The 72,089-nt window shown below is 40.6% G+C and overlaps 3 protein-coding genes across 3 annotated transcripts; 1 reads left to right on the plus strand and 2 right to left on the minus strand.

Annotated features, from left to right (window-relative positions):
- Positions 1-2,689: 2,689 nt before the first annotated feature.
- LOC121786797 (mitogen-activated protein kinase kinase kinase 18-like) lies at positions 2,690-22,179 on the minus strand. Its single transcript, XM_042185414.1, has 3 exons — positions 21,451-22,179; positions 9,847-10,548; positions 2,690-3,157 (listed from the first exon to the last, which is right to left on the minus strand). Exons 1-3 carry the CDS (start codon positions 21,904-21,906, stop codon positions 2,690-2,692), a joined length of 1,626 nt encoding a protein of 541 aa, XP_042041348.1. The 5' UTR covers positions 21,907-22,179.
- A 39,561-nt stretch (positions 22,180-61,740) lies between these two features.
- LOC121786798 (SNF1-related protein kinase catalytic subunit alpha KIN10-like) lies at positions 61,741-63,195 on the plus strand. Its single transcript, XM_042185415.1, has 6 exons — positions 61,741-61,906; positions 61,996-62,180; positions 62,254-62,565; positions 62,640-62,807; positions 62,899-62,988; positions 63,067-63,195. Exons 1-6 carry the CDS (start codon positions 61,741-61,743, stop codon positions 63,193-63,195), a joined length of 1,050 nt encoding a protein of 349 aa, XP_042041349.1.
- A 1,159-nt stretch (positions 63,196-64,354) lies between these two features.
- LOC121785774 (uncharacterized membrane protein YuiD-like) lies at positions 64,355-66,567 on the minus strand. The gene is made up of 5 exons (XM_042184205.1): positions 66,267-66,567; positions 65,369-65,525; positions 65,101-65,151; positions 64,852-64,944; positions 64,355-64,636 (listed from the first exon to the last, which is right to left on the minus strand). The coding sequence occupies exons 1-5, from the start codon at positions 66,389-66,391 to the stop codon at positions 64,577-64,579; spliced, it is 486 nt and encodes a 161-aa protein (XP_042040139.1). The 5' UTR covers positions 66,392-66,567; the 3' UTR covers positions 64,355-64,576.
- Between the last annotated feature and the right edge of the window lie 5,522 nt (positions 66,568-72,089).

The raw sequence follows: 72,089 nt of genomic DNA on the forward strand, positions 1-72,089 counted from the left end.
TCCTTAAGTAGATTGTGAAAATTTGCAATTGATTAAATTTTTATGGGAGGAGAATTATTTTGTTTTCTTGAGTTGATCATTTTCACATCCAATTGATTATATTCATAGAGAATTCTTCATTCTATAATAGTTTGTAATTTATTTAATAAGAGGGCTTTATAAGGAAACTACTTTCTCTGTCAGCTAGAGTACGTAAAACTCTATCTGAATTAGTGGTATGGTAATATGCAAATATATAATTAATGTGAATTTTGATGATTCAAGAAATGTTCTTGTAAGATACCCAACAACCCAAACAAGAAATATAACAATAAAAAAAAGTTGTGGAAGGAAGAAGATGATAAATGTTATGATTCAGATTCAAGCTTAAGAAAGAAAACCCAATGGCTACTTTCATAAACAAAAATCTAATGGCTCCATCAACTAGCAACACAAGAACTAGCAAGCATACCTTAACAAATAATCTAAGCCTGACAATAGATTATATGCAACCACAAGGGATTTTGGATAAATCTTTAATGATGAAGATGTGTGCTCAAATTTGAGTCTTTGTTCTTCAATAATGTTCAAAGTCTAATGACAAAAACCCTAGATATGAGTATTTATACAAGAGGATAAAAGTGCTAAATAAAAGAGACAAAAAGAGTCCAAAAATGCAAGTCGCGCAAAACGCCCGGTCGGGCATTTTCCCCTTGCAAAATCGCCCGGGTCGCGCGTTTAGTTTTGGACTGCGCGACTTATGTAAAACGATCATTACTTCTTCATCCGGGCTCCGATTGAAGCGTGCAAGGTACTCACGTGAAGCTCTTTCGACGATGAAGACAATGGTGTTCTGAGGAGAGCATTTGGACTTTATCTTCATAGGAATATTCTAGTTTGAATCTGACCTCCAAATCCGGCTTGGCTCCTTGCCATGTCTCCACCTTCTTCTCGGACCCCAATCAACCCATGGCCCTCGATGTCGTTGTATCCTATGATTGTGAATACCCGGATTCACATCATCCCCTCCTTCTTTTGAAGGATTTGTCCTCAAATCCCGATCAAGTACACCTATAAAATCGAGCGAGTCCAAATCAAATATCATAGTACCATACAAGAGGTTGATTTCACTTTGGAACCCAAAAGATATTTCACTAACAAGGAGATGATTCTCACAATCACAATCAACGAACCAACTTCCACCATCACATTCAAAATCGAATTTAGCAATGAGAATAAAGGAGACCTCAATCTTAAGATTATTTTCTTGAAACTTACAAGGAATCATACCAAGTATAGAATCAAGGTTGTCAACGTGATGCTTACTTAATTGCTCCAACACTTTGAAGAAGTGATCATTATTATGAGAAGAATGTGACCAAAATCTATTATGCATAGCATGTAGGGTATGCTCAACACAAGACATGTGAACCTTGTATAACACCACATGAATCTTGTAAAACATAATATCAATTAACATAAGAAACTTATCAAAATAAGTCCCTCGCAATTGCTCTAACAATTTCAAGACATGAGCACACACATGGGAACAAGGCATTACTATGACTTTAATCACAACATAACCCACAAAAGACATGTGAGTGGAAAAGTCATTCACAAAACTACCATAGAACATCCCAATCCCATTAAAGGGTCTAACCATTTTGCAATGAAAACATAGCAAATACCAAGTTCTAAAGTCGTCAACAATTTCAATTCTCTTGGTCCTACTATTCTCATCCACATATTTATGAAACTTAAAATTACGAACAAGTGAAGACTTAGACATCTTAGTATGCAAGGAAGTCCTTTCATCTTTCAAGTTAGAATCCAAAATCGAAATAACATACTTATCAATGCTTGGATTTCTCAAGAAAGGGTCAACATATGATGAAAATATGGACTTAGTATTCAAATATTCAAGTTCTTGATGCCACAAATCACCAATGACAAAGCTATCATCACAAGTTGGCTTTGCAAAATGAATCTTATTCACATGTGTCACTCTTGAATTTACAAAATCATGCTTTAAGTACAAGATAAGATCAACATGGTTCAAATCAATTTTCCAAAGCAAATTATTGTCCAACACACCAATCTTACCTAAGCACTTCAAAGAAACATCACAAGGAAGCAATGATAGTGTACTTGAACCTTGGGAAATGAGTGATTCATCTTGACATTGCTTCCATGAGCTTATTACCAGTAAGAAGTTACTCGGTACATCCACGACTCGGGGATCACATTCTAATCCTCTCAATTCTTGTCTCATAAAGTCATCAAAGAGAAAAAACAAGTAATAAGAATTAGTGAAGTAAGGGTCATTCTCCACACCAAGGGCAAAAAGGATAAGGTGATTTAGAGCCCTCCCAGGGTTGATCTTAGAATCTAACAAGCAACTTTTTTTCTCACATACTTGTAGTTTTTCTCTCTTGGTTTCTTCGATTCACACTCACCCCCACCACTCTCTCATGGCTTTTGCGTCTCACATTTTCGCCTTTTCTCACACTCTATAGGCTTTTGACGTATGCTCTCACTCTCTAGCTTTTCCTCTTTCTCTCGATTCTCTCTCAAGTGATTATTTTCATTAGCAACCTCATGTGGTTTTGGTTCGGTGTTCAAGATTTGAAGGGCATTTAATGGCTCACATTCGTCCTCGGCTTCCACTATGCTAGACACGCCATCATTGAAAGTTGGGTGTGCGTCTTCTTCATGTGTGGTTGTGGACTGACTCCTTTTCATCCTCAAGTGGCTCTTCATCATCATCTCTCACCCTCCTAGAGTGAGGCTCTCCATGGAACTTTCGAACTCGTTCCCTTCTAGTGAGATGCTGCCATGCATCGTCTAGCCAATCCTCTACATGGTTATAATCATGTTTGCTTCGGTGATTGAAGTATGCGGCTTCACATGCAGCTTCACTCCACTTCGTATTGTTTCGTCCCCCTCTACTTCCCATTCGGTCACTAGGTGGTGTGGAATGATTATGTGCAACTCGGTGTCTTAAGAGGACTACATCATCTTGGAATGCCGTAAAGCCCTTTTTCATAGTATTCATGTCTCTCTGTACCTCGTGCAACTCTTTCATGATTGAGGAAAACATCTCTTCGATAGTTTCATCGGATGATGAGGCGACTTCCCTTGTAGGCGAGTTATGCCTATAGTTCACCATTTCAAGTACCTACAAAACAAATTGCACAAAACTAGGGACAAATCCCTTTTTGTTAGTAACACAAACAACACACACACCCGAGAATGGAGAATTTAGTGAGGAGCTCACTTCTTATATTTTGTACCCCTTTTCCCCAAAACTCACACCCAATGTCACTCGGAGGGCTTAGAAATTTTGGTGGCTAGGATAATATCCCACACTTTCTCTCAAAGATGTCAATCCCCAAGGGTAGCACAATTCACAAACAAGATATGCAACTAGGCAACTAATTACTAGTTCTAGAGCCAAAAGATAAGTTAAAGTAAGGTGCTAGGCCAATGTGACAAATCAACAAACACTTTGTGTGCACAATTTCACCCAACAACAATAGACCCAACAATTGATGTAATTTCGGCCTACAGCTTTGTAACAATCAATTTGACATACCCAACAATACATATACCAATTTATAGCTAAAGCCAATGGATATTTTTTGAACTATCTTTTTTTTTCTAATAATTACAAGAACAAGAACCAATGGCTCTTGATACCAAATAATGTGAATCTTGTTGATTCAAGAAACATATGTTGCCCGGATTTATTCTTGTAAAGATACCCAACAACCCAAACAAGAAATATAATAATGAAAAAAAAGCTGTGGAAGGAAGAAGAAGATGATAAGTGTTATGATTTAGATTCAAGCTCAAGAAAGAAAACTTAATTGCTACTTTCACAAACAAAAACCTAATGGCTCCACCAAGTAACAACACAAGAACTAGCAAGCACACCTTAACAAATAATCTAAGCCCGACAATAGATTAAATGCAACCACAAGGGATTTTGAATAAATCTTCAATGATGAAGATGTGTGCTCAAATTTGAGTCTTTGTTCTTCAATAATGTTCAAAATCTAATGATAAAAACCCTAGACATGGGTATTTATACAAGAGGATAAAAGTGCTAAATAAATGAGACAAAAAAAGTCCAAAAACTCAAGTCGCGCAAAAAGCTAGGTCGGGCGTTTTTCCTCATGCAAAAACCCGGCCGGGCAAACTCTCTGGAATACGCGATAAAAAACAGTCAGAACGCCCGGTCGGGCGTTTTCCCCTTGCAAAATCGCCCGGTTCGCGCGTTTCGTTCTGGACTGCGCGACTTATGTAAAACGATCATAACTTCTTCATCCGGGCTCCGATTGAAGCGTGCAAGGTACTCACGTGAAACTCTTTCGACGATGAAGACAATGGTGTTCTGAGGAGAGCATTTGGACTTTATCTTCATAGGAATATTCTGGTTTGAATCTGACCTCCAAATCCAGCTTGGCTCCTTGCCATGTCTCCACCTTCTTCTCGGACCCCAATCAACCCATGGCCCTTGATGTCGTTGTATCCTATGATTGTGAATACCCGGATTCACATCAACAATGGTTATCAAAATATACATATTACTTCTATAATCAATTTAAATGTAAATTTGTTAACTTTTTAAACAATTATACAGATAAAACCACGAAGGTGTCAACGTAGACTTCATTAATTCACAAGAAAGGCCAATTGTTTTTTTTTATTTGTAAAATAAGTAGGACACAAAGACTAAGTTTATTTTAGTTGTTAGAACTAGAATTAATTATGCTATAGTGGTGAGATTTAGGATTGACCAAAATAATTAAAGCGATGAAATTAAGATGCAAGTTTGAGAGGGAAAAATAAAATGGAGACAAGGCGTGCAGTGCAGCTCAGGCAAGTAAATATAGTACTCCATGACAAGAAAATAAAGTAATGAAGCACCAATTGTGGGTGTGTTTGGGAGTCAACGAATTTTATAAATGAGATGAAGCAAGTGGAATTCAGAATGTTTTTATTCTTCAATCAATAATTTATCATAGGATTCGTAGCTAACATGTAATATTCCCTAACATATATAGAGCCTCAAGATTCATGCTCCACTACAATTTTGTTTTACACATACTATGGAATAACATTGGAATATCTTTTACTATTATATGACAATTATTAAACAAAATTAAGTTGTGAAATTATTTAAGTTTAAGGGGATAATATATATGACTAATTATCATATAAAATTAAATTGTGAAATTCAGTCATATAAATTAAACACAATACATATTTAATCATAAAATATAATCTTACAAAGTAAACAGCCCATAATAGTATAACTTTGCATAAAAAATAATAATATAGATTTCACCATTTTTTTTAAAAAATGCGTATAACTTTCGACACGGTTTGTTATATTGATAGTGGACCTATTTTATTTTAATGAATCTCCCTTTAATATTGTTTATGGAATAAAAAATTTTAGTTTTATATATGATGTGTTACCTTTTGGTATTAAATAATATATTATGTTCTATATTTAATGGTTCTGTCAAAAGTTAATAGTCAATCGCGTGTTAAAGTTCAAATTAATCTCGTACATTTGGTCATACACATTATAAATTTGTTAGCTTTTTGTCCTAAATAATATGTTTTGGTCTATATTTTAACTCATCAATTAAGTCAAAATGTAGTTGACCGTTAACTTTTAAAAGAAACCGTTAAATATAAATCAAAACATATGTTTTAAGAACAAAAAGTAACACATTTAATATTTAAGATCTAAATTTTTTTTTGAGCAAATATAAAAGACTAATTATAGAATTTTTGTCTGATTTATATTGTGATAGACCGAAATTGTCTCATTTTAGGAGTACTGTTGTGTAAAATTCTTAATTCTAAAAAATTATTTCAATAATTTATAGTGAAGTAGTGTAAAAAAGAAGAAATAAATAAACATGTTTTTATGGAATAGATGTACATATACATATCTCCGAGACTCAAAAAGTATCTTGACCATGAACAAAAAAGAATTCTTGCAACATTTGTCTTTAATCATGCTTTCCTCGATTAAATAAAGTACTACTCGCTAAGAGCATAAGAGAAAGATAAATTGAGAAGGTATATTTCTCATTTACCTTCTAAAAAAGGTAATTATACCTTCTTTAAAAATAATGGATTTCTAGGGAAGAAGACAAATTAAAAAGGCAAACAAAAATAACTAACTTTTTACCTTTTGTTCCTAGAAGGGGTAAATATACATTCTCAAAATAAAAGAAGGTATAATACTTCCTCAAATGTCTTTTCCATTAGAGCATGAAATTTTATCAAGAAGAGATAAATATGGTAGTTATTTTCCTTTAGCTCTCTATTTACCCCTTCTCTCGGATATGCTCTAACTAAAGGTTTGCTAAAATTCAAATTCTCAAAGTGTCATTTTCTATCACAACAATCAAATAACGTAATCAACTCATCATCTTTATTGTTAGTTGAGTTCTACTATTATTGACCTAACTTTCTATTTTTCTAATAAAATAATAAGTAGTTGACTTGTGTAAACTTTCATATTTGAAACTTGCCTATTTACCTAACTTTCTATTTCTCTAATAAAATAATAGTTGACTTGTTTTATATTCTTCAAACTTCCCTATTTCGATGCTTCAAGTCTTTCATGTTCACATCAAACTGCCCATTTGTTCGAACAGACAGGGTAGACTTTGTTATAAAATCAATAGTGAACTGCATAAATGGTAACTGATCTTTCACTTTTGCACATAAATGGTACTTAATCTTTATTTTATATCGTTTTTAGTACTCAGTGACAAAAATAACCCTAGGTACTAAACATGTGATTTTTTTGTTATGGAGGATACTTTTGAAAATTTCAATTAAATAGTACCAAACATGTTTTTTTTTCTTCCTTTCTTATTTCTTTTTTAGTTCTTCTTCTTTCTTTTTATTATTTTATCTTTCTTTCTTTTTTTCTCCTTAATTTATGTTTCCTCTTTTTTCTTTTCTTTTCTTTTCTTTTCTTTTTCATCTTTCTTTATAGTATTTTATACATACATCTATTTAAATCAATTGAATAATTTTAATTAAATTATTTTACTCATTTTAGGGTTGAAATGCCTAACTGAAAATATTCAATTGTTTATAGCATTATGAATATAATTCACAATTTTAAATTTTTATTAAGACTATATTGATTAGTTATTAATTTAATATAAAATAATAATAATAATAATAATAATAATAGTTATTATTATATAATACTCCATATGATATTATTCAATTTTAAATAATTATACTATAATTATTTATTAATTAATACCAGTTTTTAGTATTGTAATAATATTATTATTATAATTATAATTAAATATAATTATGATTATAATTTTAATTAAGTATATTTGAATGATATTAAAAAAATAAATTAATTATTAATTTATAACATCACAATAATAATATTAATATCTATTAATAATAATAGTATAAAGAGTGAATAGAATGAGAGAAGATATTATAATATCACTTTTAGTACCAATTTTGTGTATGCCCAAAATATCTTACTGACACAAATAGGAAAATGTATTTATGTAAAGGGCATTTTGAGGTGAAAATTGCACCAGGTAGCAAAAATGTGATTAATAGGTACCAAAAATGATATAAAATAAAGATCATGTACCATTTGTGTGTGAAAGTGAAAGATCAGGTATCATTTGTGTAGTTCACTCTAATATCAAAGTCAAAATTGTACTATCTCTCATGCCACAAGTGAGTCAACCAATTTTTTTCACTTACAAAGTCAACCTTAATCAGGCCTCCTCCTTATAAGTAGTAGACTGCAGGATTTATAGTGTTTTTTTTTCTTGTTTATGAAATTCCTTAAAATTTTAAAAACTTGTTGTTAAAAGGGCTTGAACGGATGACCTTCACTTCAATTAACAACAACTCTACCACTTCACCATAACAGCCACATGACTGCAGGATTTATAGTTCGTCACTCGATGAGTTGTGTGACGAGAGAGTAGGTAGAGTTGGGCACCTCAAAGACCATGCATCTTTATTGTATAAACTGAGAGAAATTATTTCAGACTCCACGAATTCTATTTTCTAGATCGGTCACTATAAGAAAACATAGTCCTTATCTTTATCTATTTTCTTTCATGATTATGCTTTGTCCACCACCCAACTTTTTCTCAATTTCTATCTTACCTTAGAGCACCCACAATGGGGTGCCCGATGCATGCCATCGTCCTCGGGCGCGCCCGATGGCTCCATTGTGGGTGCCCGCCCGATGGCACACCCTACACCCACACCCTAAGCTTTGGGCGCGGAAGAAGGATGGACGATGGCCTATCGTCCGCGCCATTAGGCACCATTGTGGGCTCCGCGGACGATGTCACGCGTTTTTTTATTTTTTTTAAAAATGCTAAATTCGAAAAATTTGTATAAATACCCCCTACCCCGGCTTCATTTGTAACATTTCATTTCGCGATTCCACTCTAAAACTCACATTTTCATTACTACGAAATGGATTCAAGTCCCAATAGTCCGATGTTTAGTGGTGATGCACGTTGGCCGGGTACAGAATCCTACGGATATTGGCCGTTCGACGCCAACACGCAGTACGATCCCAAATTCAGTATGGAATCATATGGTTTCTTTGACATGGAGCCGTCTCCAAACTGACCCGCCGCCCTCTCCCGCCGCCGCCGCCGCCGCCGCCCCATCCGCCGCTGCCGCCCCCGCCAAAAAGAAGCGGATCCGGCACCGCGCGTACAAGTTGCCACCTCCGACAACGAATGAAGAGTACGCCCCTGGCCGTACGAACTACCAGCCGGATGAAACCCTCGTCTTGGCGAGGTGTTGGATGGATATATCGGAGAACCCGATATTTGCCAACAACCAGAAGCAGCTCGCGTACTGGGAGCGCATCGTCGAGCGCTACAATGAGGCGAAGCCGCCGAGCGCGTACAAGTGCCAACGGGAGCAGCTCCGCAAACACTGGGATCAGGTGAAGAAGCAAGTCAACCTGTTCGCGTTGAAGTACGAGAAGTGCGCGAGGGAGCAGGGGAGCGGTGAGAGCTTGAGCGACGTGCGCGACATAGCATTGTTGTCGTACCAGTCCCTGTACGGCGACTTCAAGCATTTGGGCATCTGGGCGCTCTTGAGGGACGAGCAGAAGTTCCAAGGCGGGATTCTGCACATCGATGCGACAAAGAGGACGAAGACCACCGCCGCTGGTGGTTACACTAGTAGGGAAAGCGGAACTCGTCCGGTGGACCTCAACCGGACGTACACGGAGTAGGAGAGTTCCTGCACACCGATGTCCTCCCGGCGTCCAATAGGCGTCAAGACTGCGAAGAACAAGGGGAAGGCGACGGCGACATCATCCTCGACCGCCGCCACCCAATCGTCGCTCCCGGTCCCGACCCCGACCCCGACCCCGAGCCCGACGGCCGCCGCGTATGTGGGGTTGGCAAAAGCCTCGATGGCGCGGACGTTTTTGCAGACGCACAATGCCCTCGAGAAGTGTACGGACCCCGCCAAAGCCGAATACCTCCAGGGGTTGATCGATGAGCTGCGTCGGGAGTTGGGAATTGCGTAGATTAGCCAACTTGAATCGTGTAACTTTTGTTAATCAATGCAGTCTTCGCCGGTTTTAGCTACTCGTTGTGTTTTTTAATTAGTTTGCATTATATATTTGAAAACATTTAAATTAATTAACTAAATAATAGTAAAACATATAGGGCGCGCCTTAGGGCGCCCCACGAGTAGGAGGATAAAAATGATGACGTGGCAGTGCATAGGGTACGCCTTAGGGCGCCCAATTGCTAATGCTCTTATAGTAGTAAAGTATTTGTGAAACAACAAACAAAGGACATGATCCTCATGAAGAAATAGTAATTCCATTAACATAAACATCAAAAATGATAAGTTTGAATAAGAAACATAATTTACACTCTGTTTCTCTCCAAACGAAGATGTTACAAAATCACAATCTCCACACCAAAAATCAAACCCACAATTATCCCCAATTCTAACCAAATCAATGTCTTCTTCTTCAATCAAATCATGATTCAAATCTTCAATTTCATTAGCCCTAATCGTCAACCACTCGTCATCCTCCCCCAAATACCTCCACCTCCGACCACCACCATCACCACCGATCAACGCTTCGATCCTACCCGCCGGAGAATCCGATACCGACGCCTCCATCTCCGTCGAAATCTCCTCCACCTCAAATTCATCCCAAAATCCTCGATCCGCGACACTCGTCGGAGTCGCTTCCTCCGCCGATTCCAAAAACGGATGCCGCAGAAGCTCCGCCGCCGTCCACCGCCGCCTCGGATCCCTCACCAGACACCTGCCAACAAAATCCCTCGCCTCTTCAGAAAACCGCCCCGGCAGCTCCGGCGCCTCGCCGGAGAACCCGATCCGGTAAATCGCCGCCGCCGGATCGTTCATCTCCGGCCAGGGATGCCGCCCGGTGGCCATTTCCACCACCGTGCACCCCGCCGCCCACACATCCGCCGCGAAACCCTGCTCCTCGCCGCGGCAGACCTCCGGCGCCATATACGCCGGTGATGGGGTACGTACTAAACAAGCCCAATAGCAGTGACAGCTCGGCCAGCCCAAAGCCCAAGAGTTCAGTTCGGCATTACCAAAGAGTTCGGCCTCAGCCTACAGCTCGGTAAAAGCCAACCAATCAAGCTCTGCTCTCAGGTCGGCATCATGCTCTACTCTCAGATCGGCAACCAAAGAAGTTCGGTCTCGGTATTCGACCGAACAAGGAGTTAGTGGACCCATACCGGATGTCCAACACACCCACTACCACGTGATGTCAGTTCAGGCCACGATCGTAGGCCATGACCTACGCTTCACCCACGATCTTAGGCCATAACCTACACGACATCCACGACTTAGGGTGGTGACGCAAGCCATGATCTGAGTTCATTATATAAATAGAACTTAGATCTGATAGAAGAGGTTAGAATCTCTCTAGAGAAACAATCATATAGCAAGTCTGTGTTGTAAGCTGTATTTGGCAGATCAAGCAATACAATCTTGCCCTCCCTTTTTCCCGTGGACGTAGATTTACTTCAGTAAATCGAACCACGTTAAATTCTCTGTGTCGTGATTTATTTTTACGAGCATTTATCATCATCAATAATTCGCGGAATCATCACTGGCGCCGTCTGTGGGAAACGAAGAACAAAATTTGTGATAAAGCGAATTTTTGATCCATTTTTTCCACCCAAAAAATGCATACCAGATCGCAGAATACCCGCATTCCTGCCCGTGAGAACCCGGAGGAAGCCAATCCATCCCATAGGTCTGGAAAACAGCCTAGGGATAAATCCACCACCAGTTCTCATGGCGAAGGAACAGGCCGCTCCAAAAATCGTCCCACTGAGTCTTCCCAGCAGCCTGATCTGAATGAGGCTGTCAAGCTGTTCTTGGCTGAGAAGCAGGATGAGTTCTTAGCCTTCCTGCAAAAGAGCCAAGAGCCGAAGACGAAAACGGAGGATTCTCCTTCCTCATCCAGACATGAAAGTCACTACCGCAGTAGTGCCGTGTCTTCCAGGAAGAAGAATCCTCAACCCCGACATATTCCTGATCTTCCTCGGTACCGGAATCACAGGAGAACTCAATCTCCTCCATACCGACGAGATATCGGATTCGCCGTGTACGGAGCACTGAAGACTCCGTTCTCGGACGACATCACCCGAACTCCCCTACCGCAGAACTACCGAACTCCGTCGATGACTTACGACGGGCTCGTGGACCCTCACGATTTCTTGGGGCGCTATCAGTATAACATGGCGAACCAGGGTCTCAACGAGGTCCACATGTGCAAGCTGTTTCCCGAGCTGCTCATCGGGAACGCGAGAAGGTGGTTCGATAGCCTCCCCCAGGGCAGCATCAGATCTTACCGAGATCTAATGGATGCCTTCCACAGGAGGTTCTTTCAGAAAGCGGAAGCCCGAATCACTTCGGCTCAGCTGCTTTCCATTCGTCAAGGTCGCGACGAAAAAATCAGCGACTTTATGACAAGATTCCACAAGGAATGCCTGCAAGTGGACGATCTCAACGATCTGCTTGTCATCTCGGCATTCCAAAATGGAATCCTGCCCGGAGCTCTCTACAGGAAGCTCGTTGAGTGCGGTCCGCAGACAGCTCAGGAAATGTGGGACATTGCGGACCAGTACTCCCGAGCCGATGAGGCAGACCGTCGCAAACGGTCGTTAGACAGCTCATCGTCCCGAGGAGACAGGAGGAAGCCCGATCATAGCGATCAGGGACACCCTCGCCGAACTCCTTTTGGCGATCAGGGACATCCTCGCCGAACTCCTTTTGAAAGGATTCAAAGGACTCCGGTGCAAGACAGATTGGGACCCCGTCTCAATCCCGAGAAGCCGCCCGCTCAGTTCGTACCGCTGAACAAGCCGAGAGCGGAAATTTTCGAACTACACTCCGACCTGTTCGAAAAGCCAAAGCGGATGACGAAATCTGCCGCGCGCCGACCCCAGGATAACTACTGCTCCTACCATCAAGACCACGGTCACGATACCGAGGAGTGCAGAAACTTGGCTGCAGGTATCGATGTTCTTGTGAGGGCAGGGACATTGAAAAAATACCAAAGCAAGCAGTCAAAGAAGAATAAGAAGCAGAGAGGTGCGAACTGCGCTCCTCAGGATCCGAAAAGGCAGCCGGATCCCGAAGACGATGACGAGCCGCAATATGATGGAGTAATCCTGACTATTGACGCTCTCCCTGCCGGGAAGACCAAGTCGTCCCTGAAGTCAGAGCGCAGGGGCTCCAATCGAGAGGAGCCAACGCATAAAAGGCTGAAGCAGGACGAAGTGATTACGTTCTCGGATGCTGATCCCGTCCCGGCCATCTCTCCTCACCAAGACGCCATTGTCATCCAAGCCGGAGTGGCAAACAAACTGATCCACAGGGTGTTTGTGGATACAGGAGCGTCAGTCAGCATTCTTTTTAAAGAGTGCTTCGACAAACTAGAAGTGGACCCAGCTCGGCTCAGCCCGGCTCCGCTTCCCCTGAAGAGCTTCGCCCAGGAGGACACCCGCCCTGAAGGTATTATCAGCCTTCCGATCACGGTGGGGAAAGCGCCTACTAGCTCCAGTACGATGATTGAGTTTTTCGTGGTAAAAGCTCGGTCCCCGTACAACGTCATCCTGGGAAGAGACTGGCTCAACACAGTTCGGGCCGTTTGCTCCACCTATCACCTCACCATCAAGATCCCTACTAAAGGAGGGATAGCGGTCATCCGAGGTGACCAAAAAAGAGCAAAGGAATGCCTGCAAATTGCGCTTAGAAGTGCCGAGCAGTCAGATCGGCACCACCAAGCATAGCAATCACAGCAGCCGGAGTCAGAGGCGATGACCGAAGTCATACCGGAGCCGAACTCGATGACAGTTCAGCTGTACGAAGACGATCCATCCAGAACGGTTAAGATCGGCTTCGCGGGAACGCCTCTACTTCGGGAAAAAACCATCCAGCTCCTCAAGGAGTACAAAGACGTCTTTGCATGGTCTCCGTTGGACATGACCGGAGTGCCCCCCGAGGTAATCACTCATCGTTTAAATATTGATCCTTCGGTCCGGCCGATAAAACAGAAGCAAAGACTCTTTGCGGCAGAACGAAGTCAAGTCATCCATGACGAAGTCCGTCAATTATTGAAGGCGGATGTGTTATTCGAAGTGAAGTATCCTTCGTGGGTGGCCAATCCTGTCATGATCAAGAAAAAGGAAGGAGGATGGCGGATGTGCATAGATTTCACCGATCTAAATAAGCACTGTCCCAAAGATTGCTATCCCCTTCCGAACATAGATAAAAAAGTAGAAGCTCTGATAGGCTTTGAAATTTTTTGTTTTCTTGATCTATACAAAGGATACCATCAGGTTTTAATGGATGAGATTGACGCTTCAAAAACGGCCTTCATTACTGATTTCGGCATTTTCGCTTATAAAAAGATGCCATTCGGTTTAAAGAATGCCGGAGCCACTTATCAAAGGATGGTAGACAAGCTTTTTCGGCACCTGATTGGAAAGGAAGTCGAAGTATATGTTGACGATATAGTCGTCAAGAGCAAAAGCACCTCGGAGTACGAGCACAACCTCAAGTCCACTCTCAACGTGCTCAAGAAAGCCAACCTCAAACTTAATCCCCAAAAGTGTACCTTTTTGGTAGATTCGGGAAAGTTTCTGGGTTGTTGGGTTTCAAAAGACGGACTCAAGGCAAACCCCTCAAAAGTTCAAGTCGTTCAGAACATGGCAATGCCGAAGTCCATACATGACGTGCAAAGGCTAACCGGATGTCTAGCCGCACTGAGTCGATTCCTTTCCCAAGCAGCCGAAAAGCAACTGCCGTTCTTCAAGGTGTTGAAAAAGGCACCAAAGTTCGAGTGGGGAGCCGAGCAGAAAAAGGCCTTTGACGAGCTCAAAAGTTATCTAGCCGAGCTTCCTATTCTCTCTGCTCCAGCCGAAGCCGAAGTACTATTCTTATACTTAGCGGCATCGGATCAAACCATCAGCGCGGTGCTTGTACGAGAAGAAGGCCTAAAGCAGTTTCCCATCTACTTTACAAGCCGAGCATTAAGAGGTCCAGAAACAAGGTATCAACCTCTGGAAAAAATTGCTCTGGCGTTAGTAAATGCAGCAAGGAGACTGCGGCCATACTTCTATGCTCACAAGGTATGCGTCTTAACCGATCTACCTCTTCGGCAAGTTTTGACCAAGCCAGAAGCATCGGGCAGAATCGCCAAGTGGGCTATAGAGTTGGGAGAGCACACAATTGAATATCTACCTCGGAAAGCCATCAAGGGACAAGCCTTGGCAGATTTTCTTGCAGAAGCGAAGTTCGATCAAGCAATTCCTATTATTGCCGAACAGAAGAATTCTGCCAATGCCGAACTAGCACAACCCTTGGAATCCGAAGTAGAGCCGCCGGACTGCTGGAGCGGATTCGTAGATGGAGCTTCAAACAAGATGGGAAGTGGAGCTGGTATTTTACTTGTCGCTCCCGACGGACACGAGGTAACCTACTCACTTCGTTTCCTATTCCCCACTACTAATAATGAAGCCGAGTACGAAGCCCTCCTGGCCGGACTCCAGTTAGCGCAAAGTCTACTCGTCAAATCTCTCAAAGTCCATTGTGATTCACAAGTCATAGTAAATCACATGTTGGGTACAAGTGAAGCCCGTGACGAGAGAATGAAGAAGTATTTGGACAAAGCGCAAAGCATCAGCCGAAGTTTCTCCTATTTTCGGATAATCCGCATTCCCAGAGCGGAAAATAGCCGAGCAGATACCTTAAGTAAGTTGGCCTCAGATCCGAGCTCAAAGGCGGAAGAATTAATGCATCGAAGCATTGATGAAGCCGAGGTACATTCTGTATCCAGCTCGCCGAACTGGATGACGCCGATCTTGCAGTATCTGGATCAAGGACAATTGCCCGAGGATAAGAGAGAAGCTCGGAAGATCACGTGCCGAGCTCTTCGGTACGAACTTCATGAAGGAGTCCTCTTTAGAAAGTCTTACCTCCAGCCGTTATTGCGGTGCGTAGGACCAGAAGAGACGGACTACATCCTCAGAGAAGTTCATGAAGGATCGTGCGGTAGCCACATCGGAGCCAGAGCTTTAGCTAAAAAAGTTCTGAGATGGGGATATTATTGGCCAACCATGGTACAAGAGGCAGTGCAGCTCGTCAAGAAGTGTACGAAGTGCCAAATTCATGCAAATGTCCCAAGGATGCCGCAGACCGATCTATACACTATGCAAAGCCCTTGGCCTTTCATGCAATGGGGCATAGACATAGTGGGACCACTTCCTCAAGCTCCTCGGCAAATGAAATTCCTTATCGTTGCCGTGGACTACTTCACGAAGTGGGTGGAGGCTGAACCTTTAGCTACGATAACGAGCTCAAAGGCATTGGACTTCGTCTGGAAGAACATAGTGTGCCGATTTGGCATACCCCACATCCTCATCTCGGATAATGGGACTCAGTTCACCGACAAGACGTTCAAGAATTGGTGCCAAGAGCTGAACATTCAACAGCGGTTCACTTCGGTCTCCCATCCCCAAGCAAACGGACAAACGGAAGTAACGAACCGGATTCTGGTGAAAGGGTTAAAAGCTCGGTTAGAACAAGCCAAAGGACAATGGGTAGAAAATCTCCCTCAAGTCCTATGGTCCTACCGAACTACACCCAAAACCTCCAACGGTGAAACTCCGTATAGCCTGGTGTACGGCACTGAAGCCGTAATTCCGGTGGAGATCGGCGTACCCAGTCCCCGAACCCTAAATTTCTCCTCAGAAATGAATGACGACGGACTGAGAGCAGAACTAGATCTCGCCGAAGAAAGAAGAGAATTGGCGTGCATAAAAGCAGCCAAGTATAAGGAGCAAGTAGCCCGGTATTATAACCAAAGGGTGAAAAAGCTTCAATTTCAAGTGGGAGATCTCGTCTTGAGAAACAACGAAGTAAGCCGAGCAGAAAAGCTGGGCAAACTCGAACCCACATGGGAGGGTCCATATCGGGTGTCCGAAGTCCTCGGCAAAGGGTCTTATAAATTGACTCACATGTCAGGAGAACAAGTACCCCGAACATGGCACGTCTCCAACCTCAAGAAGTTCCACTTGTAAGAGACAAAGTCCGGTCAGTCCGTCTCGTGTCTAGTTCGGTCATAGGGGTATGTGTTTTTATTTGTTTGTTTTTTACTTGTACCTTTTACTTGTCGTTTTATAAAAAGTTTAAAGTTTTTTCTTTCGTCTTTTTCATTTTTTCTCTATGTGTTTTGTCCCTATGTGCTTGTCGTCTCTTACAAATGGTACCAAGGTATATCGTTCTTTAAAGACTGATCCCCTTTTTAGATCGATTATTAAAGACTATTGTGAGTCCAAGCTTCTAAGGAGGATATAAGACCACAATTCAGCTTAACAAGCAGTCCGTCTGAAACGAACTGCAATAAGCCAACGATTGTGAGTCCAAGCTTCCAAGGAGGATACAAGACCGCAATTCAGCTTAATAAGCACTTCGTCTGAAACGAACTGCAATTAGGGAAAGTCCGATCCACGCGATAAACCTCGCCGAATTAGGACGACCAAGTTCGGTCAAAGAAGTTTACCTCATAAGACCGGGGACGACCATGTCTAGTCAAAGAGGTTTACTGCATAAGACCACTTCGGTTAACTGGGAAAGTCCGATCCACGCGATAAAACTCGCCGAATTAGGACAAGGGAAAGTTCGATCCCGGCGACAAAAATCGCCAAATTAGAACACAAACCAAGTCCGGTCAAAGATGTTTATTTCATCAGACCAAAGACGAGTCCGGTCGAAGATGTTTATTTCATCAGACCAAAGACGAGTCCGGTCAAAGATGTTTATTTCATCAGACCAAAGACGAGTCCGGTCTAAGATGTTTATTTCATCAGACCAAAGACGAGTCCGGTCAAAGATGTTTATTTCATCAGACCAAGGACCAAGTCCGGTCAAAGAAGTTTACTTCATAAGACCGAGGACAAGTACGATGAAATTTTTTCGCTAAGCTGTAAATACAGTGTTAGAAGCGAAAACAAAATTTCATTTATCAAATCTTGTTCGGCATACAACTCCGCTACCCTACAAAATGGCGTTACGCTATTACAAAGGACTATTCTACTGTCCAGGGTTGCTGAAGTTAAGCCACCTATCTGCAAAATCCTCTGGAAGCCGAGTTCGGTTGTTCCGAGCAGATGAAGAATAAGCAGGTCGACGAGACGCTATCCTCGACCCAACGCCTCTTCCCCGAGCCCGAGAAGTCCTAACACCTCGGCGATGAAGAGTCTCTGCAATAAGCATCTGCTGATCTTGCTCGCTCATAGTCACAACTCCTCGGCGAATTTCAGTCCGTCCCCGTCTTGACGATTCCGGTTGCTCCTGAGCCCGTTCTCGTCTTGACGTTTCCGGCTGTTCCGGAGTTCGTTGTTGGCTGGGAGTAGGATTTTGAACAAGGGAACCAGAGGTTTGATCTGGAGTGCGAGCATCTGTTGGCGCGATATGCCGGAGGAATCTCTCAATTGAGGGACGCCGGGCAAGAACAATGTCATACCGAGAAGCCCAGCGCCGCAATGATTTCACGACTTGTTGGCAAGCCGAGCTCTCCAGCGCATTGTTCCTCCGGAGTACATTATACTCCTCCCACAGTTCGTCAACTCGTTCCTGAACTTCTGATATGGTCATTCCCCCGCGCACACGGATGTAATCCTCATACGCAGTCCTCTCAGCAATGGCCGTATTCAGCTCGGCCTCCAGATCTTTCTTATCGGACTCTAAGTCCTTGATATCGGCCTCCAGCTTCACTAAACGAGCCAGAAGCTCGTCATTCTTCGTCTGATCGGCTATAGCTCTTCTCTCAGCTTCGTCCAAAGCCGAAGAGTACAGCCGTTTCCAGTGAAGTATCTCCATCTCCTTGGGTACAAAGCAGCTATATTAGTTCGGCAGCTATACCGAGCAGATAGTAAAATACAACAGGAATAAAGGCGAGTACGAAAAGCTATACGAAGACAAATGTAGAGAATTTTTCATTCACAAGGAAAATTTTTTACACTAGGGCTTCAAGGCCATTTTACAAGGAAGAAACTAGACTAAGAGAAGGGAGACGAAATCATACTCCGCCTGCTTCGTCTCCGGCTCCTCGGTCTGGTACAGCTTCCTTCTCCTGGGCTACCTCAGCCTCGGCCTCGCCTCCTGCCGGCCTCGCCTCCGCCTCCTGATCGGCCTCCTTCTCCGGATGCCCGGCCTGATCGACTTCGGCCTCCCGCTCCAGCGGCTCGGCCTCACCCTCTCCGTTGTAAGTCGAAGCGGGTGAAACGGGTCCCACGGAGGCAAAGATAGCCTCCAGGTTCTCGTCCCGATCAGCTCGACAACTCCGGACTCGGTCTGCAGAAAGCAGGACCGAGGATGAAGCGAGCTCCTCAAGGAGCGGCAGATTCTGAAGCCGAGCAGCTATCTCTCGGCTGTACAGAGGCAGCACGACGTCGGGCCCCTGCTCGCCCTTATCGGCAATTAGCCTTACCAGACTACCGACAAAGGCCGAGAACTGGCTGCTCAAAAAGAGTCTCTCCGTGTAGGCACGGAGACCCTCTCCTTGGGCAACCACGGCGGCAGCATCCCTCCGTTTCGTCTGCTCTCGCTGGATGACGAGCTGGTTTTTGGCAAACTGAGCTTCATCCTGGGCCGAAATCCTAGCAGCCCTGGCTTTCTCAAAGTTTGCCTCAGCCTGCTCGGCCCGGTGACAAGCAGCCGCCAATTTCCTCTGCATCTCGGCATAGTCGTTGGACGCTTTGGAGAGTTCGACGGCGACGAGCTTGGAGAGCATATCATTCCTCTGAAAATGGATAAGGAAAAAAGTTAACAGAGGGCACCAAAAATACAAGACAGAAGCCAAGCCAAGGAATCAAGAAGACAATTCACCTCGGCGAAGTCCGTGGGCCATAAAAATGGCTCACAGATATGCTCCGAAGGAGGCGCCAAGACCACGTCTTTCTCTGGCGCCCTTGGGGGCTTCTGGGTCTTCCCCTTCTTGCTTGCCGAAGTCGACTCCGGCTTCTTTGGACCCGAAGAGGTCTTTTGCCTCTTCGGATTCTTCTCGGCATCAGGCGCCGAGCTGGTAGCCTTCTCTCTCTCCGGCTCCACAAGCTCGGAGGACTTTCTGATAGCCTTATTCAACATGAACACTGCCAAAAAGCAAGAAAGCAAAGTCAGATTTTCTTCGTTAAAGCAGTAGAGCATAAAGATAAAGAGAAATCCTCACCCTCGGCCTCTTCGTCCGAAGACGAGATGTCGAACACGACGTCGCCCTTGACGAGCTCAGACTCCGTGTATTGTTTCCTAACTATGGGAATCTTGTTGAGCTCGCCATCGAGCTCGTCCAACGGTTCAGGCCGAGGGTGACGGATAACGGACTCCGGCCCTCTCCAGGGAAAACTAGGAGCCGCGGTCCTATCATAGTAGAAGAAGCGATTTTGCCACTTCGGCCACTTCGTTTTACAAAAGGCCCTAAAGGGCTGTAAAGGGATCAAGTAAAACCAAGACCCCTTCCTCTTAAATTGAAAGAATTTAAGGATCGCCTTCAAAGACAAATCCCTTCCTAACCTACGGAGTTCGGCAGCGAAGGCCGACAAGTGCCTCCAAGAGTTCGGAGTCACCTGGCCTAAAGGAAGCTGAAAAAAATCTAGTAAATCTATAAAGGCAGAAGGGAGGGGGAAACGAAGCCCGCATTCTAAGCAGGCCTCATACACGGTGACGTAACCCTCCGGCGGGGAGTCAGCCCTGTGATCACCGTCAGGTACCACCGCCTTCCCCCCAGGAAAAGAGTATTTTTCGTAAAGGGATATCACAGTATCCTTACTCAAGATACTGTGAAAATACTCTACGGTCTTCTCCCCGGATTCTTTCCGGCTAGAAGACCCATTACCCCCTTTCCTAACGCTACCCGACTCCGAAGAAGAAGAAGAAGACATTTTTCTTACTTTTTGAAGGTGAAGGTAGTCTGAAGAAATTTTTGAAAGCGGAAGGAAATTTTTCACGCAGAAGATAGAGAGTGCAGAAGAAGCCAATAGCAAAGGTGTTCAAATGATGAAGAAAGACGGTATTTATCAGATTTGGAAAAGATTTCAAATCATCGCACCGTTTCATATCCCACCTTTTCAGGATTCAACGGCCGGATTTTACTGTCGCATTTAATGCCGCATTTAATGCAGTCACGCGCAGGGCACGTCCCCTGACTTCAGCCTCCCCCGTACCCTTTTCCAGAATGCCGAAGTGACTCGCTTCGCCGAAGTGAATCACTTCGCTTTTCGGGGGGGGTAGTGATGGGGTACGTACTAAACAAGCCCAATAGCAGTGACAGCTCGGCCAGCCCAAAGCCCAAGAGTTCAGTTCGGCATTACCAAAGAGTTCGGCCTCAGCCTACAGCTCGGTAAAAGCCAACCAATCAAGCTCTGCTCTCAGGTCGGCATCATGCTCTACTCTCAGATCGGCAACCAAAGAAGTTCGGTCTCGGTATTCGACCGAACAAGGAGTTAGTGGACCCATACCGGATGTCCAACACACCCACTACCACGTGATGTCAGTTCAGGCCACGATCGTAGGCCATGACCTACGCTTCACCCACGATCTTAGGCCATAACCTACACGACATCCACGACTTAGGGTGGTGACGCAAGCCATGATCTGAGTTCATTATATAAATAGAACTTAGATCTGATAGAAGAGGTTAGAATCTCTCTAGAGAAACAATCATATAGCAAGTCTGTGTTGTAAGCTGTATTTGGCAGATCAAGCAATACAATCTTGCCCTCCCTTTTTCCCGTGGACGTAGATTTACTTCAGTAAATCGAACCACGTTAAATTCTCTGTGTCGTGATTTATTTTTACGAGCATTTATCATCATCAATAATTCGCGGAATCATCAGCCGGCGTGCCGGAAAAAACCGCGGCCGATCCCGCCCATTTCGCGCATCCGAAGTCGGCGATCTTCACCCCGTCACCGACGAGGATGTTCTGCCCTTTAATGTCGCAGTGCACCAATCCGCTGCGGTGGAGATACTCCAATCCGGCGACCAGCTGCCTCGAGTAAAATCGAATCGATTTCTCGTCCAGCGAGCCTCCGCGCTTTCCGATGAGATCGGAGAGCGATCCGCCGCCGGAATATTCTAGAAACAGATTGTAATGGGATGTATCGTAATCAGAGCCTAAGCAGCGGATGATGTGAGGAGAGGAGAGCTGAGAGAGGAATGATTCCTCCTTTTTCAGCAAGGCGGAGGAAGCGAGATCGGTGGATTTGACGGCGAATATTTCGCCATCGGAGGTGGTGACTATGGAGACCGTCGCGGTGGAGCCCCGGCCAATGGTGGGACCCCTCGTCCACGTCATTGGAGAAATGCGGAAGGGTTTGTTTGAATTTCAAAATTTGTTGGAATTGGTAGAGTTTGGTGTGTTGGAGGGAGTATTTATAGGGGAAGAGTGAAATTAATTTGGGGGAGAATCTTTTCTTGGGGGGTGTTGACGGAAATTGGGTTTATATGTATGGAAGTGCCACGCGGCGGGCGGAGAGACGAGGGTTGGCTGACTGTGGACGGCGAGGCGCGCTGATTACGCAATCGACCAACCAATTAACCGAACAACTACTGCGCCAGCTGGCGATGCGGAGCGCGCTTTTTTACATTGGATAGGCGGCGCAAATTGTTGTACACTTACAGTTGTTAACGAAAATTGCAAATTATTGTAAAATCAAAACTCGACACACATGCATAAAGTGACTGTCTATCTGGTTTTGATTTTTAATTTTAATTTTATCGATTTACTTTCCTCTCCTTAGGTGAAAAAGGTAATTCAATTTTTTTTATTCATATACTCCCTCCGTCCCAATTAATACTATGAAATATTTGGTTTTCAATGCAGGATTTTATATAATATTGTTGTATGAGTTAATAAAGAGAAAGTAAAGTAACCAGATGAAAAAATAGAAAATGTTATGTTTTCATTTTAGAAAATGTTTTCATTTCTAATGAGACAGAAGGAAGTAAGATATAGTAAAATATATTAAAATATTCATACTCCTAAAATTAATCCAAATTTCTAGAAATGAGAGATCTTGATACAACCAATTTTTTCTCGGAAATAAGAAAATTATCCCCAACACCGCGGGCCGGACCGCGGCCCCCGACGTTAAACGGTGCAGATTTGCGGCCTGGGACGGTCCCGGTGACGCAATCGCGTCTCGGGGCTTCACCCGAGCTCCGGCCCAGCTCAGGGTTAAGCGTCTCGGGACGGGACGCGATGCGTTCCGGCCCAGCTTTAAATGTGGTTCAGGCCGGACCGGGCCGCAATTTAAAATTTTTTTTAATTATTAAATTGAAAATTTTATCTATAAATACCACTCCATCCATTTTCTTATCTATTCAACTTCATTTCTCTTCTTCTCACACTATAAAATTCGAAAAAATGCCTCATCGCCGTGAAGGTCATAGAGCAATCGAAACTCAAATGGCCCGTGGGCTATGATAAAGGGAGCGGCCCGTGGTTGGCACCGTCCATTAATCAGCGACATCATGTATGCATGTATCATAATACATAACATGATCGTTGAGGCCTGAAACTTTCTATGTTTTAATTTTCAATTTCTGAATGAAGAACAACTTTCCCGTATTTGGATATGTTCGACATTTTTAATTTTACGCGTAAAATAGGTTGTAAATTGAATAGTGCAATTTAATAGTTGTGGCCCGGGATGGGGCCTGCAGGGTTAGAGGAGTTGTTGCCAGAAACTCAAATTTAGGGGAATGATGACGTGGAGGAGACTTGGAGCCTGGATTTGGGATGGGGTTGGGGATGCTCTCATGTTACTCTATTCTTACCGAATTAGGAAGTACAATATAAATATAGATTGATCAATGGGGCAATATGTAATCTTTTATTGTTGAGAAATAAAGGGTATCAGTTCATAATGTTTCTTGTGCTATAAAAATAATATGCATGTTCAATCCGAGATTTCCTAGCTTTCTAAGATTGAACTATATAGCGATGAATTATTCGTTCTTCGGTTTGACAATGCATGTGGATACTCAAGTAATGGATTCATGTGCAGGATTCGATTAATCACATAAAATAAACTACGCAACACGTAAGTATTTCTAACTATTCCGTAATTTTAGCTGTGTATCATTAGATGATACGACGATAGGAAATTCCCAACACATCACACATATATATTCAGTCAACGTGTAATTATGGGTAGAAGCTTTCATGTAACTAAACAACAGTAGAATTTGTTGGATTTGAGTTGAATTTGTTGGATTTGAAGAAATGACAAGTCACAAGCTAAAACCAACTAGCTGAAAAATGCCAACTGCCAATACCATTTATACTTAATTTATTGCCTAATTGACTGCACATAGACGTGTAGCAGTAACATTGTGGTCGTTACTTGTATTGATTTTCCAATTTAGCAAAAAGTTTACATTAATTTTTGCTTTTTTCATATAATCACATCTTGTCGACAAAAAATTTGATTTTAGTGGAAAAATAATTCCACCGTATATGAGTGGGGGTAAGATATATATTTTTTTTGAACAAACAACGTTTGTAATATCACACTCTTGCCGGACAAAATAAGTGGATCAATATTTAAATTTAACCACGCACTGGAATTAATTAATTCTTTCAAGATATTTTTCTAGAACTTGACCAAATTAAAACATCAGTGAAACTTATATCCACTTGCCACATAATTGTCAATCTCACTTGCTACTATTTTTTAATATGGCCGCCTAATTTTCTCTATTTTCTCCTTGGGGGCTGCTTATCACAACGTAAAATAATACATCCACTTGACTCCAATTAATACTACAACTGAAATTAATACATCCACTTCAATCCAAGCAATTAGTGTACATGTTTAGCCAAGGAAACCTGACTTTAAGTAGTAAAGCTAGGTCATATATTTTTTCATATTGTATGATAGTATCGTGGTTCCACTTTTATGATATACTAATGCAATTAATAATATATATGTATATAGGGGTGTGATAGATAGTTAATTTTCTTAAGTTACTAACTTATTAATGCAGTGTATTAAAAATGTTAATACGATGACATTAATATGTCAACACATAATTTTGTTGACATTTCAATATATTGTGTTGATATTATATATTGACATTTAATGTCTTTGTGTTGATATTTTTAATATAATGTGTTGATGGATTAGCAGAGTTAGCAACTTAAATAATTAGCAATATATATATTAGTTACAATTAAAAATATTGAGGATGTATAGTAAGTGTAGGAACGCCTAGCGAAAGTTCTAAATGTTGTTACAACTTATAAGACAGTAACGATGAATACTTTCACCCCTCAAATTGAAACTCGATGAGCCAATTAATTCCATTTTACGGAGAATAAGTTTGCGAGCATATTATCAGAGTTGTCCTTAGTTGTCTCATAATGATATAGCAACCAAATATGTGCTCGTTAACTTTGACGACCACCATGTAATTGCTCGCAGCTCGCATATGATGGCGCCAAGGTTCACGAGCACTTTGTTTGGTCTAACGAGCTAAACAAGTGCTCAATAATATACGAAAATACTCCATCCGTCCCTCTGTAGTAGAGGCGTTTCATTTTGAGCACTCGTTTTAAAAAAATGATAATAAATAGTTAAAGTGAAGAGAAAAAATAAAGTAAGAGAGAATAATATAAAGAAGAGTCTTCTCTATATTATTCTCTCATTGTTTTACTTTTTCTCTATTTTAATTATTTATTATCATTTTTTCAAAACAAGTGTTGAAAATGAAACGCTTCTACTGCAGATGGACGGAGGGAGTATATACTACTAATCAATATTGTGTGTATTAGAAAGAAAAGGTTTAATTTTTTTCATAAGAGAAAATGTAATAGTACTTAAAAAGGCCCGATAAGTAACATTAATCCGATTGTATACTAGTATTATAAGTTATCCAGTGTTTATATTTTAATGAACTGTTGACTTTTAAAATTTAAGGTCAACACAATATATTAAAATATCAACCTAAGTTTATGTTGGCATTTTATTGTCATCGTGTTGACATTTTTAATGCACTACGTTGATGAGTAAGCATTTTTAATACACCGATTGTATACTAGTATTATAAGTTATCTAAATGAACCTCAGTAGTTAAGTCATCAGTTGCATCTAGAGATGCCCACGGTTCGAAAACCGGCGGTTCCGGTTCGGAACCGCCGGTTCCGGTTTTGGCGGAAGCGGAACCGGAACCGGACCGTGAGGCTATTTCACGGTTCCGGTTCCGGTTCGAAAACCGGGCGGTTCCGGTTCCGGTTCGGAACCGCCGGTTTTCCGACGGTTTTGGCGGTTCCGGTTTTTGAACCGGCGGTTTCGCCGGTTCAATTATTTTTTTTTTTTTTTTTTTTAAATTTGAAATTTGGCTTTATACAACAAATCGGAACAAGACAATGCATAATTCAAGCACAAATAAGACGAATAAGGAGAAAATGAAATAAATTTTATTGATTTTGAGTTGTAACGGACAACGATACATTACAATTTACAATACATAAGTATACAATACAACAACATACAACAATGTAATATAATTTACAAGTGTCGTCGGGCGTCGGCTCGTCGCCTCGTCGGACTCGGAAGGTAAATTTAAAAAAAAATGAAATGGGGGGGAAAAAGGAAAAATTGAAAAGGGCTTGAGATCAACTTAAACTTTCAAAGTTAAACTTTTCAAATTTAAGTTGAGTTGCCTACGTATCCACAATTTTATTGAGGAATCAAAGCCCACGTAGTTCTCTTACCTTGGGATCAACCCTTTTTTCTTGCAAAATGTTGCCCATTTTCTAAGCAAACACATATCAACACGCTATATACACATTGCTACATTTCTAATAGGGGCAATTTGATCTTCCAAAGCAATCAATGCATCTCGAACACACATAGTCAGAATATTATTCAAGCATCTAGCATGGAAAAAATTAGTACTAATAGATAGTTTGTTCTGATTTTTTCCATGCTAGATGCTTGAATAATGTTCTGACTATGTGTGTTCGAGATGCATTGATTGCTTTGGAAGATCAAATTGCCCCTATTAGAAATGCAGCAATGTGTATATAGCGTGCTGATATGTGTTTGCTTAGAAAATGGGCAACATTTTGCAAGAAAAAAAGGTTGATTCCAAGGTAAGATTTCATAGATCATTCAGGATGCGGCTAAGTTGTACTTGAAGATCATTAAAATATATTCCGCATTTGATATTTATCAAATGGGGAATATATTTTAATGATCTTCAAGTACAACATAGCCGCATCCTGAATGATCTATGAAATAGGGGGAAAAAAAAAAATTGAAAAGGGCTTGAGCTCAACTTAAACTTTCGAAGTTAAACTTTTCAAATTTAAGTTGAGGTGCCTACGTATCCACAATTTTATTGAGGAATCAAAGCCCACGTAGTTCTCTTACCTTGCTTACCTTTTTGGTCGGCAGTGCTCGCCGTTCACCGCCCCCGTCGACTCATTGCTAATGTTGAGTGCTATCGCTTCTGACCTCGTCATCGCCATCGGAAGAAAATTCTTCACCATCACTCTCTACACGGAAGTCGAAATCCGGCTCTTGTGCTCTCATGTCCGCCTTTGCCCAATCGTCAAGTAACATAGTGGCTTCCATGTTCTTGGCGGAGAGATTGCTCCTTTTGTCGTCTAGGACACAACCGCCGACACTAAAAGCTTGTTCAACGGCGACGGTGGAAGCGGGAACGGCGAATATCTCCTTAGCCATGATGGAGAGTATCGGAAACTCTTTGTCATGTGTTCCCCACCAATTAAGGACGTCAATTTGTTGAGTAGGAGGACCTGCATCTTGAAAAATAGAGCGCGATTCCAAATATATATCTAATTCACTAGTCGCTCTAGTCCTATTGGTTGTAGTACCGTATAGATCTTGCAATTGTGATACTACGTCGGGATCGATCATGACATTGGAAAAATCCCCTCCACCAAAATCAAATGTAGAAGGACTAGGAGGAGCACGTACCTGGTGAGCGGTGTTATACCGCATTTCATATTCCGCGTAGAGAGAACGAAGTGCACTATCTAACCTATGTTTGATTTCATCAACATCCGGAATACTTAGTTCGAAGCATTCTCCTCTTGTCAAGCCCATTTCGCGGAGTTGAGAAAAATCCAAAGCGTGCAAACAACCATAGTACATGTCTAAAATTTTATAAACACCATGCAACTTCCACTTTGGATCCAAGCATTTTGCAATCAAAAACACATTTGGAATACGTGAAAAATATTTTAACCATTTTTCAACCATGTAAAACAAAATAGCCTTCAACTCAACGAATTGAGTATTTTTCACACAAGTTTTAAAACCAATTGCCACATACATGCAATGCTCCAAAACGCGCACAGAAGTAGGATAATAAACACCGGATAACTCAACAGTGGCATTTTTGAAAGCGCGGAATAATCGAAATAAATCCATGCTGTGGTCCCAACAAGCGGGTATCAAAATCAAATCAGAAGGAACATGAGGACAACTTCTAAAAAAATCACATAAATACTCAATGTGGTTCAAAGTCGACTCCAACATATCATATGTCGAGTTCCACCGAGTTGAAACATCCAAACGAAAGTTGGTGTACCTGCATTGCTTACCATGACAATATCTCTTCCAAGCTCTACCAATAGGAGCTTTGTTATGAATCAACTTCACAGCAGTTCTAATAGGATCAACATACTTTTGCCACAAATCGATGGCATCTTGAACACACAAATTCAAAATATGGGCAATACATCGCACATGGAAATATTTACCATCAATAACAGGAGAACATGCACTGATTAAATCATCTATGCTAGCAGTGTTAGCGCTAGCATTGTCAAAACCAATAGAAAAAATTTTATTGATCAATTGAAATTCATTCAAAACTTGAATGATCAATTGAGCAATTGCTTGTGCAGTGTGTGGTGCGGGAAATTCCCGAAATGCAATCAAACGTTTGTTTAAAGTCCAACTGTGATCAACGAAATGCACCGTGATGCCCATATACGAATTTTTACAAAAACAATCAGTCCACACATCAGAACAAATAGAAACTTTATGCCCTAAGTTAATAATAAACGTACCTAATTGCGCCTTCTTTTCCATGCATTGTCGAACAACGGCTCGCGTCATTGAAGTTCGACTCAATTTTCTTGCAGCGGCATTATATACTTGCCGCATACTCGACTCAAAAGCATCGTTATCAAAAGCATTGAATGGAAAATGTTTCATAACGGCAAATCTAGACATCACATTAAGAGCATTTTTGTGATCATATTTCAAAAGAGTATTGCTACACATACCTGATGTTTGGGATGAACCCGTCGTCCCACTTCCGACTCCATGTTGAAAGTTGAGTTGAGTTTGGGTTGGAGCGATACCAAACTCGACCGGATGCGCTTTCTCCAGGTGACGGGTAAATGTACCGTACCCTCCACCCTTTCGGAATGTGTATACGTTTTCGCAATAGTTGCAATACACATTATAAGTGTTTGGATCGTTACTATCTTGTACCCTCTTGAAATGTTTCACGAAGATGTTTGAGGTTAAAGACCTTTCAGCTGGTCTAGGAGGTTGAGGAGGTTGTCCACGTCCACGACCACCACGACCACGCCGACTCCTTGGTGGTGGTGGTGGTGGCATTTCTTGAACCTCTTCTACCTCCTCCCCCTCCTCCTCGTCGTCATCATCATCATCATCATCGTCTTCATCAACATTCACGGGGGTTGGACTTTGTTGGGAATAGGCACCGCGACCGGGAGCACCACTACCGGTACCAACATAAGCATCGCCTTGGTATTGAGAGCGAGAGAGAGCAATAGCATGTGCCACATCTTGCTCTTCTCGAGCCTACAAAATAATATTTGTATTGTAAATACAAAATAAAATTATGAACAATAATGAAATGTAATTCAAAATTAATGAAATTAGTAGATAATAAATATTAACCTGCCACTCATCCATGTTCATTTGAGAAATTTCATCAATAACGGATCTCCGAGATGGCCTCTTGGCCTTTCCCTTTCCCTTATCAACACGACCTTCTCGGGATGAAGACATATTGGAATGGTATGTAGAAATGTAGAAATATGGAATAATATATTTTTTTTGTTTTAGTAATTGAGAAAGAAAGACAACTTATAGAACTACGGGAACAAGTATAACTGTATAAGTGTATAACAATGCGTAATAAGAGTAGCAATTGCGTAATTAAATGGAAGCACAATAGCACAAATGAGAAATTGGAGACAAAGAGAGAGAATTGAGAGATTGAAGAGAGAAACTCTTATTAACACAAGAGTGGGGTGAATGTAAATGAGGATAGAGGGGGGTATTTATAGAAAAAAATGAGGGGGAAAATGGAAGAATTCGAATTTGAAATTTAAAAAAAAAAAAAAAAATTTTAATTTTCACAAAACCGGCGGTTTTGGCGGAAAACCGCCGGAACCGGCGGAACCGCCGGTTTCCGGGCCAAAACCGCCGGTTTCCGAAATAAAACCGCCGGTTCGGTCAACGAACCGTCTGCAAAAGCTGCTCCATTGTCGCCTCGTGCTCCGCGCCGCCTCGAAAGTCACTAAACCGGCGGTTAACCGCCGGTTTTTCCGGTTAACCGCCGGTTAACCGCCGAAAAAACCGGCGGTTTCGACCGTTTTTGAAGATCACCACCGGCCCTCATCCCCCTGCCTCGATTTCAGCGCCGGAACCGGCGGTTCCACGGTTAACCGCCGGTTCCGAACCGTCCCGAACCGCCGGTTCGGTGACGGTTCCGGTTCGAAATATCTTGAACCTGAACCGGACCGCGAACCGAATTGCGCCGGTTCCGGTTCGGGAATATTGCGCCGGTTCCGGTTCCGGTTCCGGAACCGCCGGTTCCGGTTCGGCGGTTAACCGCCGGAACCGGAACCGGTGGGCATGTCTAGTTGCATCCTATTACAATTACTACAATAGGGGTGTGTTATAACGCTAACTTTTCTTAAATTGTTAACTTGCTAACTTATCAACGTGGTGCATTAAAAATGTAAACACGATCACATTAAAATGTCAACAAATATTTGTGTTGACATTTTAATAAACTGAGTTGACATTTAAATCTTAATGTCAACCCAATTTATGTTGACATTTCATTATCATCGTGTTGACATTTTTTAATACATTATATTAATAAGCTAGCAAGTTAAAAAAAATTAGCAACGGATTAAACTCAGTATAACTAAAACTAAATGACAAGTTAATCAATGAAAGTGGAATAAGGTATATTCTCATGCACAAAAACTTAAGAAATACGCAACCGCCCTACTATTGACACCCAAAAAAGAATATTTTATCAACACGAAGAATGAAAATTATGGGCCTTACCTTTACCCTTATGCTTGAAGTAATGTTATGGCTACCAATATCCAATTTTTGAATGTGTAGTCCACAAGCAAAGCCAATCACCAAAAGTGCTTTCTTTACATTCAGGGGCGAAGCTAGAAGCTAGAATCTTGACATTTAGAAGTCCAAATTAATGTTAATAATTGCAAAGTATTTTTCACTATCAGTATCACCAGAAGCAATTGAGATATGAATAACGAGAGAGAAATAATTAGAGGATAGTAATAGAAGTCAGAGATGTATAAATTAGTTTTTTTAATAAAAGTGAGTCAGAGATGTATAAATTAGTTTTTTAATAAAAGTGGCGTTCATGTTGAAAGAGTCTGTCAATTTAATAAAGTAATGAGGAAGTTGAGTCGAATCTGAATTCAACGATAAAAAAAAGGAGGTGAAACGGTATAGGTTGATCACTTGGATCCATATAGTAAAGTGGGAATCAAGAAACCGAATCTTGGATGAAAAGAAAAGAAAAGAAAAGCACGCTTATTAATTGTGATGACACTTTACCTCTGTAGATTCATCGTCTACTTCTTTCCCTTTCGGTTATTGCTTACTTGGAAAAAAAACAAAGGAAAAAGGCGCCATCTCATAAATCCCCACTTTTCAACTAAGGTTCATTCTTTTCTCTGTTTCGAACAGCCAAGCTAAGTATAGTAATTTTCTTGTGTGTTGGGAGTTTAAAATAAAAGCCGACCTCATGATTATTACTCCCTCCGTCCCGGATTAGGAGTCACTTATTGTTATGGCTCGGGTTTTAAGAAAGAGTTGAAATGCGTAATAAATGAAGTGAGATGGTAGAGTGTGTAATAAATGAAGTGAGATGGTAGAGTGTGTAATAAATGAAGTGAGTTGGTTGGAGGTTGGTCCCTTTTGACTTTTTGGAGTGTGTAATAAATGAAGTGAGATGGTAGAGTGTGTAATTAAATGTTTGATTTTTATTTTGATTTATTTTAATGTAGAGAATGACATTTTTATGTAATTTTGATGAAGAATGGGGTAAAATTGTATGACCAAACATGAAAAATTCTAAATATTACTCTTAAACTGGGACAGACTTTTATGACAAAAAGTGACTCTTAATCTGGGATGGAGGGAGTATATTACAAAAGCAAGCAAAAATACAAACTCTAGGAAGAACATTAATGATTATCTAGTAAATATAAAAGGTATTTGTGTAAGATGTTGTCCTGCCTCTAGAAACACATATTTGAAGTCTGGAGTGAAAAGAGAAGGATACTCAAGTTCACACACACGAAGAAGAGGATTAAAAATGATTGAGATAGTACTAACAACTCAAAATTAGTCCCTTATTTTTTTATGACTTCTCATGCTCAACTATCATTATTCTGTGGTAGGTTTTGGGGACCAGTATGGGACAATGATTGCACTCATCACGTTATTTCTAATTCCTTGTGTGCTAAAATGACATTGCATGACTAATTAGGAGATAATTTTGAGTAAAATGTCACCTTAATATCATCCCTCAATCATTCTTCTCATTCCAAAATTATAAGTGGGACTGCACTCACTATAGGCAGTTGCAATTTAAAGAGAGATGACATTAGTGGGCTTGAATTCATAGGATTAATGTAGGGTGATAGGATAAAATACAGTTTAGTCTAGCCCTACTTGTTAAACTTTTGGGTCGGCACGAGTTTTAATGTAAACATGATGAAGTAAGAGAGAAGTAGAGAGACAAAGTAAATAAATTATTGATAGTGAAGAATGAGTCTCACCTTATTCACCTTATTAGAGTGAAAAAACTTTCTCAAATTGAAAAGTGCATATTCTTGTGGGACGGACTAAAAAGTAAAGAGTGCATATTCTTCTGGGACGGGGAGAGTAGTATTAGATTTTTACAATTATTTTTGGATACTATGATTTAATACGGTCTTATTTCTGCACTTGGAGCTCATTTTCACTCTAATACTCCCCCCGTCCCACTTTAGGAGTCTCATTTAAATTCAACACGAGTTTTAAGAAATATAAAGAAAAGTTGGTGAAAAAAGATAATGGAATGTGAGTCCTACTTTTATTTATTAATTTTATAATAAAATATGAGTGAAAAATGTTAGTGGAATGTGGAGTCTGTTTCCATTTACGGAATATTCCAACCAAGACTATGAAAGTGAGCCACCCAAAAATGGTAAACCAGAACTCCTAAAGTGAGACATAGGCAGTATATAGTATTTAGTTTATTATAGATTATTTGTCAATATTTTAAAAATTCAATATTATATTTTTTTATTTGGAATAGCTTTTTCCATATCAAATTTTTGCATAAAATGTATAGAATTTAAGAGTTTGATTTTTAAATTTAGTTTTCCACATTTACCCTCAATGGAATATCTAATGGATATTGATATGTAGTCAAATCATTACAAGTATCATCCTCGTTCGCAGTTCAATTAAAAGTTTCCCATCATGATCACCTTGAAGCCATACAAATACCATAGCAACTTTGAAATTCTCAAAATTTGATTTTCAAGATTGGAAATACAATTTTTTTATTGTTAATCATTACTATTAATGAAGAAATATTGAGAGCAATCTAAAATACAGTACTAACATTGAGTTATCAGAATCCTAGATATTCCAGTTTCGTTTCCAACTAATTAAAATCCTTCAAATTTGTGAAGTATCGTTTACACTTCACTATTTTGGATCCTTCATCCAAATTATTAGATGCCCATATATGTGTGACGGCCCAGGTTCCCTTTTATTCTGATACGGCCCACCGAATTTGTTTGTGTTAAAATGGATTATCTATATAATTTTTTTCTAAAGAGAACCAATAATAATTCTTTGTTTATGATGACTCCAACCTTTATACATTGTACAAGGAATAAATGCCTTACGAATTAAACAGTCTTTTTTAAAATGGATTTGTTTGTTTAAACTTTTACTTATTTTCTTCATGTTCTTTAGAGTGGATTTATTTTTATTGTATTTATTAAAAAAATAATTATTATCTATTTATCTTGTGATGATTTAAACTTTTTATATATTTTAAATATAGGAGAAACGTTTTACTAATTAAACTGTTTCTTTAAAATGGATTTTCATTTTTAGATATTCCATATATGTACCATTTCGTTTAAAAATAATATGGCAAGAACGTTGCCACATATTCATGCAAATTGCAATAGTTTCATTCCTAAACGAGCCCTAAATAAAAATATGGAAGGTTCAAATAGGAGAGAATGATCTAAAAACTTCCCAATTTGAAGGCTATTTACAATCTAAATAAAGAGAATAAAAAATAAAAAACACTAAGAAAAGATCAATCGTGCCAACAAAGAAGCATAACTACACATCTTCTAACAATGTAAATCCTTCCTCTCTGTTGCTTGAGAAATCTTCCCAGCTTCTTGCTTGTCAAATTCTTCTTTGATTTGGTTTCCATTTTGTGTAGAAAAATAGAGGATGAGGGAATGTTGAGAGTTGAAGAGGTTGATGATGTTATTGAGTAGTTGGATTGTTAATTAAGGGGTATTTATAATGGGGAATTGTAGCTATTTTGGGAGTGCCACATCATTGTTTAACATCAATATTCAATTTAGGCATCAACTTCCAAGATGATGTGGTCGGCTAAAAAGGGGTACATATTTTCTGTTTCCCTTTTTTTGTGTTTAAACTAATTGTGTTTTCAGAGATAACTCGTGAAAAAAGATGATTAAAGCCACAGCTTAAAAAGTAGTAATTACAAAATTTACAAGCAAATGGCTTTAACTATAAAGTTTTGTAGTTGGAATTAATTTGTTTTAATTTTCACAAGAGTAATTTTGTTTATTTTTTATACATTTTGGTTTCCTAATTAGAGGACTCTGACTGACATGTTCAGCTGTTCTGCTACCTTTCCATTGTGCAATATAACATTTTTTATAAGTTTATTATCCGAAGAAAAATAAATAACAGGGTGCGTTGAAATGAAAATATCTTTTAAAACGACACTATGACATCACGTAGCATGCAATATTATAAATGCTACACTGCAATATCTAATATGCTAGACTGCAATCTATAGATTACATAGCGTATTGGATATTGCAGTCGGACAAAAATTGCAGTCCACCGTATTGGATATTGCTGCCTGAGAAAATTTGCACTTGAGCGTTTTTTATAATTGCCACATGGCAGCTGATTATTCATCCATGTGTATAAATGATTGGTTAAGAATGGTGGTATGATGTCACTTTAAGATGTGTTGTCATTCTAACCCAAATCATAAATAACAAACTTAAACTATGTCAACTATAATTAGGATTGGTCAAAATCACGAATTAATATAAGTAATTTCTACTGCAGTTCAATCAATGTCAATGAGAAAAATACAGTATTAATTTATTTTGGGGATAAGGTTACAAAATATGCATGCAAGTGATATTTATTATGGTGCAAAAGTATACAAATTCCAAAATAAATAGTGCCGTGATTCAGTGCAGTTCCTAGTTAAAGTATCATCTTAGCGAATCAAATTTTATGTTTTTAATGTGTAGTTATATAGAGGGTGAGGTAACGTAAAAGTTTTTTTTTTATAATGGAAATGAAAAAATATATATAATCATTCCATTTAAATGTATAGTCATTGAATTGAAATTACCTGCACTCGGAAAAAATTAAAATGAAATGTAACATTCAATCTTTAATTGTTTATTATTAGTTGTTTCATGAAATTTTTAAATCTTTTATTTGGAGTACTATATATATATATATATATAATAAATGTCAACAGTATTATAGTATGTGCTTTATTTGAAGTATTTTTGCATGCATTTATAGGAGTACATATTAATTATTTAAATTTTAGTAATTTTACATGAATTGCATTTCTTTGCCAATGAAATGAGATAGTGGACCAGGTTTCTTGGTCGAATTATTTAATTGCAGTTGAATTATGGATTTTATAATGCGGAGTAATAAGGAAATAAACAAAAATGAGACATAAAAAACATGCTATAATCACGTGAGGGACAACTTTCAATTACCATGAAACTTCTTAGTGTCTCAGTGTAAAAATCATGGATTAAATATGCCCGGTCAATGGATTTTGACCAAATAATAAATGTAACGAGACATTTAATTTTGTGAAATAAATGACATAGCGTCGATCTACATTCTACGTAGATAAATGTAGTATATTCACTTTCTCAAATCCGATTTCCGGTGAATGAGAAATAGTGGATTAAAGTTGGGCATAATTAGCTTTTAATTAAAGCTTGGAGTTGGAGCTTAGGGAATAATTAACTAGTGTTAATTATCCCACATTGGAGGATTAACACATCTTTTAATGTGTTTAAATTAAGTGACTTTATGTTACTTAATAATTATAGTGGACCAAGATGGGTGAAAGAGCCCACACGCGCGAGCCGCCGCCCCCGCCCGCCCGAGCAAGACCAAGATCGAGCACGATCCCGGGCCCGCGGCCCGCGACCGCGAGCACGAGCACGTGCACGTGCTCGTGCTCGCGGTCGCGGGCCGCGGGCCCGGGATCGTGCTCGATCTTGGTCTTGGTCTTGGTCTTTAGGTGGTCTTTGGGCTTGGTGCTTGGGCTTGTCCCTAGCCCAAACTTAATCTTTTTATACCACCGCAGAGTCAGCAATCCAAGTGGCTTGACACGTCGTCAAGCGTGGCACAGTCGGAGCTGCCACGTGAGAAAAGCACACGCTCCGCACGCGAAACAACTGTTTCACGGTTTATCTGTTTCGAATTTCAGTTGTAATTTCATTTAGTTCCGTTTCCATTCTGTATTCCTTCTTTTGGGTTGTATTACGCCCGCATTTTATCTCTTGTAATCCCCAGAAACCAACAATCGCAAGACGAGATATAACTTGCCTTTGAAGGAATTTGGACCTTTAAACTGAACTAAAAACTTTCGAAACATTTAACACCTTTGCTGGAGATGTCGACTTAATCGAACACCGCTTCCGCCACCTCCGCCGCTGCCATTCCCTCTACCATGGCGACCATTGGACCCGTCAACACTTCATCGATCCCCTCGATGATGCCAACCCCCGGCTTCCCAGCCGCTTCATCAACTGTCCCATGGGTTTGGGACAACCCTTTCGGGGCGTCCACTGGTTCCCCCTTTGGTGGTTCGGTTGGTTCCACTTTTAGTGGTTCCTTCAGATCCTTTAATGGATCGAGTGCTGGGGCCTTCGGGTCTCACACGAATGCTGGGGCCTTCGGGTCTCATGCGGGTGCTAGTCCCTTCGGGGCTGGTACGACCATGGCGGGCTCTATGCCCAATATGACCATGGCGGGCTCTATGCCCAACATGAATGGTGGGGGCTCTATGCCCAACCACGTTGTTGGCTCCTTCGGGGGCAACGGAATTGGTTCCTTCCATGGACCAAGTTCGGCACCTTTGGCACCAAGAATGATGCCACCTGCCGAGAAACCACCCAAGTTTGGAGGATCTGACTTCAAGAGGTGGTACCAAAAGATGTTGTTCTACTTGACAACATTGGGCGTCGCCAACTTCCTCACGGAGAACGAGCCGCCCGTGCCAAGCGACCAAGAGACTAGGCTTGAAGTCATGGCGGACTATGAGGCTTGGAGGAAAGGAGATTATCTTTGTAAAAATTTCATTCTAAGTGCTTTAGATGATAGTTTGTACAATGTATACTCCAATGTAACCACATCTAAACAAATGTGGGAAAGCCTAGAAAAGGAATATAGCATAGATAATGCTGCAGGGACTGAACAAGTTGTAGCATCCAAAATTATGGCCTACAAGATGGTCGACTCTCGACCCATCATGGAGCAAGTCCAAGAGCTCCAAATGATCATCCACACATTAGTGGCTGAAGGGATGACCTTGCCCGACAAATTCCTAAGGTGCACGATCATTAACAAACTTCCTCCCAGTTGGAAGGACTTCAAGAGCTATCTCAAGCACAAGCGAAAGGAGATGACCCTTGAAGACTTGATCGTGAAGTTGCGCATTGAGGCTGATGTGCGCAAAAGCGACCAAAAGGCTAAGGGGTTCACCCCACTTGAAGCCAAAGCCAATCTGTTGGAGCGGGGCGGTCCCTCCAACAAACGCCCTCGCCCAAACCGTCCAAATGACAAAGGGAAGGGAAAACAGCCTTCAAAGAAGTTCGAAGGCGACTGCTACAAATGTGGCAAACAAGACCACTTTGCTAAACACTGTCGCAGCAAGAAGAAGAAGCCGACTGCCCACGTCGTTGAGAAGGAGTTCAAGGACTGGGACGAGAACGACCTCATTGCTGTGGTCACTGAAGAGGTTAACCTTGTTGATAACAAGGGTGACTGGTACATCAACACCGGCGCTACTGCTCATGTCTGCTCAGATAGGAGCAAGTTTGCCTCCTACACTGCTGTTGAAGGAAGGAAGATCAACATGGGGAATCAAGCATCCTCCGAAGTCCTTGGCATCGGAAATGTGATCCTCATGATGACGTCTGGCATCACAATAACGTTGAAGGATGTGCTGCATGTCCCGGACATCCGCAAGAACCTAGTGTCAGGATCAATACTAGTTAATAAAGGGGTTTAAACTTGTGTTTGAGTCTGATAGGTTTGCTTTGTATAAGTTTGGAAAATCCCTCGGAAAAGGTTATGTAACCGATGGGCTTTTCAAACTTAGTGTGACGACTCGCAGTGTTGCTAAGTCTTTGGCTAATAAGAATAAAGCATCTACTTCCTCTTACTTGACTGAGTGTTCAAATTTGTGACATTGTAGATTGGGACATGTAAATTCAAAAGCCATTAAAAGATTAGTAAATTTAGATTTACTAAAGGCTAATGAATTGGATATCCAAGATAAATGTGAAATTTTTCTTGAAGCAAAAATGACTAAGTTGCCGTTTCACTCGGTTGAACGAAGCACAAAACCCCTTGAATTAATTCACACGGACGTATGTGATTTAAAGATGGTGCAAACTAGAGGTGGTAAAAAGTACTTTATCACTTTCATAGATGATTGCACAAGGTATTGCTACATTTATATTTTAAGAAGTAAAGATGAAGCAATAGAAGCGTTCAAAAATTATAAGAACGAAGTTGAGAATCAACTTGGTTGTAAAATCAAATCGATTCGAAGCGATAGAGGAGGCGAATACGTAGCCCCGTTTGAGGAATTATGCAACGCAAGTGGTATAATCCATCAAACGACTGCACCATATTCACCACAATCTAATGGTGTTGCAGAACGCAAAAATCGAACTCTAAAAGAGATGATGAATGCACTGCTTCTGACTTCAGGATTACCACATAACATGTGGGGGGAAGCTGTTTTGACAGCCAACTATATCTTGAATAAAATCCCTCTCAAAGGAAAAGATGTTACTCCTTATGAGTTGTGGAAGGGAAGGAAGTCATCCTACAAATACCTCAAAGTGTGGGGGTGTTTGGCAAAAGTGATGGTTCCTCCACCCAAAGAAGTTACAATCGGACCTAAAACGGTTGATTGCATCTTCATTGGATATGCACTTAACAGTAGTGCATATCGATTTGTTGTTCATAAGTCTGAAATATCGACTATCACAGTAGGAACAACAATTGAGTCGAGGAACGTTGTATTTCTCGAAAATACATTTCCTTGCAAAGACAAGGAAAAAGTCTCAACCAATTCTGAAACAAGAATTGAAGAAGCCACTAGTTCTAAACCAGTGGAAGAAGAAACCACTAGTTCTAAATCAGCGGATGCGGAACCTGAATCGCGCAAGCGTGCAAGGCCCGATCCAAAAGATTCAGTACTAAGACGAGGTAATAGAGTCAGAACACCAAAAACATTTGGTCCTGACTACATTGCTTTCATGTTGGATGAAGAACCAACATCGATAAAAGTAGCCTTTGCTGGCCCAGACGGGATGCATTGGAGAGAAGCTGTTCAAAGCGAAATTGATTCAATTTTGCTAAACCACACGTGGGTGTTGGTTGATTTGCCCGAAGGTGCTAAACCTTTAGGATGCAAATGTGTCCTTAAAAGAAAGTTTAAGGCCGATGGAACAGTTGATAAGTATAAAGCCCGATTAGTAGTAAAGGGTGTTTAAACAAAAGGAAGGACATGACTTCTTCGATACATATTCACCTGTAACAAGGATTACATCTATCCGAGTGCTTCTCGCTATTGCTGCATTGCACAATCTTGAGATTCATCAAATGGATGTAAAGACCGCGTTTCTAAATGGTGAATTAGAAGATGAAATATATATGAAGCAACCCGAAGGGTTTGTAGTACCTGGACAAGAGAAAAAGGTATGCAAGCTCGTAAAATCTCTATATGGATTGAAACAAGCGCCATTGCAGTGGCACTTGAAGTTTGATAATGTGATGTTATTAAATGGGTTTAAAATCAACGAGTGTGACAAATGTGTCTACATCAAGAGCACTAATAACGGCCATGTTATAGTGTGTCTATACGTTGATGATATGTTAATTTTGGGTAGTAACACTCAAGTAATTAACGATACAAAGGCCATGTTAAAGAGAAACTTTGACATGAAAGACATGGGTCTAGCCGATGTAATTCTTGGAATGAAGATTCTAAGAACGTCTGATGGAATCATCTTAACACAATCACATTATGTTGAGAAGATATTGAATAAATTCAAAGCCTATGATGGCGCGCCAGTTAAGACTCCAATTGAACTCGACGTTCACTTGAGCAAGAACAAAGGCGAGCCCGTTGCACAAGAAGAGTATGCACGGGTGATCGGATGCATTATATACTTGACTAATTGCACTCGACCTGACATTGCTTGTGTCATGAACAAGTTGAGTCGTTACACGAGCAATCCAAGCAAAGAGCATTGGAGCTCTTGTGAGGGTTTTGAGATATTTAAAACACACTCAAAATCTTGGGCTACACTTCTCGAGATACCCCCCGGTACTTGAAGGGTACTGTGATGCGAACTGGATATCCGATAATAGAGACTCACTTTCAACAAGTGGATACGTCTTCACTATTGGGGGTGGGGCTGTATCGTGGAAATCCACAAAACAGACATGTATAGCCCGATCAACAATGGAATCGGAGTTCATTGCCTTAGATAAGGCGGGTGAGGAAGCCGAGTGGCTTAAGAACTTCCTTGAAGATATTCCATGTTGGTCTAAGCCAGTGCCACCAGTGCTGATCCACTGCGATAACCAAGCAGCTATTGGAAGGGCAAACAATGGCTTCTATAATGGTAAGTCTCGACATATACGTCGACGACATAACACCGTGAGACATTTGATCACAACAGGGGTGATTACAATTGACTATGTGAAGTCAATAGATAATCTAGCGGATCCGCTAACCAAAGGGTTAAACCGTGATCAAATGAACAAGTTGCTAGAGGGAATGGGTTTGAAATCCACAAACTAAAGAATTATCATAGTGGTAACTCAACCATGATGACTGGAGATCCCAAGAACTTGGTTCAAAGGGACAACTAAGCTATGAGAGTTCATGAGAAACACTCAACTATATCTATTCCCTAGAGAGCAATAGAGTGTTAGAGAACTTGCCTAGTGATAAAGGCTAAGTCTATGAATTTTAATGGTTCTTAAGGATCTCAAAGAGATGGAGTTCTCAAAGAGACCAAGTATGGCAAGGTATTTGACTAAGAATCACCTATGTAAGTGCGAAGTGTGGTCGCTTCATAAAACACACTTATGAATCTAAAGTGGTGTCCAAGACCGCAATGGACACAAAACGTGAGAACGGATGAGGTTGAGGTGTTTAAGCGTTAACACCATTATCTCGGTGCACGCCGTGGGGGATTAGTTCAAAGCATCGCGCTACTAAGCCGCCTGTGTATCAGATGGTGTCAACTATGGAAGGTTCAAAGCCAACAACTACCTATCCTTATGCTTATATACCTCTCGAGGGTTGAGCTTGTGTCTGCATGCATATGCATTCGGCTATTTCCACTCATGTGGAGGATTGTAAAAATCATGGATTTAATATGTCCGGTCAATGGATTTTGACCAAATAATAAATGTGACGAGACATTTAATTTTGTGAAATTAAATGACATAGCGTCGATCTACATTCTACGTAGACAAATGTAGTACTCCCTCCGTCCCGGGCTACTCGCACCTTTCCTTTTCGGCACGGAGATTAAGGAATGAGTGTATAGGAAAGTCAAAAATGACGGCTGTAGGTGAAAAGTTTTACTAAAAATGGGAAGAGTGCAAGTAACTTTGGACGCCCAAAAAGGAAATAAGTGCGAGTAGCTTGGGACGGAGGGAGTATATTCACTTTCTCAAATCCGATTTCCGGTGAGTGAGAAATAGTGGATTAAAGTTGGGCATAATTAGCTTTTAATTAAAGCTTGGAGTTGGAGCTTAGGGAATAATTAACTAGTGTTAATTATCCCACATTGGAGGATTAACACATCTTTTAATGTGTTAAAATTAAGTGACTTTATGTTACTTAATAATTATAGTGGACCAAGATGGGTGAAAGAGCCCAAACGCGCGCACACGCGCGCGCCGCCACCGCCGCCCGCCCGAGCCCGAGCCCGTGCACGTGCTCGTGCTCGTGGTCGCGGTCGTGGGCCGCGGGCCTGGGCCCAGTCCTGATCTTGATCTTGATCTTGGACTTGGATCTTGGCAATTGGTATTTGGGTGGTCTTTGGGCTTGGTGCTTGGGCTTGTCCCTAGCCCAAACTTAATCTTTTTATACCACCGCAGAGTCAGCAATCCAAGTGGCTTGACACGTCGTCAAGCGTGGCACAGTCAGAGCTGCCACGTGAGAAAAGCACATGCTCCGCACGCGAAAGACACACTCCTGCCACTCGCTCGTAACCGTCGGCGGTTACGAATCTGCCATGATGAGCCTTCATGGCTGTTGACCCACAACAGTGGACTGAGCCTATAAATAGGCTAGCCACTCCATGCATCTAGACTACAACATTCACAAGCATCTGCATCATAAGCTCTCTCCCTCTCTGCATTGTCTTTCTGTCGAAGCTCTGCCCTCTCCTCCATCCCGTTCGCCGGAGCTCTGCTGATTGCGGTGCTGCATCAAAAGAGACGTAGCCGTTTTACCTTTGGGGACGACACGCCAAACCGAGAGCACTACCGGGGCGTATCTCGTCTTGCGGGAAGAGGCCTCCTCGACTCGGCTAACAACTGTTTCACGGTTAATCTGTTTCGAATTTCAGTTGTAATTTCATTTAGTTCAGTTTCCATTCTGTATTCCTTCTTTTGGGTTGTATTACGCCCGCATTTTATCTCTTGTAATCCCCAGAAACAAACCCTCAGTGCTGCTGTGCTGATCATCATAGTCACTGTTCTTCTTAATTATTGATTAATTAAAGGATTAGCACTTTAATCTCCGCATCTTCCTTTTGATTTGATCGAAATATTGCGATCACTGGAGTTCTCAGTTCAATGTATTGATCAAGCTATTCATATTTGTTGGTAGATAGATCCTCTTTACATTTGGTGTCTCTCAATCAAGATTCTTGATTCTACAATAAATCCCACTTTTCTGCTTTTCTTTTTATCATCAATAAATTTAATTATCTTTATAAAAAATTTCGACCTATTTATCTAGGATTAATTTCATCCTCATTACTTGTAACACAGCCCCAAAAGTTTATAACCAAATTGATGTGTATTTCATTTAAATTCTTTTTGGAAACATAAATATGATAGTAATAATTTGATAATTACATTATTAATACGATGTACATTACGCACGACCTTGAATGATGTAATATGAAATCAAATGTTATAATTAATCGGAATGGACTACTCTCTCACACACAAGAGACACACACACACACACACACACATAAGTATAATAAATAAGTATCCGAATGCAGTTGATTTGGATTTTAGTCTTGGGACTAAATCCTGCTGCTTTTCTGTCCTATACGTATTTTCTTTTCGAGTCTTTATGTTTTTATGAATTTTCTAACATTAGTAATTTTGTAAATTTTCTCTAGTAATTTTATAGACAATTTTATAACAGTGCTGATATGAATAACTTTCTTTTGTAATAAAGAATGATTTTCATAATTTAAGAGTAGAAATTATTTCTTTAATTCTATAAATATGTAAAATATGTCATATAAAATTAATATCAATGATATGCTCTATATCATAAAAAATTTATAAATTTTTTATAAATTTATAAAAAAATTCCTTACCACACAAAAGACAAAACTTTAACTCTCTTTTACTTTATTCCTTCTCTCTTTCTTACTGTATTCTCTCTTTATCTCTCTTACTTTCCCCTCTATCATACTTTATTCTCTTCACTTAACTCAATATACGTATATCATTTTCTAAAATCCCGTGCCCGAAAGAAATCCATCACTTCTGGTGGACCGAAGGGAGTATAATATTAGTAAAATCAATTTTATTTACTATAAAAAATCTATTCTTTAATTCTTTCCATGTCTACATTGTTAATATATCTCTAATTTCTATTACTCATCCTCTAATTATTTATCTTGGTATACATCTCCCAACTCCTATTACCTAAAAGTTAAAACAAGTGGACAAACAAACTATTCAAATGATAAAGGTTTGGCTCTTTAAAAACTGCAAATGAAAAGCGAAACTTGAAGCTCCTTAAGGAAGATGAAATAAGCTCAAATAACACTTAAACATGGTGGTAATTGGTAAATACTTATAAACCGAAACCAACAAGAGCCATGCAAAAAATATGCGAAATCAAGCTCAGCTAGACGACAAAAATCACAGAACCATCAGCTATTTGCACACAGTTTTCTACCTCTATTTTCTTTCACCAAATTTAAAAATTACCAAGAACTCAGCTTAGAAAACCTATTCAAAAGCTTGAAAGAAGTGTCAAGAAAAAGCTTACATGGACAATTAAATAGAACTAGAAACAACCAAACAAATTTTACTTCTTTTCTTTCCTCTAAATTTTCGAACAAGAACAGCCTTTGAAGCACATTTCACAATCTTCAAACAAAACTCAAATAAACAAGCAAAATCACGAAGAATAATTGGCTAGGCAAAAACTGAAAGTTAAAATCTTAAAACAAGAATTTTTGAACTAAAAACACAATAACACAAGGTAATAAAATCCACATAGAACGAGAACTCAACAAGCGATCATGGGAGACTCGCATGGAGGAATGTTGTCCCACCTAGAGCACAACTTCAAGTTTGGTTCCTTCTCCAAGGAAGGCTAAACACAAAAGATGTTGAGTCTACTGATTACAAGAGATAAAAGCCGGGCGTAATACAACCCAAAAGAAGGAATACAAGAAACGAAACTGAATTGAATTACAATGAAACAAATAAACCGTGAATGTTTAGCCGAGTCGAGGAGGCCTCTTCCCGCAAGACGAGATACGCCCCGGTAGTGCTCTTCGGTTTGGCGTTTCGTCCCCAAAGGTAAAACGACTACGTCTCTTTTGATGCAGCACCGCAATCAGTAGAGCTCCGGCGAACTGGATGGAGGAGAGGGCAGAGCTTCGACAGAAAGACAATGCAGAGAGGGAGAGAGCTTATGATGCAGAGAATGCTTGGAATTGTGTGTCATAATGCAGTGGTATGGCTAGCCTATTTATAGGCCAAGCCACCATGCAGGGTCAACCGAGCCATGAAGGCTCATCATGGCAGATTCGTAACCGACGTCGGTTACGAGCGTGTGGCAGGCGTGTGCCTTTCGCATGTGGAGCGTGTGGATTTCTCACGTGGCAGCCGTGACTGTGCCTCGCTTGACGACGTGTCAAGCCACTTGGATTGCTGACTCGGCGGTGGTCCAAAAAGAATAGTTTGGGCCAAGCCCCAAGCCCAAAGACCACCCAAAGACCAATTGCCAATTGCCAAGATCCAAGTCCAAGTCCGAGTCCGAGTCCGAGATCGAGATCGGGATCGGGATCGGGCCCGGGCCCGAGGCCCGCGGCCCGCGACCGCGAGCGCGAGCACGAGCACGAGCACGGGCTCGGGCGGGGGGGGGGGGGGGCGGCGGCGGCGGCGCGCGCGCGTGCGCGCATGTGGGCTCTTTCACCCATCTTGGTCCACTATAATTATTAAGTAACATAAAGTCACTTAATTTATACACATTAAAAGATGTGTTAATCCTCCAATGTGGGATAATTAACACTAGTTAATTATTCCCTAAGCTCCAACTCCAAGCTTTAATTAAAAAGCTAATTATGCCCAACTTTAATCCACTATTTCTCACTCACCGGAAATCGGATTTGAGAAAGTGAATATACTACATTTATCTACGTAAAATGTAGATCGACGCTATGTCATTTAATTTCACAAAATTAAATGTCTCGTCACATTTATTATTTGGTCAAAATCCATTGACCGGACATATTTAATACCATGATTTCTACAATCCCCCACATGAGTGGAAATAGCCGAATGCATATGCATGCAGACACAAGCTCAACCCTCGAGAGGTATATAAGCATAAGGATAGGTAGTTGTTGACTTTGAACCCTCCATAGTCGACACCATCGGATACACAGGCGGCTTAGTAGCGCGATGCTTTGAACTAATCCCCCACGGCGTGCACCGAGACAATGGTGTTAACGCTTAAACACCTCAACCTCATCCGTTCTCACGTTTTGTGTCCATTGCGGTCTTGGACACCACTTTGGATTCATAAGTGCATTTTTTATGAAGCGACCACACTTCGCACTTACATAGGTGATTCTTAGTCAAGTACCTTGCCATACTTGGTCTCTTTGAGAATTCCATCTCTTTGAGATCCTTAAGAACCATTAAAAGTCATAGACTTAGCCTTTACCACTAGGCAAGCTCTCCAACACTCTATTGCTCTCTAGGGAATAGATATAGTTGAGTGTTTCTCATGAACTCTCATAGCTTAGTTGTCCCTTTGAACCAAGTTCTTGGGATCTCCAGTCATCATGGTTGGGTTACCACTATGATAGTTCTTTAGTTTGTGGATTTCAAACCCATTCCCTCTAGCAACTTATTCATTTGATCACGGTTTAACCCTTTGGTTAGCGGATCCGCTAGATTATCTATTGACTTCACATAGTCAATTGTAATCACCCCTGTTGTGATCAAATGTCTCACGGTGTTATGTCGTCGACGTATATGTCGAGACTTACCGTTATAGAAGCCATTGTTTGCCCTTCCAATAGCTGCTTGGCTATCGCAGTGGATCAGCACTGGTGGCACTGGCTTAGACCAACATGGAATGTCTTCAAGGAAGTTCTTAAGCCACTCAGCTTCCTCACCAGCCTTATCCAAGGCAATGAACTCCGATTCCATTGTTGATCGGGCTATACAGGTCTGTTTTGTGGATTTCCACGATACAGCACCACCCCCAATAGTAAAGACGTATCCACTTGTCGAAAGTGAGTCTCTATTATCAGATATCCAATTGGCATCATAGTACCCTTCAAGTACCGGGGGGTATCTCGAGAAGCGTAGCCGATAATTTTGAGTATGTTTTAAATATCTCAAAACTCTTACAAGAGCTCTCCAATGCTCTTTGCTTGGATTGCTCGTGTAACGACTCAACTTGTTCACGGCACAAGCGATGTCAGGTCGAGTGCAATTAGTCAAGTACATAATGCACCCGATGACCCGTGCATACTCTTCTTGAGCAACGGGCTCGCCTTTGTTCTTGCTCAAGTGAACGTCGAGTTTAATTGGAGTCTTAACCGGCGCGCCATCATAGGCTTTGAATTTATTCAATATCTTCTCAACATAATGTGATTGTGTTAAGATGATTCCATCATTCGTTCTTAGAATCTTCATTCCAAGAATTACATCGGCTAGACCCATGTCTTTCATGTCAAAGTTTCTCTTTAACATGGCCTTTGTATCGTTAATTACTTGAGTGTTGCTACCCAAGATTAACATATCATCAACGTAGAGACACACTATAACATGACCGTTATTAGTGCTCTTGATGTAGACACATTTGTCGCACTCGTTGATTTTAAACCCATTTGATAACATCACATTATCAAACTTCAAGTGCCATTGCAATGGCGCTTGTTTCAATCCATAGAGGGATTTAACCAGTTTGCAGACCTTTTTCTCTTGTCCAGGTACTACAAAACCTTCAGGTTGTTCCATATAGATTTCATCTTCGAGTTCACCATTCAGAAACGCAGTCTTTACATCCATTTGGTGAATCTCAAGATTGTGCAATGCAGCAATCGCGAGAAGCACGCGGATGGAAGTAATCCTCGTTACAGGTGAGTATGTATCGAAGAAGTCATGTCCTTCCTTTTGTTTAAAACCCTTTACTACTAGTCGGGCTTTATACTTATCAACTGTTCCATCGGCCTTAAACTTTCTTTTAAGAACCCATTTGCATCCTAAAGGTTTAGCACCTTCGGGCAAATCAACCAACACCCATGTGTGGTTTAGCAAAATTGAATCAATTTCGCTTACAGCTTCTCTCCAATGCAGCCCGTCTGGGCCAGCAAAGGCTACTTTTATCGATGTTGGTTCTTCATCCAACATGAAAGCAATGTAGTCAGGACCAAAAGTTTTTGGTGTTCTGACTCTATTACCACGTCTTAGTACTGTATCTTTTGGATCGGGCCTTGCACGCTTGCGCGATTCAGGTTCCGCATCTGCTGATTTAGAACTAGTGGCTTCTTCTTCCACTTGTTTAGAACTAGTGGCTTCTTCAATTCTTGTCTCAGAATTGGTTGAGACTTTTTCCTTGTCTTTGCAAGGAAATGTATTTTCGAGAAATACAGCATTCCTCGACTCAATTGTTGTTCCTACTGTGATAGTTGATATTTCAGACTTGTGAACAACAAATCGATATGCACTACTGTTAAGTGCATATCCAATGAAGATGCAATCAACCGTCTTAGGTCCGATTGTAACTTCTTTGGGCGGAGGAACCATCACCTTTGCCAAACACCCCCACACTTTGAGGTATTTGTAGGATGGCTTCCTTCCCTTCCACAACTCATAAGGAGTGACATCTTTTCCTTTGAGAGGGATCTTATTCAAGATGTAGTTGGCTGTCAAAACAGCTTCCCCCCACATGTTATGTGGTAATCCTGAAGTTAGAAGCAGTGCATTCATCATCTCTTTTAGAGTTCGATTTTTGCGTTCTGCAACACCATTAGATTGTGGTGAATATGGAGCAGTTGTTTGATGAATTATACCACTTGCGTTGCATAACTCCTCAAACGGGGCTACATATTCGCCTCCTCTATCGCTTCGAATCATTTTGATTTTACAACCAAGTTGATTCTCAACCTCGTTCTTATAATTTTTGAACGCTTCTATTGCTTCATCTTTACTTCTTAAAAGATAAATGTAGCAATACCTTGTGCAATCATCTATGAAAGTGATAAAGTACTTTTTACCACCCCTTGTTTGCACCATCTTTAAATCACATACATCCGTGTGAATTAATTCAAGGGGTTTTGTGCTTCGTTCAACCGAGTGAAACGGCAACTTAGTCATTTTTGCTTCAAGACAAATTTCACATTTATCTTGGGTATCCAATTCATTAGCCTTTAGTAAATCTAAATTCACTAATCTTTTAATAGCTTTTGAATTCACATGTCCCAATCTACAATGCCACAAATTTGAAGACTCAATCAAATAAGAGGAAGTAGATGCTTTATTCTTATTAGCCAGTGGCTTTGGAACACGCAGTGTTGCTACACTAAGCTTGAAAAGTCCGTCGGTTACATAACCTTTTCCGAGGGACTTCCCAAACTTATACAATGCAAACCTATCGGATTCAAATACAAGTTTAAAACCCTTATTCACTAGTATTGATCCTGAAACTAGGTTCTTCCGGATGTCCGGAACGTGCAGCGCATCCTTCAAGGTGATTGAGACGCCAGACGTCATCTTGAGGATTACATCACCAACTCCGAGGATTTCAGACGAGGCTTGATTCCCCATGTTTATCTTTCTCCCTTCAACGTTGTTGTAGGTGGAGAACATACTCCTATCTGCGCAAACATGTGCAGTAGCGCCGGTATCAATATACCAGCCACCCTTGTTGTTGTTAACAAGGTTGACCTCTTCAGTGACCACAACAATGAGGTCGTTCTCATCCCAGTCCTTGAATTCCTTCTCAATGACGTGGGCAGCCGGCTTCTTCTTTTTGCTGCGGCAGTCTTTAGCAAAGTGGCCTGGTTTGCCACACTTGTAGCAATCGCCTTCAAACTTCTTTGAAGGCTGCTTTCCCTTCCCTTTGTCGTTTGGACGGTTTGGGCGAGGGCGTTTGTTGGAGGGTCCGCCCCGCTCCAACAGATTGGCTTTGGCCTCATTTGGGGTGAAGCCCTTAGCCTTTTGATCACTTTTGCGCACGTCGGCCTCGATGCGCAACTTCACGATCAAGTCTTCAAGGGTCATCTGCTTTCGCTTGTGCTTGAGATAACTCTTGAAGTCCTTCCAACTTGGAGGGAGCTTGTCAATGATCGTGCACCTTAGGAATTTGTCGGGCAAGGTCATCCCTTCAGCCACTAATGAGTGGATGATCATTTGGAGCTCTTGGACTTGCTCCATGACGGGTCGAGAGTCGACCATTTTGTAGTCCATAAACTTGGATGCTACAACTTGTTCCGTCCCTGCAGCATTATCTATGCTATACTTCTTTTCTAGGTTTTCCCACATTTGTTTAGATGTGGTTACATTGGAGTATACATTATAGAGGCTATCATCTAATGCACTTAAAATAAAAATTTTACATAGATAATCCCCTTTTCTCCAAGCTTCATAGTCCGCCATGACTTCGAGCCTAGTCTCTTGGTCGCTTGGCGCGGGCGGCTCGTTCTCCGTGAGGAAGTTGGCGACGCCCAATGTTGTCAAGTAGAACAACATCTTCTGGTACCACCGCTTGAAGTCAGATCCTCCAAACTTTGGTGGCTTCTCGGCAGGTGGCATCATTCTTGGTGCCATAGGTGCCGCACTTGGTCCTTGGAATGAACCAATTCCGTTGCCCCCGAAGGAGCCAACAACATGGTTGGGCATAGAGCCCCCACCATTCATGTTGGGCATAGAGCCCGCCATGGTCGTACCAGCCCCGAAGGGACTAGCACCCGCATGAGACCCGAAGGCCCCAGCATTCGTGTGAGACCCGAAGGCCCCAACACCCGTGTGAGACCCGAAGGCCCCAGCACTCGATCCATTAAAGGACCCGAAGGAACCACTAAAAGTGGAACCAACCGACCCACTCGAAGTGGATCCACCAGTGAGCCCAAGGGGGTTAACGAACTCCCAAGGGGTTGTTGAGGAAGAAGGATAGCGCCCGGGAGTGGGCATCATCGTCGGAATCGACGACGTGTTGACAGGTCCAGTGGTCGCCATGGTTGAAGGAATGGCGGCGGTGGTGGCGGCAGCGGTGGTGTTGGATTCCATCGACATCTCCAGCAAATGTGTATTAAGTTTCGAAATTTTAAGTTCAGTTTAGAGGTCAAAAATCCCTTCAAAAGCAAGTTATCTTGTCTTGCGATTGTTGAGTCTACTTATGACAAGAGATAAAAGCCGGGCGTAATACAACCCAAAAGAAGGAATACAAGAAACGAAACTGAACTGAATTACAATGAAACAAATAAACCGTGAATGTTTAGCCGAGTCGAGGAGGCCTCTTCCCGCAAGACGAGATACGCCCCGGTAGTGCTCTTCGGTTTGGCGTTTCGTCCCCAAAGGTAAAACGACTACGTCTCTTTTGATGCAGCACCGCAATCAGTAGAGCTCCGGCGAACTGGATGGAGGAGAGGGCAGAGCTTCGACAGAAAGACAATGCAGAGAGGGAGAGAGCTTATGATGCAGAGAATGCTTGGAATTGTGTGTCATAATGCAGTGGTATGGCTAGCCTATTTATAGGCCAAGCCACCATGCAGGGTCAACCGAGCCATGAAGGCTCATCATGGCAGATTCGTAACCGACGTCGGTTACGAGCGTGTGGCAGGCGTGTGCCTTTCGCATGTGGAGCGTGTGGATTTCTCACGTGGCAGCTGTGACTGTGCCTCGCTTGACGACGTGTCAAGCCACTTGGATTGCTGACTCGGCGGTGGTCCAAAGAGAATAGTTTGGGCCAAGCCCCAAGCCCAAAGACCAATTGCCAAGATCCAAGTCCAAGTCCAAGATCGAGATCGGGATCGGGATCGGGCCCGGGCCCGCGGCCCGCGGCCCGCGGCGGCGGCGCGCGCGTGTGCGCGCGTGTGGGCTCTTCACCCATCTTGGTCCACTATAATTATTAAGTAACATAAAGTCACTTAATTTATACACATTAAAAGATGTGTTAATCCTCCAATGTGGGATAATTAACACTAGTTAATTATTCCCTAAGCTCCAACTCCAAGCTTTAATTAAAAGCTAATTATGCCCAACTTTAATCCACTATTTCTCACTCACCGGAAATCGGATTTGAGAAAGTGAATATACTACATTTATCTACGTAAAATGTAGATCGACGCTATGTTATTTAATTTCACAAAATTAAATGTCTCGTCACATTTATTATTTGGTCAAAATCCATTGACCGGGCATATTTAATACCATGATTTCTACAAAAGAAAGATTGGCCCGACCAGGAGAGGCCATGATCGAAGATGATCGATGTACGTTGTGCAAGGAAGAACTAGAAACGATTGAGAACCTATTCTTTTGCTGCAAGCGATCTAGCACTTTTTGGTATTTTTGCTGCAACTGATGGGGCCTTTCCCTATGCCTTCCTAAAGAACCAAAGACATGCTTACTTTCATGGCTCGGTGCTCCCTTCAAAAGATCTGACAAGAAGATGTGGATGTCCTTGTTATATTTTATTGAATGGTCGATTTGGGATATTAGAAACAAAATAATTTTTCAGAACTTCAAACTCAAACCCAATTGGGAGTTCGAGAAGAGACGTATTTCATGGCGAATGGGAATTTGGATTAAAGATTGGTGCCCGGACTTCCCCTTTGCGCCAGTTCTGGTGATGGATAGTGTGGATGATATTAGGAGCTGGATGAGTGCACGAAACACACGATAAGGTATGTTCGTGGGTTTGTGATTGCAGGTAGCCCTTCGTTTCTTTTGTTGTTAGCTTTGTTGGGCCTTTTTGATAATTGTGTCCCAATGCTTGCCCCTCAGATGGGTTGAGCATTTTTCTGTTTATATATATAAAAAAACAATAACTAAGAGTAAGTGCTAAACACAAGAAATAAATATAAAACAGCTCCTTAAATAAATAAACCCGGCCCAACAACCTTAACTAAGAGTTATGATATTGAATATAATAATTTCCAAAATCTACAATGAAACTAGCTAGATCATTAAAGACACTAAATACTACTCCTTATAATCGTTAAACATGTAATGTGCTTTATTAAATTTTGTTTCAACAAGAGGCGAGTTGTTGGTGTCATTTGATGTCTTAAAAGTTTTGGTCCATTATTGATTCATTTAATTATATTTTTTATCATATACGTCTAAGCTATGGTTGGTTATTATTATAGGTTTATTAATTAGTAAAGTAATTTCTAAAATTTGATTGTATTGAATTATATGTGTTTTTAATTATACGTTGTTGACATGCGTTTGTAGTTTTTGTAGTCTTAAGAGATTTTTAGTTAATATTTAAGGGCTAAATTTGATTAAAAAAATGTTTTGGAAGAAAATACCATATGCCGTGCATTGCACGGTGAGACACTCCAGTTTTATAAGAATCAAAATTCTGTAATCGAGACATAAGATCGTACAATATATTTGACCAATTATATTTACATAAATGTGTGTACTTTTAGTACACTGTTATCTATTTAGGTGGTGTTCGGTTTCCAAGATAAAATAATACGAGATACAATCTAGGATTGAGTTGTGAGATTATTTTAGTCATAGGGGGTTAGCTATGACTAATTATCTCATGATTATCCATCTAGGATTGAGTTGTGGGGTTGAATCTCATGAACCAAACATACTACAAATTTAATCCCGGGTACAATCTTGCAAACCGAACACCACTTAAGGCACAATGACCATATTATAATCGAGACGAAATCTGAACAATCTAATGAGTTTGTATTGAAAGAAGATTTGATGTAATAATTATTAACCGAATGAGTTTGTATTGAAATTTTAATTTAAGGTAATTCTATACTCCTAATGATTTACAATGAAATTAGATTATAATAATAATCCGTCACTTGAAGTGTTTTGCTCTCACTCCATGATATTTATTATTGATGAATCATCACTTTTAATTATGCTTCTGTGTGTGAAGAACGAACCTACGGTTGTGATGATCGAAATGCAAATTAATGAAATGACAACATGCAAGGAAGAACACAAGCGAATTACGTGGTTCGGCGTAAGCCTACATCCACGGGCAGAATCTGGTGTGTTTCTTTATTGATCACTCGAGAAATTACAAACATAAGAGCACTCAAAACTCTCAAGAATTTACAAGATGGAAAACCCTCAACTCGCCCGAAAACTTCTTGCTTCGAGAGCTAAAAACGCACAGCTGAAAGATAACACTTCCTCTCTTGAATTCTCTCTCTATCACTTTTGATTTCTGTTGTTGTTGGTTCTGGAATGAATCGCAACTCCCTTAAGAAGTATCGATCAAGAAAACCGCCGAACAGCTTCCTTTGCCGAACAGCTTCCTTTGCCGAACAGCTTCCTTTTGCCGAACAGCTTCCTTTTGCCGAACAGCTTCCTTTGCCGAAAAACGGTTATAACCGTTTCCAACGGCTAGTTCCTGTTTTGGTTCCCAACGGCTATTTCCTGACTTGATTCTTCCACCAGCTCAATCCGATCTTGATGAGCTCAAACACTAACAAATCCTCCACCTTTGAGCAATCTAAGATCCATCACCACCAGTTCCACCTTCCTTCCCATACTTACAAATTTCGGACCACCCCAACCAAATCCAAGCAATGTCGGAACTTGGATCTTGGTAGGGCTTTAGTAAGTGCATCAGCCGCATTGTGCTCGTTGCTGACCTTCTCAATCTTCACCGCACCCTTCTCAACCTCATCTCGAATGAAATGCAGCCTCACGTCTATATGTTTGCTGCGTTCATGATATGTCTGATGTTTCGAGAGACAAATCGCGCTATTGCTGTCGCACTTGATCACAACATTCTCTTGCTTCACCCCAAAATCACCAACTATACCCCTAAGCCAGAAGCTTTCCTTTACTGCCTCAGCAAGAGCTATATACTCTGCCTCCGTCGTCAATAGAGCCACCACGGATTGGAGATTAGACTTCCAGCTCACCGCGGAGCCGAACAAGGTAAATATGTACCCAGATTGTGAGCGCCTATTATCAAGGTTAGCTGCATAATCTGAATCGCAAAACCCAATAATGCTATCCTTATCTCCTTCATTCTCTGATTTGAACATTATTCCCAGATCACTACTTCCTTTGAGATACTTGAGAATCCCTTTCAAAGCCAACCAGTGCTCTCTTCCCGGACAGGACATGTATCTGCTCACCACGCTTACCGCATGAGAAATATCAGGCCTTGTGCATATCATCATATACATCACACTCCCAACTATGTTGGAATAAGGTATCTGGCTCATCTCTCTTTCTTCTTGCTGATTTCTGGGACATTGTGATTTGGACAGCTTAGTCTGTTGTGATAGTGGAACTGAGGTTGCTCTACTCTTGTCAATCTGATATTTGTGCAGTACTTTCTGAATGTAGCCTTCTTGGGACAACCACAACACCCTCTTATCTGCATTTCTGAATATATCCATTCCCAAAATCTTGCTAGCACTCCCCAGATCCTTGATTTCAAATCCCTTTTTCAATAAGGCTTTCACCCTATCTAGCTCCTGTCTATCTGGTCCAGCAAGCAAGATGTCGTCTACATATAATAGCAAATACACAGCAGGTCCCTCAGACTTTGATTTGAAGTAGACACAACTATCATATCTGGAATTTATAAATCCCATACTCTGCATATGTTCATCAAACTTGATATGCCATTGTCTACTTGCTTGCTTCAAACCGTATAGACTTTTCTTTAGTAGACAAACCTTATCTTCACTCCCATGTATCACAAATCCCTCTGGCTGATTCATGTATATAGTTTCCTCAAGCTCTCCATGAAGAAAGGCTGTCTTCACATCAAGTTGGTCCAAAAACCAACTTCTTTGAGCAACTATAGCTAGCAAAATTCTGATTGAGGCATGCTTTACCACTGGAGAAAATACTTCATTATAGTCTATTCCCTCCTCTTGTGTGAACCCCCGAGCTACAAGCCTAGCCTTGAACCTAATCTTGTTCCCAACCTCCAACTTTTTCTTGTATATCCACTTACAACTCACTGGTTTTTGTGTGGAAGGTCTCTTCACAAGCACCCATGTCTTGTTCTTGATCAGGGACTGTATTTCATCTATCATAGCCTCCATCCACTGCTTGCTCTCCTTAGAACTCATAGCTTCCTTGAAGCTTGAAGGCTCTGCATACTCTATGTTTTCTGCAACACATAGTGCATATAGCAAGTATTCTTCTTCACTGTATCTTGTAGATGGTTTAGGGATTCTTCTGACCCTATCTCTGGCTAGAACATAGTCACCCAAATCCTGCTGCTCTTCTTCAGGGTTCAAGACATCAGTATCTGCTTCTTCTTGTTCACTATGATTTCCCATCTGCTGTTCAGGCTCAGCAATTCTATCTGCTCCAGAAACCTCCACCTGAACTGATTCCTCAGCCTCCTCAGGTTCTGGAACACCCATCTCCACCATCCTCTCAGGCTCTGGTTCTTTCTCAGAATGAGATGGCCTCTGGCTCTCTTGAGCCTTTTCCAGAAATGGCATCCTACTTTCTTCAAATTGCACATCTCTAGAGATAATAACTTTCTGATTTCCTGGCTCTATGCACCACAGTCTGTAGCCCTTCACTCCCTTTTGGTATCCAATCATCACACATCTCAAGGCCCTTGGCTCCAACTTACTTTGCCTGATGTGTGCATAAGCCATACAACCAAAAATCTTCATATTCGAATAATCCATGGCCTTTCCATACCATCTCTGATCAGGAGTGTCAAAAGCTATAGCTGAAGAAGGACTTCTATTGATGAGAACTGCTGCCATACTCACAGCCTCACCCCAGAATCTCTTAGCCATTCCAGAGCCAAAGAGCATACATCTAACTCGCTCTAGGATGGTTCTATTCATGCGCTCAGCAACTCCATTCTGTTGGGGATTAGATGGAGATGTCCTATGCCTCTTCATACCTTTCTGCTTGCAGAAAGAATCAAACTCCCCACTCAGAAATTCCAGCCCATTATCAGTTCTTAAACACTTCAAAGAACACCCTTTCTCCACCTCCACTTCCCTACACCACTCCTTGAATTTCATGAATGTCTCTGACTTTTCCTTCAAGATAAACACCCATAATTTTCTAGAAAAATCATCAATAATGGATAGAAAGTATCTACCTCCACCCAATGAAGCTGGTGTAGCTGGGCCCCACAAGTCACTGTGGGCATAGTCTAGTGGTGACTTTGAGCTGTGAATTCCTCTTCCATAGGGCAGTTTCTTACTCTTTCCGAGCACACATTGCTCACACAAACCCAACTGCTCATTGGGATTTTCCAGCTTAATCAGCTCCTTCTTGGCCAATTCTTTAATTCCAGTTTCTCCCAAGTGTCCGAGTCTGAGATGCCACATTCTTAAGTCTAATACCTGCGCCAGATTCACAGATCCAGTAACCACACTTGCCTTTAGATAGTATAGGCTTCTCTTTCTCTCAGCCATCATAACAACATCACCATTCTTGACGATGTTCATAATCCCATCAGATAATATGCAATTATATCCTGCTGCATCCAACACTCCAATAGAGATCAAATTCCTCTTAATCTCTGGAATAAACCTCACACCAGTGAGTAACCTGATGGAGCCATCATGAAGTCTAAGCCTGATGGACCCAACTCCTCTGATTCTGCATATCTGGTCATTTCCTAACAAAACTGATCCAGCTGCATTCTTGATTTCCTCAAAATGACTTCTAGTTGGACACATGTGGAAGCTACATCCAGAATCCATGATCCATGGAAGTTCTTCCATGTCCTCAGTCACACACAGAGCCTCCGGGACCACTAACTCTTCTGCAATATCAGCATTGTTCTTGCCATTCTCTTCCTCGGCCTGCTTCTTCTTCCAAACCCAACAATTCTTCTTTATGTGGCCTGGTTTCTTGCAGTGATGGCATGATCTGGTCTCTTTCCAGTCAGCTGTCTTGTTTTTCCATGGCTTCTTCTGTGACTTTCTTTTCACATTCTTCTTGTGATCAGCAACACTCAGACTCTCAGACACCATTTCAGTGGACTTTGGATTAGATTTCTGGATTTCCTTGAGCTTTAGAGCAGAGTACACCTCTTCATATCCAATCTTGGACTCTCTACCAAGAAGTATAGCATCCTTGAAATGCTCATAACTTGGTGGCAAGGAATTCAACAACATCAGAGCCTTGTCCTCATCTTTAATCTCTTCATCAATGTTCTCAAGATCATCGATGCATTTCCCAAATTCTTCGAGCTGTTCCAACACACCTTTTCCATCAGCAATCTTGAAAGTGAGAAGTTTCTGCTTCAGGTGCAGCCGATTTGCCAAGGATTTGGCCATGTATAATGACTCCAACTTGGACCAAACTCCAGCCGCTGTCTCCTCCTTTGAAACTTCTCTGAGGACTCTGTCATTGAGGTTGAGTATCAAGGTACTATATGCCTTGTACTCTCTGTCTTGAGCCTTTGCCTTCTCCTTTTCATCAGGCTCGGGCTTCTCCTCCTCATTACTGCCTCCACCATTTAGGGTTTCCCATAAACCCTGTTGCATCAAGATTGCTTTCATCTTCAGCCTCCATAGGCCAAAATCATTTCGGCCTGTGAACTTTTCAACATCAAACCTTGCTGCAGCCATTATTCAAACAGGTTGAGCGCCTTCTTGAGGAAACAAAGAAAGAACTCCCAAAACTTTATGCCTTCTCGATCAATTCAGTGGACGAATTTCCCACAGACGGCGCCACGTTGTGAAGAACGAACCTACGGTTGTGATGATCGAAATGCAAATTAATGAAATGACAACATGCAAGGAAGAACACAAGCGAATTACGTGGTTCGGCGTAAGCCTACATCCACGGGCAGAATCTGGTGTGTTTCTTTATTGATCACTCGAGAAATTACAAACATAAGAGCACTCAAAACTCTCAAGAATTTACAAGATGGAAAACCCTCAACTCGCCCGAAAACTTCTTGCTTCGAGAGCTAAAAACGCACAGCTGAAAGATAACACTTCCTCTCTTGAATTCTCTCTCTATCACTTTTGATTTCTGTTGTTGTTGGTTCTGGAATGAATCGCAACTCCCTTAAGAAGTATCGATCAAGAAAACCGCCGAACAGCTTCCTTTGCCGAACAGCTTCCTTTTGCCGAACAGCTTCCTTTGCCGAAAAACGGTTATAACCGTTTCCAACGGCTAGTTCCTGTTTTGGTTCCCAACGGCTATTTCCTGACTTGATTCTTCCACCAGCTCAATCCGATCTTGATGAGCTCAAACACTAACACTGTGTCTCGTGTTTGTTACAGAAGAGAGAACTTTTTCAAGATTTGGCTCCATGGCTATGGAATTCCTTGGGCACCATTGCTGCTCTTTTGCAGGTTTGTTAACATCATTACCACTGAATTGTTCTTCCCTCTTTCTAGTTTATGTATTTTTCCTATATCTCCATTCCCAATTCTGGTTCTAACACAGCTTTAACTACGCTGTAAATTTGTGTTCTAAATTCTAATTGTGCTAAGTATAACCTGTTTGTCTTATCCAACATCTTGCAGTATGTGTAGTTTATTTTATCTGCTAGTACTAAATATGAACCAAGTGATAGCACAAAAAAATTAAATGGAAGTTTTAAGCAGTAAGAACTCAAGTGAACCTGAAAAAAACATAAGGTTTTTGCAGTGAAATATTCTTGTTTCGTCTTTTCACTATACATGCCCTTTCAGTGACGATCATTTCATTCATTGCTTGCATTATCCTTCATGATTGAGTTTGTGTTTGGCTCTCAGTTTCCTTCTGTCCACGGAGATCATTCCCTTGTGCTTGCGCACCATGGAGATGGGAAGTGATTTGTCTAAAACCGTGAGTTTCCTTCTTCTCCTCGTATATTTTTTATAGAGCGTAAGATGCCCTGAGGAGCTGTCTGCCCGACGTGCTTAGAGATGCGACGTTCGCTAACTACCTTGTACGTTGCTCTAACGGATGTTTTCTTGTTTAGTTAAACGTCGTGTACCAACGTTCTGTTTCAGGAGGATCCGACCACGATAAATTGTCTGGAGCAGTTGCTTCGCAACGTGCAAGGGCCTCGGGTTGCTGCGACGCAAGCCGGTGGTTTTGATCATATGTTGGTTAATTGATTTAGCTGCACCATCTCCTCTCTCTCTTTACACGCCTCTAAATTTATGGTTGATCCAAAAAACCAGAATATTGAAAGCTCAAAGCTTTGTGCTATAATTTTCATTTTGGCTTAGTATTGTGGCATAGCATTGAATTGTAGGTTAATTTAATAGCTACTTTGTCAATGTAATTCTCTCTACTCTTTGTGTTGCTTTTTTGTAACATTGTTATTTATTTATTTATTTATTTTGTCTCAGATCATTGTTTTTTCAATAAATTCAAAAATAATTAATAACAACATAATTAGAATGATATGACATTCGTGAAATTGGTTATTTTCTGGAAAGCTTAAACTAGACCTATATTGTGAGTTAAAGCAATACTAATACGAGAGTAAGGTCAACTTTAGTTCTAAATATATGACCAAAATATGAGTTTGGATCAAAACATTTATATTTAGGAAAATAGATCCAATACAAATGAAATCATTGTTGTAGTGGTCTTTTTTTACGGTTCTGGCAAAAAACTAACGGTCATGTCACTGTACAATTAGCATTGACCGTTAGTTTTTTGACGGAACCGTAAAAAAAAGGACTACTTCGGCAACATTTTCATTTGTTATGGACTCGTTTTTCAAAAAGTGAATGTTTTGTGTCAAATTCACATTTTGGTCCTATGTTTAGAACCAAAATTGACCTTTACTTTTAATATGGTGTGGTGCAATTTAATTTGTAATTTATAAATATTTATAATTTTCGTATTCTTAAATATTCAATACGTAGTACTCAGTTATTTCTCGTTATTAAAAATATGCATTAAATTTTATTTTGAAGACTTTTTAATTTGAGAAAGAATGGGATCAATCTGGAGAAAATATAAAGCGAAATCAAGGCAAAATTAGCGAATGGGAAGATCGACTTATTTCCCAATTTTCATTATCCAACGGCTTCAAGTATCACTCTCTAATTTTTTTTCAATGTTAAAAATGGCTGGAATAATATTAAGCACACCAATTTTTTATTTTACTATAGCAAAATAAGTACTCCTATCTTAATTTTTTGCACAACGGATAAGTAATTTTTATGTATGTTGGCATTGTAGACTCGCCACATATGCTGTGATGACTCTTTGTGTTATTTATTTTACATAGTTGATAGTTATTTTCCTTATTATGATTTATTTCCATAATTGTAAGATTTGGTAGTATAATTAGTAATTAATTCCATGTTATACAACTTGGATGACTCTTTGATTTTTAGTAGTGGGTATTGGGTTATTTATTTACATAGTTGAAAGGTATTTCCTTATTACTAAGATTTATTTACATAATTATGAGATATACTAGTAAGATTTATTTACGTGTGACATACACGACCTCTCACTTTATATATGCATTAGTTTTGCTAAACTATATCTCTGCTCTCAAATCATTTCACGCCCATTCACGAGTTTTTTGATTTCTCTACTTAATTATTTTGATTAAGAGAAGTATTAGTTTGAATAGTAATTGTGATTGTTTGTTTTGATATATGGAGTATGCAAATCCACTTGAGAGGAACTACATAGTTGGGGAAGTGCTTGGCATTGGCACCTTTGCAAAGGTGAAAATTGCACAGCATGTTCGGACTGGGCAGAATGTTGCTGTTAAAATCATCAACCGTACGATGATGAGGAGCCCTACAAACCAAGAAAAGGGTAAAAAACATTTATTTATGTTTGCATTAGCCTCTGATTTTATGATTATAAGCGTTTGTTTTTTTTTAAGAGTGAGTTGATTTATGCAGTGAGGCGAGAAATAAAAATAGGGCAACTGTGCGTGCATCCGCACGTGATCCGTGTCTACGAAGTTATAGAGACACCAACGAATATCTATGTGATCATGGAGCACATGATGAAAGGAGAGCTCTTTGATTATATTACAGAAAAGAAAAGGTTGCAAGAAGATGAAGCTAGACACTATTTTCAACAGGTTTGTTGTGTTTTCTTGATATGTTAAGCACAAGACGTTGTGCTAATGAGTAATGATTGTATTTGTGTGGCAGATTATCGCGGGAGTGGAGTATTGCCATAGGAACAATGTGGTTCATCGCGACCTTAAACTGGAGAATTTGCTTTTAGATGAAAAAGGAAATGTGAAGATTGCTGATTTTGGACTAAGCAATATTATGAAAGATGGCAATCTTCTCAGAACAGCTTGTGGAAGCCCTAACTATGCTGCACCAGAGATTATTTCCGCACAACCTTATGGGCCTGAAGTCGATATTTGGAGTTGCGGTATTATTCTGTATGCTCTTCTCTGTGGGGCTCTTCCTTTTGATGATACAAACATCCCCTTTCTCTTCAAGAAAATTAAGGTATATGTACTAAAATTTTTCATTGTTCAACTCAGATAATTTATAGAACTAACAAAGTTTTTGCTAAATTTTAGGCTGGAAGGTATAGTCTTCCGGACCAGTTGTCTGCTGGAGCTTGTGATTTGATTAAGAGAATTCTTGTGGTCGACCCTACGAGGAGGTTGACGATTCATGGCATACGACAACATCCTTGGTTTATACTAAATCTTCCTCCCTGTTTAACTCTAAATGCAGCCCAACATGTACCAAGGGTAATTAAATTTTTCGTTCAAATTATTCTTATGATTTAAACATTAGAAACTTGCTAACGCAGTTTGATTACTATTGTTGCAGATTGATGATGAGATCATTGAACAAGTTGTTGTGTTAGGGTTTGACAGGGGCCAGCTTATTCATTCACTACAGAGCAACCTTCAAAATGATGTATGTAAACCACTCTCAAAGTTATTTTAGTCCTACATGTTATGAATTGCTTATATTACAGCCTTATATATGCTGCAGGCTACCATTACTTACTATCTGCTATTGGATCACCGGTCGAACAATGCAACTGCCTCCTCCTCTTCTACGCCTTTTTCATGGCGCGGCTTGACTTCATCACTATGTTTACTTGTGAAAAAAGGCCTATGACTGGACCACTTGTTAAATAGCATAAATTATAACTAGGCTTTGTATTAGTTATTTATATTCAGCAATGATGATTTACTGAAACACTTGTGTAATTTTGAAACTAGTACTAATAATAAACTTGATTGCGCAGTGTAATAGTATGTTTTTAATTTTTCATTTAAGTTTTGAAAATAGATCTAAACTTTAAATCTTTTTGCTTTTATATAAGTGCAGCTCACCTCAAATAACATAAATAACGTTAAACCTGATATAAAGTGCACACAATATATGCAGAATAACATTATTGATACTCTATAATTAGGGCTGATAATTCGGTCATCAGTTAGTCGGTTAACCGATGACCGAACCGATCACCTCGGTTCTCGGTTAACCGAGAACCGCCCCATTCGGTTATCGGTTATATTCGGTTCCAAATTCTACATGTCTTGACCGGTTCTCGGTTACACCGAGAACCGATCGGTTTAACCGATTATTAAATTAAAGAACTTATTAAACACTAAAACCGCAATGCAGCGCAAGTGGTGGCCAATGTGGGAATTTTTCGTGTGCAACGTCCAAGGATCAATACCTGTAAAATACATAATTTTATATTTTTTTTAATTCGGTTAACCGGAACCAAACCGACCCTATTCGGTTAGGAACCGAACCGAACCCAGGCCAATTCGGTTTCGGTTCCGATGCTTCAGTCTCGATTAGGCTAGGGTTCGGTTAACCGTGTTTTCAGTTCGGTTCTAACCGAACTGACCGAATTACCTGCCCTACACTATATTGACCAAAAGTTTGGTAATTCAAATAGTATGATGAATGGAAATTGATTCCGTATAATGAATTGAAAGCCCATATATAAGGATTGTGAGATTTTCTTATAATGAATTTGGTGATAATGGTGATGGCACATAATAAATTATCAACCCACTGCAGGTAAAGGTAAATGAGTAGGACTATAAAATGCTGACGTGGGGACTATAAATTAGCATAGGGCGGGCTATGTCCGCCCCATTAGGGATGCTCTTAGGAGTGTCGGTGTGCATGGTGTGTGCACGGTTCATAACATCGTACACCTTTTTTGGCGCATGACAAGTAAAACACACTAACCAGTACCGGGCAGCCAACCATATTGCACATGAATTCGAGTCGGGTGAAGGTTGAAACAAACACATACGACAACACCAACTTTATCAAAACAAAACTTTAACCAACCGTATATACTATACACAGTTTCACAACGAATATCCCACTAGTAACAGGATCACATCTAAATCAAACCAGATTTACTTAAATAAAACCTTCACCTCAGCTTCTTCATTCTCTTGTAATTTCTTTTCCATTTCTTCAGAATACTATAAACAATTTTGATATATTGTGGGAAAGTTAAACACTGTTATGTCGAACTTTTCAAGAGGAATGCCACTATACATCCCAACAAAGCACCAGCAACAACCTGGAGTTGGAGAGGAAAAAACCATAAGTCCAGGATACAAAGTCATGTCTTGTTCTCATTATAACCAAACCAGTTAAATAAAAGATTTTTTTTAATGTATCGAGGGTACTACAACAGAAGAATCGAAGGCGCTAAATACTCCTTCATCAGATGACATAAAATGGTAGAGGAAAATTCAGCAATCCACACTAGGATGTAATTTAGGAAAACTGTACCTGCAGTGGAGTGTGGCCTAGTGAATCTCGCAGAGGTCTGACATTAGCAACAGGATGCTCAGGAGGTAATTCACACACAATTTGATTCAATAGCTTCAACATCAGTAGGAATAAATGTTATCAGATGACAGAAAATACTGTAACCATATAAATGATCTAATTTACGACAATCTTATGTGAAATGGCAAAACAGCAATGCCTCAAATGACCAATGGAAGATCATCGTGTCATCGTAAAACTGACTCTCACCTCAGCTTGCCGACCAGCGTGAAGTCTGATACCAGTAGCATCGTACATCACCTGTAGTATATCAACATGGTAAGCAAGAAAAGCAATTTGGATGACGCCTAATAAAATGAGAGAATTATCCCATGCTTAACTAAATTACAATGGTTTCTATTGCGAAAGAAGAAATACCTTATCTGATGAGGTCATGGGATCAAACATTGTTTAGAACTCGATAAACAAGCATGCAATGGTAAAAGGATGGAGAAAACCTGGTTTAGAAAGTACATACAACACATGCTAAGACAACTGCAATGGAAAATGATGCTGCTCCTACTCCTTCTTCCAAGCCAATTGCAGTTGCAAGAGCGGTGACAGTCGCCGAATGTGATGATGGCATTCCGCCTGAGCTAACCATCTTTCTGGAATCCCATTTTTTATCCTTTAACCTGCATATCTAAAGGGGCCATATTGACAAACCAAACAAGAAATAGCATGATGATAAGGACTATAAGTTTCCATCTAATACAAGTTGGCAAGTTAGATGACAAATAGCTACGAGAAAATTATGCTTTCTTATATAGTCCTCAAAAAAAGAATCTTTCTTCAGATAGCTAACGTTGTTCGCAACTGACTCCAGCAACCGCAAAGTTGTGAAGACTCACAAGGTTGTTTTCAGCTGATGCAATCTATATCCATTCATGTTCACCTATCTATACAAAACTTTACATACTTACAGTTTAGATATCAATTTCAGCATCTACAGAATCAACAGCATTCAGATTAAATACTTTTATGCACTGGAAAAGCCTTCTTTATGTATTACCGGAACCTAAATACTAGTACTACTAAAGTGTGAGCATTGGGCCGCTTTAAGTGCAAAACCTAGCAGTATGGATTCACCATAAAAAAGTGAAAATGAAGGATGGTACAACTTGCTACTAGACAAGCAGCTAAGAACACCGACAGCAATCGATAAGCTCTCTTGGTAATATAGGAGTACAAGCCAATATACAAATGCAATGTTAAACCTAATATATCTGCAAATTTATGATGCAATGCTTCCAATAGAAAACAATAGAACGTATAGCATGGACAATCTCTTCTTCGTTGGGTATTTTGAAGAAATATTAGGAAAATTAGATTCACAATCATCGCAATAGTGCTAATAGAGGCAAGAAAAAAAGTACCAAATAGTGAAAGGTTTAAGGAACTGTGCGATTGCACAGGCGAGCAGGGCGGAAATGAGCGACAGATTCGTAGGTGCAACCGCGGAACGGAGAGTCGCGATAGCATCAGCATCGGCGCTGGCCATCGGTATCCGTAGGAATGAAGAAAATGATAGTGATTTTAGCTCGGCAATTGGGAACCGGCGGGGCAGCAGCGGCGGCGGTGGGATTTGGAATTCGGATTGGGGAAGATGTGATGTGAGGAGGGAGCGTCACGCGCAACCCAATTGGATGAAAAAACTTTTTGACGTGGAGTCGAGTGATTAAGTCATGTTTACGTCTTTAAAATTGATGGATTATTGTTATTAAAACAAAACAATAAATATCTTATTTTGTCATTTTCATTTATCCATTAATACTACTCCCTCCATCCCAAGGAAGATGACCCCCTATTTGGACGAACGGGATTTTATACAGTTTTATTTTGTGTGTTAGGTAAAGAGAGTAAAGTAGGAGAGAAAATAAAGTAGAGATAAATGAGTTTCCATTTTTAGTAATGAGTCATCTTGGATGAGACAAACTAAAAAGGAAAGTGAGTCATCTTAAGGGCATCTGCAACTGCAACGCGTCTCGTTGCGGTCCCTATCTCGTCTCGGAGAGACGAGACGGCAGCGAGACAGCGTTGCGGGCTCCGTCTCGTCCCCAGCCCGTCCCGTAACTCGTCGCGGAGAGACACTTGGCAAGCTGTCTCGTCACACGCGTTGGCGACGTGGCGAGCTGCGGTTCGTACGTGACGCCCACTCGCTTGCCCGCGAGTGGGCGTCGTTTATTTCCGTTGAAAATGTATTTTTTATTATTTTTATGTTAAATTCAGAAAAAAATTGAAAAAAAATCCCAAAATTATACTAGCCGTTTATAGCCGCCTTTTTACAAATTTTTAATTTTTTTTGAATTTTTTAAGCCCTCAATTACTTCTATAAATATCAAATCATTCCTACAAATTAATACACTAAAAAAAACTCTCTATTCTCACTCAAACACTCTACATTCTTCATCTCAAAACATTATTCTTCTCCCAAATTTAATCCATTCATGGATCCATTTGAGCAAATGCATCGAATAATGGAAGAATCGCTAGCAGAAGATCGACGTCGGAAGGAGGAGGAAGCCGCGGCGCCTCAAAGGCGATCCCGGACTTACATCCATCGTAACCGGGAGGAAGCCGCCGCAAGGTTGGTACGCGACTACTTTTGTGACAACCCGGTATGGGGAGAGACCTACTTCCGTCGCCGTTTCCGCATGCGGAAACAGCTATTTATGCACATCGCAAATACATTGGCAGCCCGGGAGAGTTCTTCCAAGAAGGGTTCGACGCCGTTGGCCGTCCGAGTCACACGACGTTGCAGAAATGTACTGCAACAATCCGTCAGCTTGCTACCGGACAAACGGCGGATGTGTTCGACGAATACCGTCACATTGGGGAAAACACTGGGAGAATGTGTTTGATAAACTTCTGCAAAGGCGTCCGGGCAGCCTTCACCGACGAATTTCTCCAGAAGCCAAGCACAGCAGATTGTCAGTTTCTGCTCCGATTTCATGAAGAAGTGCACGGATTCCCCGGGATGCTTGGCAGCGTCGATTGCATGCATTGGCAATGGAAGAATTACCCTGTGGCGTGGAGGGGGTCATACACAAGTGGCCACAAAGGCACCCACCCCACCGTTATACTCGAGGTCGTTGCCGACTACCGGCTATGGATTTGGCATGCGTATTTTGGGGTCCCCGGATCGAACGACGACGTCAACGTGCTCAACCAATCCGACCTCTTCGCCGAAGTTTTGAATGGTAAAGCGTCGGCCATCAATTTCATCGCTAACAACCGGTAGTATAAAATGGGGTACTATCTTGCCGACGGCATCTATCCGAAGTAGCCAACCTTCGTGAAGACGCTCAACAGGCCGTTGAACGAAAAACAAGCTCTTTTTGCGCAGAAACAAGAGGCTACTTGCAAGGATGTGGAGAGAGCGTTCGGAGTTCTCGCTTCAACATTATCAAAGCCCCGGCTCGTACGTGGTTTATGGAGAATATGGTCGACATCATGTATACGTGCATAATCTTGCACAACATGATTGTCGCCGACGAAGGACCTGAGGCGGGAAATTGGTTCGGCCATGAAACCCCGGGAAGCTCTACCGCAAGTAGTCCGCCTCGCAGTGGAGTGCATCCGTCTATGCAAGATCGGTTGTCTGTTCGGGCAAGGACACACGATTCTACCGCCCACGCCCAACTCCAGGAGGATCTAATGGAGCACATTTGGGCTAAATTTGGCAACCAGTAGACGCACATGATCGCCATTAGACAACTCTTTCTTCTGCTTCTTTGAGTTTTGAGATTTTGAATTTAGAGAGAGTGAGCGGAAGATTTTAAATTATGTATTTTTTATTTTTTTTAGGATTTTATTAATGTGGTTTTTTATTTTTTTAGAATTTTAAGTTGTAATTTTATTTTATTTAATGAAGTATGTTTTTATTAATTGAATTTGGTAATAGATCTCACATTCCACTAACTTTATTCAACTCACATTTCATTACAAAACTACTTCCTTCATCCCGAAGAATGGATAAAGTTGGTGTTGCTTTTTTTTTACAACTCACAGGACTTATTATATTTCACCTCACTAAAGAAAAAAGATTTTTAAAAATTAAAAAGTGTATATTTTTTGGGACAGATTAAAAGGGAAAGAGTGCATATTCTTGTATAACGGATGAAGTATATAAAAGCGACTTGTGCTCTTTAAACAAGACTTTAGAATCGTTTTCCTTAGAGCATCTACAATAGTGGGCTAGCCGGCGCCTTAGCCGCTGGCGTGCTTCTAGTCGCCCGGGACCATGTCGGTGCCAACCAACGGTTGTTTGATGACTACTTCGCTGAGGAGCCGCGGTGGGGGGAATCGTTTTTCCGTCAGCGTTTTAGAATGCACAGGCCGCTCTTTCCACAAATCGGTCGGCATTAGAGGCCTGGTACAAGTATTTCCGGTTTAAATATGATGCGAGCGGCAGACCCGACTTTGCAGAAGCAGAAGGGCACCGCTGCAATTTGGCAGTTGGCTTATTGAGATACGACTGACATGTTCAACAAGTACCTTCACATCGGCGAAACGATTGCCTGATGTTTTTTTGTCGGGGCGTCATCCACATATTCAGGGGTACTCATCTTCGAAAGCCTATCCCTCCAGACTGCCAAGGTCTTATGAATTTGCACGGGAGAGTGCATGATAAGGCCTATTTCATGCATCGGTTTGTAGGGTAAAATGTAGGCTACTTGATCAGTTTTATGCGGAAATCGAGTGTTAATTGTGCAGGAATGCCGCTTGACCAAGGACAGCAAAGCCAAACTGATCAAGTTGGCGCAAAAGACGAAAAAGGCCAAAAACAGTATGGCTTGATAAAGGTGACGTGCAAGCAGTTAGCCGGGGACCACTACATTGCAAAAAGAGGACACCTATAGCCGATGCGCTGGAAAGCGATCATCAATCAGTTATCAAGGACCACGGCGAAACAGAAAAGGGGACACGTATAAGCTGACTCGACGGATAAGACGCCCAATTCCAGCAAGGACGAAGATTCTCTGCCAAAGTTGTTATCACAGCTGGAGGTTGTTATGAAGAGTCTATAAATAGAGGACGCATCAACATAGAGAGGGGCGCTTTTCCTTCCGGCCTTTAATCTTCTTCTTCGTTTCTTTTATCTTTTGAGTTTCGTTTAGAGAGTTAGCAATGGTTAGCTAGAGAGTAAGAAGGAGTGCGACAGAAGGGAGCGCGACAAAGAAACCCAGATCTGTTCGGCGCAGTTTCAGTTAATATCCATCAAAAATTCAAAATTCAAAATTCAAAAGAACACAAGTCAATAAAGTTATAATCATATTCCTCATAAATAACATAAGTTCATGTAACAAAACAATATAACATAAGTGGACCATTAATTTCCTTCATTCTTCATCCAAAATTCATCAATCTCCATCTAATCATCTTTATTACGGCATAGTGGATCGGCATCTTGAATTCCAACGGTTGCTAATACTACATGGATAAATAATAAGAGAGGCCAAATAAGTACTATAATGTATAAATGAAAAGAAATTTAATTTAATGAATTTAACTTACCACTTTGATACTTCTTCAAACAGGAAATGGTATGGTTTTTTAAACCATTAGTTCCACACCAGCGCGGGTCAGCTGCAATTAGAACCTCACAACGTTTGCACTTTCCTTTCACCACCTCAATAGGAGGATTGCCATTCATAACTTTCACTATATCGTAATCCTTCCAATGAACAGATCTTGGCTCCCTTACCCCAAATTTTTTTTTTTGCTCGTGATTGATTAACATTGACATTCACATCGCCATCTTCCATTTCCATATCCTTTAATATGGACACATCTTTTAAATGTTGGTCATTTAGAATCATGTTGGTGTTGCTATCTTGTTGCGTGTTCATAGATTGAGATAAGATAGCTGATTTTCTACTTGGTCTTGTAGACAATTCTATAAAATGTCTACAAATTTCCTATAGAATGAAAAAGTTAAACCATACTGTATTCAATTAGAACATAAAATATACTGTATTCAATTAGAACATAACAATATGTATTAAAAACGACACTAATCATGTATAAAAAATAAAACTAAACACAAAATGAACATTCCCAATTATTAAAAATATATACTGCCAAAGTATTATATATACTGCCAAATCTCCATATCTCCGTGTACCGCCAAATATTTATATTAAAAATGACACTAAACATGTATAAAAAATAAAACTAAACACAAAATGAGCTTTCACAATTATTAAAAATATATACCGCCAAATCTCCATGTACCGCCAAATATTTAAACACTATAAGTGTATGCAGCCAATTCTCCATATATGTACTGCCCAATATAAAAAGTTGTGTCAACCATTTTATTTTAATATGCTCGACTGCTTTTCCAACATAAAAATAATATATAACTCCATAGATCATGGTGGAATTCTATTTTAAGGTTGTAGCCGCTTTAATTTGAGGTAGTGACTGGAATATATTCCAAGAGGAGATTGGAGGAGGCGCTCTGAATTTTGGAGTATACCCTAAATCACTAATATCTTATACGCTAAAATGTAATCACTTATTAACTAAAATGTAATTAAGAAATTAAATTATATTTAAATATAATTTATTAATTTTAAAAAATAAATCGGATATTTTGGGTATATCCGATCGGGTATCGGGTAAATATAATTTACTATTAATTTTAAAAAATAAATCGGATATTTCGGGTATATCCGATCGAGTATCGGGTTACCCGATACCCGATCATCCAAAATTCTCACTACCCGATCCCGATCCGATACCCGAAAAATCAAGTTTTGGGTATCCAATTATCCGACTTTTTTGGGTTCGGATATCGGGTATCCAATACCTGATATCCATTTTGACATGCCTAATCTCTTTCTTTTAGGGCATGTTTGGTTGACGGGAAAGTAAAGTTGACAAGGAAAATGATTCCTGGGAAAATGAATCTTGGAAATATGATTCCTAATAACTTTACTTTCCTATGTTTGGAAAATATCAAGATTTTAAATTTTATACTATTTTATTTAAACACCAAACTAAAAATATACTCCTACTTATTGCTATTTTTATTTATAAAAAGAATAAAAAGATAAAATTTTAATAAATTATTAATTACAAATGATAATAATTATATTGTTATATTTATTATTAGTTTAAATATAGACTATCCATCATAATATATAATAATACAATTGTAATTATAGTTACGTGGAGTATTATAATAATAA

This window comes from Salvia splendens, chromosome 22, assembly GCF_004379255.2.
Source record: "Salvia splendens isolate huo1 chromosome 22, SspV2, whole genome shotgun sequence".
NCBI lineage: Eukaryota > Viridiplantae > Streptophyta > Magnoliopsida > Lamiales > Lamiaceae > Salvia > Salvia splendens.

Bases quoted from the DNA above. Each gene is read 5' to 3' on its own strand.
- LOC121786797 (XM_042185414.1), bottom strand. From the start codon at position 21,906: ATGACGTGGACGAGGGGTCCCACCATTGGCCGGGGCTCCACCGCGACG. The intron at 10,549-21,450 runs CCGGCTGATGAT...CGTACCCCATCA, and splicing joins CCGCGGTTTTTTCCGGCACG to CCGGCGTATATGGCGCCGGA. The intron at 3,158-9,846 runs GTCCTTTGTTTG...TTTGTTTTGTAG, and splicing joins TATTTCTTCATGAGGATCAT to GTACTTGAAATGGTGAACTA.
- LOC121786798 (XM_042185415.1), top strand. From the start codon at position 61,741: ATGGAGTATGCAAATCCACTTGAGAGGAACTACATAGTTGGGGAAGTG. The intron at 62,566-62,639 runs GTATATGTACTA...GCTAAATTTTAG, and splicing joins TTCTCTTCAAGAAAATTAAG to GCTGGAAGGTATAGTCTTCC. The intron at 62,989-63,066 runs GTATGTAAACCA...TATATGCTGCAG, and splicing joins AGAGCAACCTTCAAAATGAT to GCTACCATTACTTACTATCT.
- LOC121785774 (XM_042184205.1), bottom strand. From the start codon at position 66,391: ATGGCCAGCGCCGATGCTGATGCTATCGCGACTCTCCGTTCCGCGGTT. The intron at 65,526-66,266 runs GTACTTTTTTTC...TTAGATATGCAG, and splicing joins CTTAAACCTTTCACTATTTG to GTTAAAGGATAAAAAATGGG. The intron at 64,637-64,851 runs GTACAGTTTTCC...CTCCAACTCCAG, and splicing joins TAGGCCACACTCCACTGCAG to GTTGTTGCTGGTGCTTTGTT.